The 72,089-nt window shown below is 37.2% G+C and overlaps 1 protein-coding gene across 6 annotated transcripts; it reads left to right on the forward strand.

Annotated features, from left to right (window-relative positions):
• Positions 1-509: 509 nt before the first annotated feature.
• On the forward strand, positions 510-31,042 carry MACC1 (MET transcriptional regulator MACC1). 6 transcript variants are annotated; one of them, XM_058181975.1, is made up of 5 exons: positions 510-570; positions 15,666-15,793; positions 18,449-20,496; positions 24,069-24,257; positions 25,930-31,042. In XM_058181975.1, the coding sequence occupies exons 2-5, from the start codon at positions 15,694-15,696 to the stop codon at positions 26,146-26,148; spliced, it is 2,556 nt and encodes an 851-aa protein (XP_058037958.1). In that variant the 5' UTR covers positions 510-570; positions 15,666-15,693; the 3' UTR covers positions 26,149-31,042. The 6 variants fall into 6 exon arrangements, with proteins under 6 accessions (XP_058037958.1, XP_058037961.1, XP_058037957.1 ...); XM_058181978.1 differs by having other exon boundaries at positions 547-570; positions 15,686-15,793; XM_058181974.1 differs by having other exon boundaries at positions 556-695.
• The last annotated feature ends 41,047 nt before the right edge of the window (positions 31,043-72,089 follow it).

Genomic DNA, 72,089 nt, shown 5'->3' on the forward strand with positions numbered 1-72,089 from the left:
TATTCTTTTGAGATTGAGAAGGTATTTTCTCCTCTTCTAATATTATCTTCTACAGCTGTTGGTCTACTCCAATTTGCCTGCTTGCTGGCAGTTCAAAGTTTCTCAGATAATTTGAAAAATAAGATCTTATATTTCTATATTGCATACATTTTTGAAACCTAGATTTTGTAATGGCAGATGTTAATTTCCACCTTCCCTGGCTTTTTTATGTCCTACAAATTTTTAAGGTTGAGAAAAATGAGAGGCATAGACTAGAGCAAGAATACATACATTCAATTATATTAAATACTCATTGAGATAAAGCCTGGCTAAACTAAACAAACTTCAAAACAAAATGTAAACTAGACTATTCTCTCCTCGTCTCTCTTTCCGGCCCAAGGTGAAACTCTAGTAATCAAACCAGTTTTCCTGGTTTCATTTGGAAGCTCAGGTGAAGAGAATGGGTTTATGGGTAGTGTAGTTCAAGTTCTCCGAAACTCTGGCTCATTGGGCGGTCGGAAACGGTAGTAGGACTCAGTTTTCCAGAAGGCGCTGCCGCTACCAGACGAGGTGTTGCTTCTAATTAGGAAGGTAATCGATTCTACGTTTTGGAAGCTTGCGCGGGATTATTAAGACTCCTGAATCACTCGTAAGTTTCTAAAGTGATGCTTCAGGATCAGCATAATTAACCTCTGCAGATTTGGTGGGAGAGAAAGGTACGATTTTGTTTAAATTGCACGTTTCAAATGTTAAATGAGAAATAGCTAAGGTGGGAGTTGACGGAGGAGAGTATGGTGTACCTCTGTACCCAAGTCCGAGCTTGGCTTTTGGGAAACTTATAGTTCCGGTCTTTCTTCGAGCATATTATCCCACCCTAGTTTCTACTATAAGGATTTCTGTGTTAATCAAGCTCTCGGTTTCTTCTCTAAAAGTTTGTTAAGTATCTACCGCAGGAGATACTATGGTAGTTTGTGGGTGCTCGCAAATTTGAAATTCTCATCCAGGCGAGCGTGGGAGTGGTTTTTCTTTTGTTTTGCAGAGCTCATTTTAAGAACTATTATCCAGAATGGCATAATGCACGACACATTTAGTAGCTTATTTTCTCGTTCCAATTTGAGCTATATTTTTGTGGATCGTGCAGTGGATGCCGATCTATGGCATAAAGAACGTTATTTTTCTTCTGCTTGCAAGGATAAAAAAAGTTTTAGCTTGGACGGTAGAAACGAACTGATTTCTTCGTAGTCACATAAATCCTAGGTGCTACCTGGCCACGAAGTTCATTGCGGGGGCTAAACTAGTTAGCAACTCTCAGGCAAACTCTGGTTATGTGAAGATCACATGGGCAAGGGCGGGGAGTGGGGGAGAACAACATCCGCCATTCAGAGTTTTTGGGAAGCAAAGGTGAGTTACAAATATAAAAAGGGCGTTTTCAGCTGGTGGGCTTCTATTCTTGTTGCAGTTTTATTTTCTTGTATGTTTGTTTCTGTAAATCAGATTTTGGATGGTTGTTGACTGTGGTAGTATTTGTTTATCCATGTCTTACAGGTTTATGGCTTATTAAGTTTTTTCAAATCAAATACCACACTATAATATCCTGATTATGAGTTTGCTAGGCAGCCTAGGGCAAATAACAGATGTTAAATAGGTAGTCAGCTGGTTGAAAGAAAAGTAATATTCAACTGTATCTTTCAGCTATGCAAATAAAGCTATATGTCATAATAATTCATTATGGCCTATAATATTCTGTGCAGGAAATAGGTAAAATAAATACTTTAATCTAAACAATACTATGTAAGCTAGGCCTTTCAAATGAATTAAGTTGAATTTATTGGTTAGAAAACACATTAACCAATAAATAAAACTTTGTTGCTAAAGGTGTGTATGTGTATTCCTCAGTGTGGGAAGCTTTAGATAATGGCCAGAGAAATAGCTGTCTAGCAGAAATTTGGTTTCTTAAAGATGAATACATTTATTAATGAATAATAATGAGGTGGATGTACTTCATAAAAAAACCAAGGCATATTTTCCTGTAAGTTTCTACACTTTTCTATATAAAATAATATACCATTTGATAAACAAGATAGCGTTTGCGAAAATTCTAGAAATGTTCAAAGAAGTCTCATAGTTGTTAATTGCATAACTAAATATTATAAATTACCAAGAATTTTTTGGAGTGAGTAGCCATATTAAATTGATCAATGATAACAATACTCCTGTAATATTTTTCTTGTCAATGCATATTCAACTTAATTAGGGAAATAATTTCCAAGGAAGAAGATAATCTTGGTGAATCTTTATAGAGCATTCTTCTACTTAATGAGGGAGCAGTGGTTGTAGGTTCTTGTTTTGTCTTTCAAGGTACAATCATTTCTTCCTTGGCTTCTCTGACTTCCCATGATTTAGTTAAATCTCAAGGAAGATTTACCTGCATTACCTCCAAAGCAATGGAATAAATCATCAACCAATCCATTACCCTCCACTTAGAAACAAACAATCTACTCTCTAATAAACAATTTGGTTTCAGAAAAAATATATCCTGTAATCTACAACTTCCACACTGCAAAAACATATGAACTACAAATCTTGATCAGGGCAAAGCAATAGATGAAATTTACTAGACTTCTGTAAAGCCTTTGTTCAATGGTACATGACAAACTATTTCTAAAACTAAAATCCTATGGCATCTCTGGACCCCTCCATAATTGGATAACCGTGTTCCTGTCAAACCAACAAGTGGTCAAATTAGGGAGTGCACTATCTAATCCTGCACCTGTTAATAATGGTGTCCCCTAAGGAAGTGTTCTAGGACCAATACTCTTCAAGCTATACATATGACCTACATAAATGACCTTTGTGATCCTATTATAAGTAACTGCGTTCTCTTCGCTATTGATGTAAAACTATTTAACACCACCAACAATGCTGCTCCCTTCAAAAAGACCTTGACTTTGTGTCGGAATGGTCAAAAAATTGGCAACTCCAAATCTCAACCAACAAATGCTCTATCTTATACATTGGCAAAAGGAATAAGAACACGAAATACAAATTACCTTGTAGATGACCCTTACTCTGTCAAGAACCTTGGAGTACTCATATCAAATGATCTAAGTGCCAAAGCCCACTGTAACAACATTGCCAAAAAGGCATTAAGGGTTGTAAACCTAATCTTGCAAAGCTTCTTCTCCGGTAATATAACACTACTAACACTACTAACCACTACTAATACTACTAAGAGCATACAAAACATTTGCTAGACCAATTCTCAAATACCGGGGCCGGGATAGCTCAGGCAGTAGAGAAGCCTGTTATTAGAACACAGAGCCTGCAATTACTGCAGGTTCGAGCCTGGCCCAAGGTTGACTCAGCCTTCCACCCTTTATAAGGTAGGTAAAATGAGGACCCAGATTGTTGGGAGGGCAATAAGTTGACTTTGTAAAAAAATATACAAATAGAATGAGACTATTGCCTTATACATTGTAAGCCGCCCTGAGTCTTCGGAGAAGGGCGGGGTATAAATGTAAACAAAACAAAAAAAAATACAGCTCATCTGCATATCGGACATTAATACAATTAAATGTGTCCAGAAATATTTCTCCACTCTTCTGCTCACAACAAAATACCTTATGCCACCAGACTTGAAATTTTAGGCTTAGAAAATTTAGAACTACGTAGCCTTCGGTATGACCTAAGCGTAGCTCATAAAATCATCTGCTACAATGTCCTACCTGTCAATGACTACTTCAGCTTCAACCACAACAATACACATGCACACAATAGATACAAACTTAAGGTAAACTGCACCAAACTCTATTGCAGAAAATATGACTTCAGCAACAGAGTGGTCAATACCTGGAATGTACTACCTGACTCTGTGGTTTCATTCCAAAATTCCCAAAAATTTAACCTTAGAGTGGCTACTGGTGACCTTACCCCATTCCTAAGAGGTCTCTAAGGGGCATGCATAAGAGCACCAGTGTGCCTACCATCCCTGTCCTAATGTCCCCTTTAATTGTATGTATTTTATATATTCAATTCATGCTTATACTTATATATATTATCTAATATGTACTCAACAAATAAGTAAATAAATTTTTAAAAAGATTATTAGAAGATAGAGGACTGCGAGTCCTGCCATTGGGAAATTGTTGGAGAATTCCTTTTGTAGAGAAATTCAGAAAAGTTGACCACCCAATTCTTTCCCCACAAATTGATATATTTTTAGAAGGCCATTTATGCCCAGCTCTCTCAATATTTGCCTAAGAAAGATATAATTTGAGTTGAATGCACTAAAAAGCTATTTATAAATACCTAAATAAAACCCATTGTAAAAAGAGTTTATTTTAAATTGGTTACAATAAGACATCTAAGCCCACCAATCCAATGCTTTGTAATGAGTTGAAGTGCAATTCCTATAATCCACATGACATGCTGATTGAGTTGTTATGATATGTAGTCTAATATATCTGGAAGACATTAGACTGTGGAATACTAAGCATGGCGCACTTACAAAATTTATGTGTGCATTTAATTTTAACACAAGACAATGAAAAATGCTTTAGGTGATAACCGGTATATGAAATTTTATTTTTGCTAGGTACAATTTTAGCGAAATGTAATATCACTTAAGACATACAGGATTAAACCTTGTCTTGAAATCTGCTGTACATGACAGTATGCTCTACCACAGGGGTGTCAAACTCGCATCGTCACGGTGTCGTCACATGACTTATTGTGACTTTTCCTCCTTTGCTAAACTGAGGGTGGATGTGGCCAGTGCATAGAGCATCCAGCCTGCAGGCTGTGAGTTTGACAGCCCTGCTCTACCAGCTATTTTTGGTCCAATATGTTCAAATAAAATGAAACTAGACATAATTTGAACTGAATGTTGATAACTGCAAAATAAATCAAACTTGTAAATCAACCCTTCCTAATTTTTTCTCCTTTGAAAATCATTCTCACTGCCTGAAAAACTACTTTTGTGAGCTGGAAAATCTGAGTGATATCAGTGATGGGGAAAATAGGTACTCACAAGTACCATTAAGTTAGCTTCTTCAGGTTAGAAATATATGCATTTGGACATGCCCATATAATTTTCTTGGCTGTATCAAGAAGTGATTTGTGATTGATTTAAAGTTCCAGGAATTTTAGAAGGGAGCCATCTAGGTTCTAATTAGATCCAACACTACTTAGATCTTTCACGGTTAGCTAAAATTACTTGGAGTCTGATCTTATTTGAATAAAATATTCTCATACAATGTATGTAACAATTGTACAATGCCGTGGAAAATTTTAAAAATTCTTCCCTTTCATTTGTTCATCTGATAAGGCAAAGAGTCTTACACAGTTGACAAGACCAGCATATTGGTGAAAACTCTGTGCTTAAAATTTTAACTATTTGTGGTCATTAATGTATTGTTAAATTATAACTCCCGCCATTTCTTACCAGTGGACGTGCTGTTGAAGTTTGGCAGCATCTTAAATGCCTGTTGAAGTTTGGCAGCATCTTAAACAATATCATTGATATTGTTATATGGTGACAATAAGATAAGCAAAGTAGTCCAAATGGTAGCCATTTTGTTTAGATCTGTGTGACAACTGTATCAACTGAGGTGTTAGCAGGTTTGCTATAGCAGTTAAATATGTAGAACTTGGTTCTTTATGGAAAAACTGGTAAATCAGGAATGGTATATATTTGATAAAGATTTGGGGTTATAATAGTTAAACTTAGTTTCTTTTGGTAAATTGTCCAAAATTGGATAAATCTAGGTATTTTGCATAAGTTAATTCAATATCCTCTAGCAGTTAGTTCAGAACAATAATAAAATAGTGCATTAGGTTTGCTATTATTATTTCTTTAATATTTTCTATTTTATTTTGAATAACTTTGACAGAAATGCTGTTGAAAGAAGAGATGGGAATAAAATACAGTTGAGTTCATACGGTCCTTCTTTGAGGGACATGTAGCAATAACTTCTTCTGTAACAGTCATTAGAGTCACTCATCATTTTTCTGGTTAACAATATTGGCAAATGCGGTAATTTATTTTTTTAATGTAACATTTTTACCACAATGCTTGTAAAATGTTATTTTTAATGAATGAAATCAAAAGCACAACTGAAATTATATTATTATTTATACATGGCTATAAATACAAATTTTCCATATTTAAAAAAAATAGAGGGGACGAATAAAATATAGAACTGACACTTACTTCCTACAATGGATGCCTGGCTGGAAAAACGGAGGGAACTAGCAGAGATGGCTAAATTGATTGCTTTAATCAAAGAAAAGAACACATCTAACTTTGTTTCAGCTTGGAAATTACTTCTGGATTTTGTGCTTGAGATGGGAAAAAAATGTAAGTTTGACTTTGGGTTTTGCTGATTAGTTAGGTTTGGTTTATAGAAATGGCTAGTATATACTATGTACAAGTAAAAAGTTGAGATTATAATATGTTATTCTACTGTGCAAAAAGAGTTGGAAGTCAATGCTTTTCTTTCTTTCCCTTTTATCCTTCACTTTCTCCTCTACCCCTTTTCCTCTCTTATTTTTCTCATTATTTTCATTTACTTTTTATTTTATATCCTGATAAATTAATTAAAAATATAGAAAAAAACACATTTGTATTCGAAAGAGATATTTTACGTTGGGGGAAAATTAATACCATAGTGCTACCTCACAATTCAGACATCTAGGATCTCTAACAGAAATGCCAGTATGCTTCTAACATATTTTATATTTTATATTTTACATTTTAATTGGCATTATAATCTTTCTTTCTTAGAAAATAAAAAGCATAGGCAAGCAACTGTTTCTTTTGTTGGGAAGTGTGCTTAGTTATGTGGAAAAAAGTTGGAAGCAAGCAAGAGTAGTAGAAAGCCCAGGAAGGCTATGAGAAGTGACAGAGAATGCTATGGTGAATTAGTGCAAATCTTTGGCGAATTAGTAAGTGACTTCTGAGTAGACTTTTTGTAAAAGTACTGATAATATGCCTTAAAATTGCAACTGTCCAATAAAGGATTAAAAAGATAAGGGAGACTGATCTACTAAAAGGTTTACACCAGTAGCCATAAGCTCTTTTGAAAATATAGACTGGCAAGAGATTTCTGTATTTTAAATCTTCATTTAATATACAGTTTCTAATTTATGTCTAGTACATGCCTGTTTAAGCAAAGCCTTTATTAGCATTTTATTGGGGGGAAAAAGTGTTTGTACTGGAAAATTATCATTACTTGCATTTGTCCTGTTATATTCAATCTGGGCAGATCTAAGAGATTATATGACAAATTTTAAATTGCTGTTTTCTTTGTCATTTACTAGAATGGTTTAAATGATCCTTTTATTATGTATATGCTATGGCTATGTACTTTCTTGGCAGATATCTTCTTCTAAATCAACTATTAATTTCTTCCATGATCCTTGTACAGCAATAAAAGGTGTTCCAAATGAAAATTTTTGAATACATTTTGTTTTCAATCTTAAAATTATTTGGTCTATTTTTATATTCTTAGCGGTTCAGTTCATTTTATCATTTGCTTTTTAGGCTTATTTAATTTTTTTTACAGGTAGCTTCTTCTAGTTGTATCAGTAATATATTGGTGGTACTTACTTTCTTTTGTTGTGCCTTGTGGAATTTTGCAGCAGTCTGATAAAGCCCGTGACAGGAACAAACTGAATTGTTTTTAAAATGTTTCATAAAATCCTTGGTTGCGATACTGTGCACTATTTAGATCTGTTTTCTTTTTCCTCACCTGATTTTAATAGAAAGTTCGTCATCCCAATCTTTTACATCAAAATCGAAAGCTTCCTATGACCACCAGCACAGGGAAAATTTCCCTGTTAGCATTGTATCAGTTGATTCCTCATATTCTTGGCATTGCTTCTGGCTATGATGCTTAGATATAGCACCATTCTGCTCTTAAAAAAATGTGTGAAATATAATTAGAGTTCAGGGTTTTTTTAAAAGAAAAAAATCTTAATGCACTAAGCATTTAAAATAGACATTTTATATTTAATAGCACCAGATGACCTGAAAATAGGTCCTTGTAAATTTCCTGATGAAAACTATTTAAACGTTAGATTGGCCAATATCCTGTCATTGCTCTTAGGAGCTAGAAAATCCAGTACTTGAAATAGTTGTAGAAACTATGTGAGAATCATAATTTAAATACAACATGCATTTATAAAGCCTATTGCTTTATTCCTTGCAAATATATGAATTAGCTAAATCATTTGGTTTTGGTATTTCATCAGTGTGAAGGGGAATAGGACAACAAATTTTTTGCTTTCTGAATATTTTTGGTTATATATTATTGATTTTTGGTTGCTAATCACAAAAGCATCCTGTAATTGAACTTATCACGTACTATTTTATAGAAATCTTCTGTTGTTAATATTATCTATTGACTATGCTGTACATACCAAAGAAATATGGAACTGTTTTTGATGCAGATCCAGTACACCAATGTTGGAAGAAATATCCATCTGGGTTCAGTTCCAAGTGGGGACAAAGACACTGGAAACATGGAGACTGCTTGGAAAGATGGTTTAATGGTGGTCAGGATCACATGGCTTGAGTTCCTGAACAGAAAAGGCTGAGATCCTGTGTGCTCCCTGGTTTTATGCTTTTTCTGAGCTTTGAACTTTCTGGGGCACAGGAAGAGTACCCTGATTGGTTGTCAGACTCCCAGGGGGTGGGGGTCTTAGCTAGCCTTGCTGGCTGATGTAATCTTCCCAGGTGCCATGTGGTGAGTTTCTGTTCTAGATGGGTTCTATTATGATGCAGATGATGGTTGACAAAGGTGGGGGGGAAATGAGTGAGCTTAGCTGAAGCTTTAATGGCCCATTGACAAAGGTGGGGGGAGTCAGGAAGCTGCTTTGTCTTTAAAACATGTTTCTCCATTTCTCATCCAGGGAAATATATTTTGCCTTTTTAAATATTTTCTAAAATATTTCATTCTTCTAGGAGGGGGGTGGGTGCTAAATTCCTACACCAAGTACAACTGAAATATCTGTGGAGATCCAAAAGTAGTGGTTTTGCTGTTGGAATGCAGTTTGGATATACTAATTACTGTTTTACATAAGCGAAACAGTACATACATTAAAAAAAATTGGCCACTCTGAAAGAATTTGATTCCAGGATAGAAAAATATGAACCACTTGTTGATCTAATAGATACTTTTAACTTTGCTTCACATAAAATTTGTAATAATGGCGAATTTTGTGAAAGCGATGAACAAGGAAAGTAAAGTTTTTGTTACTTGAGACAAATGTTTCCAAGAATAACTGATGCTTAAGATCAAGGAATCAAGGCATCTTTGTTGATCCGCAGATCGGATGAATTATCAATGACAAGCGGTTCGAGGATCTGTTAGTGAGGCCAGAGAAAATTGCTTGAAAAGCAGTAGGTTTTATTGAGAGTTTTCTTGGTATCCATCCACGGAGCACCAGTTCCATTCAGCTGGTTGACAAGCTTACAGCATACAAGACCATGAAGTGTGACATGTAACTGAAAATTCATTTTCTGCATTTGGACTTCTTTCCTGAAGGCTTAGGTTTAGTTGCAATCAGTTTCACCAGGACATTGGCATAATGAAAAAACAGCATCAGGGCCACTGGAATCCATCAATTCTGACTGACTATTGTTTGGACACTGCAGTGAGATGCATCGGACACTGAATACAAATGAAAATAGGCAGCAAGTCACTTTTGGCTCTGTTGAACTTGTGCAGCATGCTAGAAACATAATGTGAATAAATACATTATAGTTATTAAAAGTGAATGTCATATTTCTTAAAATTCCTATGTGACATGGTCATTCTGAAATTAGATTCCTTTAAGCTGAACACAAATATATCATAATCTCCAAAGAAAGATTAAATTGAAAAAATTATTTCTGGAGATATTTAATAAAATTAATAAATATTAACTTAATAAAGTTAAATCAATATAATTCTCCCCATTCTATCCAATAGAAGATGATAATTTTGTTATCCAAAATTAAGTGAATTAAAGAATGATAAATAAGAGAGTTCGGGATTCACATCAGTTTTGTAGTATTGATATATTCAGAGCAATTTCATGTATAAGTTTACATCAAAATATTTTATTCTTCTGTGTAATATATCAATTGTATCAATTATATCAATTGAAAAAGGTATTTTATTTAAGCATGTTATGCATCATTTTGGATTTTAAATCCTTTTTTTAAAAATCCTTTTGTCTGATGTGAAAATGGCTTTCTTAGTGTAAGAAGAATATTTTGGTTGTTTATTTTTTAACTAAGTGACTAATAGCTCAGTTTTTAGAACAAGTATCTCCAACCTGGGGTCACTCCAAAACTTAATAACTGCCATGCTTAGCAACAGAAAGTTGTGGCTCAATTGTAGTCGTAAATCAAGGACTACCTTTAAGAACTTCTCCCATCTGCTGAGGTAACCTTTCTCAGTCTTGACCCCCTCATTCCTGTCTTTGGAAACCCAGCTCTTCTCAGAGAAGACTTTCCCTTGCAATTTGATTTTCATTCTCTGCACCTTTGTATCTGCTTCAGACTGGAGATCAGGAGAAATGAAAGCTAAATGTAAGCTAAAAAATGGTTTTCTAAAACTCAATATGATGAACTATATAGGTGGATAGCAAAACTAAATCAGAAGATGAATATTTCAGTGTGTTCTTGCTAAACTGAAAATATATTGACTAAAAAAAGTCTCAATTTTTAAATCACAATTAGACTATAAGACTACTTATACATTCCAGTAATGGAGAATAGTGGGTTCTCTATGTGAGAAAATAAAAGTGTGGTCCTGGACAGCTAGTCTTGCAGCATCCAAGATTGTAAACTTCAATATTATTATGTGGTTTAGAATAGAATAGAATAGAATAGAATAGAATTTTTATTGGCCAAGTGTGATTGGACACACAAGGAATTTGTTTATATACAGTAACTATATTGTATATACAGTATATCACAGAAGTGAGTATATCCCCTCACATTTTGTAAATATTTAAGTATATCTTTTCATGTGATAACTCTGAAGAAATGACACTTGGCTACAATGTAAAGTATGAGTATACAGCTTGTATAACAGTGTAAATGTGCCGTCCCTTCAATATAACGCAACATGCAGCCATTAATGTTTAAACTGGTGGCAACAAAAGTGAGTACACCCCCTAAGTGATAATGTCCAAAAGGGACCCAAAGTGTCAATATTTTTGTGGCCACCATTATTTTCAAGCACTGCCTTAACCCTCTTGGGCACAGAGTTCACCAGAGCTTCACAGGTTCCCACTGGAGTCCTCTTCCACTCCTCCATGACAAGGCTGGTGGATATAGAGACCTTTCGCACCTCCACTTCCGATTCAGGATGTCCCGCAGATGTTTAATAGGGTTAGGTCTTGAGAAGTGCTTGGGCAGTTCATAACCTTTACCCTCAGGTTCTTTAGCAAGGCAATGGTCATTTTGGAGGTGTGTTTGGGGTCGTTATCATATTAGAATACTGCCCTGCAGCCGAGTCTCCGAAGGGAAGAGATCATGCTCTGTTTCAGTATGTCACAGTACATCTTGGCATTCATGGTTCCCTCAATGAACTGTAGCTCCCCGGTGCCAGCAGCACTCATGCAGCCCCAGACCATGACATTCCCACCACGATGCTTGACTATAGGCAAGACACACTTGTCTTTGTACTTCTCATCTAGTTGCTTGACACCATCTGAACCGAATAAGTTTATCTTGGTCTCATCAGACCACAGGACATGGTTACAAAATCCATGTCCTTAGTCTGCTTGTCTACAACAAACCATTTGCAGGTTTTCTTGTGCATCATCTTTAGAAGAAGCTTCCTTCTGGGGTGACAGCCCTGCAGACCAATTTGATGCAGTGTGCGGCGTATGGTCAGTTCACGTGCCTCCTGGACTGATCTGGGGGGACAGAACAGGTCTGAGTAGTGATAGGCTGACCCCCTACCCCTTCAACCTCTGCAGCAATGCTGGCAGCACTCATACGTCTATTTCTCATAGCCAACCTCAGGGTATGACGCTGAACACGGGCACTCAACTTCTTTGATCGACCATGGCGAAACCTGTTCTGAATGGAACCGGTCCTGTTCAACCGCTGTATCGTCTTGGCCACCGTGCTGCAGCTCAGTATCGGGGTCTTGGCAATCTTCTTATAGCCTAGGCCATCTTTATGTAGAGCAACAATTCATTTTTTCAGATCCTCAGAGAGTTCATTGCCATAAGGTGCCATGTTTAACTTCCAGTGACCAGTATGAGAGAGTGAGAGCAGTAACACCAAATTTAATACCTGCTCCCCTTTCACATCTGTGACCTTGTACCACTAATGAGCCACATGACACCAGGGAAGGAAAACGACTACTTGGGCCCCATTTGGACATTATCACTTAGGGATGTACTCCCTTTTATTGCCCGCAGTTTAGACATTAATGGCTGTGTTGCATAATTTTGAGGGACAGCAGATTTACACTGTTATACAAACTGTATACTCACTACTTTACATTGTAGCCAAGTGTTATATCTTCAGTGTTGTCACATGAAAATATATACTTAAATAATTACAAAATGTGCAGGAGTGTACTCACTTCTGTGATATACTGTATATTTTATAAGTGGCCCAAGACAATTCCTCTTCCTCAGTGACGCCCAGGCAAACCAAAAATTTGGAAATCAATGATTTAAAATATGAACAAATCTTTTTATGAGTGTTTTTTTAAAAGTCTGCATTCATTCATTTAATCTGATACTGAAATTATTTATATTCAGATAAATATATTATCAAACTTCCAATAAATATTTTAGAGGCATTTACTTACTAAATTTGTGTCACTGCATGTTGTGTACAAACAACATGTGTTTTCTGCCTTGTTATATCTCTACTCTAGAAAGGCTGTCTTTTTTCTTACAGAGTCTCAGGGAGTTTTTAAAATGTGTGCAAAATTTGAATTGTTTAACAGCTGGGTCCTGTCTTTGCTCTTTCTTTGCCCTCTCTATTTTAAATCATTGCAAGCAACTGAATGTTGCTCAACTGTGCTTTTGTTTTCTCCATATAGAGAACTCGCTATTCTCCATTACTGGAATGTATAATAAGTAGTCTTTTTGTAGCAATTACTGTACTATTCTTTAATTGTGATTTAAAAATAAATAGCAGAGGCTTTTTTTGTCAGTATATTTTTAGTTTAGCAAGAACACACTGAAATATTCTTCTGATTCAGTTTTGCTATCCATCTATAGTTCATCATATTGAGTTTTAAAAAACCATTTTTTAAAATTATTAGCTTTCATTTCTCCCGATTTCCAATCTGAAGTAGATACAAAGATGCAGAGAATGAAAATCAAATTGCAAGGGAAAGTCTTCTCTGAGAAGAGCTGGGCTTCCAATGACAGGAATGAGGGGGTCAAAACTGAGAAAGTTTACCTCAGCAGATGGGAGAAGTTCTTACAGGTAGTCCTTGATTTACGATTACAATTGAGCTAAACTGTTGCTAGGCATGGCTGTTATTGAGTTTTGCCCCATTTTATGACCTTGCTATACATGTTAAATTAATCACTGTGGTTGTTAAGTTAGTAACACGGTTATTAAGTGAATCTGATTTTCCCATTGACTTTATTGATCAGAAGGTTGCAAAAATGATTGTGGGGCATTTCAACTACCATAAGTATGAGTCAGTTGCCAAGCATCTCAATTTTGAGCAAGTGACTATCAGGATGTTACAACAGCTGTAAGTGTGGAAAACGGTCACAATTCACTTTTTCAGTGCCATTGTAACTTTGGAAGGTCATTGAATGAAATTGAGGACTATCTGTACAGACTTTTTTAAAAAAATGATTTTTAGCTTTTCATGAAACCAAACTGGGAAAAAGACATTGAAAAGTTTCAAAGAGTGCTCCCACCTTAATAACATCATTAATAAAGGAGGGTTATCTATTGTCAAGATTATGTCTTTTAATTCCTAATTCTTGACCTTAAAACCAGTTAAAATCCATGTGAATTTTGGTTCCTAAATCATATTCTTCAGTTAAAGGAATTGACAAATAAAGCAGTGGTTTTCCATTCCCACCTTCTGGGAGGTCATTTATCATCAGGCCTGTTTAGCTTCAGATAATGTCAGGCAGATGCTGCCACCTGCTGGGGTGAAGTGAAAGCACAAGATATTAATTGAAGAAGTATTAGCACCTCCTCTCTTATCAATGGAAACAGTTTTTTTAAAAAAAAGATTAATAATGCTTTAGCAATAAAATATAGACCCAATTCTTTATTGAAGGAAGAGTGTTTTTTTATTAGATAAGGTGAATACTTCATACTGTGGCTACATCAAACACATTTTATGATAAAGGTATAAAATCAACCAAGTAAAAAAATCATTAGAAGAAGACTTCATTGTCAATAGCATTTTTTATAAGATAAGCTAATGCTGTATTCAGAAAATTATATTTTGTTCATGACCACTAAATTAATTAAAGGTAGTTTTATATTGATGAAGCTATTATTGAAAATAAACAAAAATCATCTCACTAAATTTACATAGTTAATAACACATTATCAATTTTTAAACCTTCCTAATTTTTTAACACATTGTTTATATTAATTTAATATTCTAATATTCAGTGTATAAGAATTTCAAATGTAACCATTTTTTTTCCACTGGGGGACACATCTGGAATTTTGAGAATATCTTATGGACACTCACAAAATAATTGGTATGGCGGAATAGCCAATCCCCAAATGTCCATAGAGCAGAAAGCAAGACTGTAGTTATCAGACATTTTATTTTCTGTGAACCTTTTTAGCCTCATTATGGGACTTAGAGGCACTAGGCAGCCAGAGGGTTTGTCAAGGAATTTGTAGATACACAAATGTCATCTAGATATCAGAGCACTTGGTTTTAGAGATAGGAGAAATCTCTCTATTAACTTCCATGCTTATGGGCAGAAATGAATCCAAGTCTTTAATTTATGTCAATTATGCTAACATAACTCTATATGGAATTCCAACTAATGGCTACACATCTGTTCTTAGCTTTGAGCAATTCTTTGCATAGCCATCAAAACAAATCATGTTAAATTCCATTATATAATGCTGTATATCACTATAGTCTTATAATTCTCACTACTACTGGTATGGATGAATTTCTTTTCTAGAAACTATATAATACTTACACATAATAGGCAAATTAATAATATCCAGGTATTTTGAATTTCAACTTTTGTAATCTCTTAGTCAATATAGCAAAGTGTAGTTAAAAACTATTGCCTCTACATCTGAAGAGATAAGTTATCTATTGCTGTTTTGTTTACTGTAAAAAGGAAAGTTGTTTTTTTTATTGTTATGTTATATTTTTTTGTCTGTGTTATCTACAATAATTGTATAGCTTTGCTTTGTCACATAAACAAAATTTTGGACATTTAAGCCAGAAAAACATGCAGCCTATTAGAATAGACCATATGCAATACTTTAATATTACAAGTAGGCAGAGTTTATATAAAAAGAAATTAATCTTATGTTAATTGGCTTCTTTGTTCTATGCACAGAAAAGATTGCCTTAATAAAGAGGTTTGTTTGTTTGAAGACCTATTTGGGCACATATGGGCCTGAAAAATTCTTTAGATACTGATTCACATGCCACATTTTAAATGATGTTTGCAGCTTTAAGTAATTCTCCATTTGTTTACAGATTTATCTTAAATCATCTAGGAAGAAAAATGTCTGTTTCCTGTCATTTAAAGGAATTTTCATGGAGCAAATCAGAAGGATCTTTGGTTGACTTGGATGATGGAAGCTTTACAAGAAATGATTGGACAGGTATGTAACTGACAGTTCTAGTACTGGCACAGAAAATGTAATTTGCTGTTAAATTTTAAGAAGAAAATAAAGCAAAATGGAAAAGAATGGAACTTCTTATATGTGATTTTGCTCCACCGCTTCAGCCATTGCTTTTGTTTTTTTTAAAGTTAAATGTGGTTCTAGGGAAAAGTATTTATCACAAAATCACATTCCCAGGGACAATGGTGTGATTTTCTGAAATATTCTATATAAGTAGTAATGGTGGTAAAGTTGATGTTTAGCTAGATATTTTCAGTAAAGGTGAGAATTTTGAAAGAATACAAAAATGGCTGCCCCTTCAGCATAAGGCCTTTGACTATAATGAAGAGAGGCAAATGTAATTCTTATTTTTTTAAAAAAAATACAAACATAAAATTTGTGAAAAATATTTAGAGAATAAATTTACTGAGAAGGATGATCAGAATGAATAATTCTACTGTGAAGAGCAATTGTAATAGTTGGGGGCTTTTAGTATTAAAAATTATAAAAATAAAATTATTACTTAGTATTTTAAAAAATGATAAAATACCTCTTATACATTCATCTCTCTTTCTGGTGATTTCATGGATACATTATTTAGATTTCTTGGCAGAAGTAGACAAGGGTATTGCCACTATCTTCTGGATTTTTTTTATTTCCCAGTGTTCCTGTAAGCCCTTATATTACTAGTAGTCTCTTATTCATATTACTACCAGTAGTATAGGCAATCATCAATTTATGATTGTAATGGATTCCAACAATTAAGGCACTTTTGTGACCAGACATAATTTTATGACTTTTTTTGCAGCAGTTGTTAAACACCATAGTCATTAAGTGAATATCATGGCCATTAGGGAAATAAGTGTATTCCTATGGACGTTTTTTTGCCAGAAAGTAGGAAAAAACATTCATAAATTATGTTCATGTGACAGTAGAATGCTGCAACCAGCCATCAAGGTGAACCAAGCATCCAAAATGTGGTCATATGACCAAGGGAATGTGTGCAGATGACAAAACTTCAGAGCAAGATCATAGGTGTATAAGGAGATTATCAATAATCCAGGTCATGGTTGTCCCAAAGATGCTTTTTCCAAAAGGGCAAGTGGATTCCTTCCTTCCTTCCTTCCTTCCTTCCTTCCTTCCTTCCTTCCTTCCTTCCTTCCTTCCTTCCTTCCTTCCTTCCTTCCTTCCTTCCTTTCTTTTGGTCTGGGGACTGGTCTGGTCTAAGTTAGAACTGAAAAATATTTTTGGATGAGAAGCAAAATGTTTTCAAAGAAAAAAACCAAGGAAGTCCAGTTGCCTTTTGGGAAAAGCTCTTTTGGAACAACAGGGTGATAAGTAGCTTTGAGGGGCAAGTCTGTTATAACTTTGAGTACTTACTAAGTGAACAGTCATAAGTTGAGGACCACCTGTGGTCTCTTATTCAAGCTACTTTTACCAGAGCTAGTCTTCTGAACTTTTAAATACAGATAAATCCAGGCAGCTCCTATGGAGATAATCAAGATAAAGATATAATATTACAAATGAGGTGGTAAAAGTGGCAAGTTCACCCACTCCTCACTTTGGTTTTATAATTTCAAAATTTGGAATCATTCCATAAAGCCACAACAATATGTACAGTTGTGAGGAATACTGCATGTCTAATCAACCCATGGCAAGTCTTGCTCTGCTAGCACTTCCATTATTTCTGTGCCAGGTTCTTCTGCAGAAATTCATGAAAGGGGTAAAAGTCAACATTCCATTATATAGAATAAAATATTAAGCAATGACAGTTTCATTTAGTTATTTTGCTTCTCCATTCCAAAGTCAACAAAGCAAGTAACATGATCACAAACTCTGCTTTCTGAAAAAATCACTAATTCATACGATTATATGTCTTGGGAAGGAACCATCTTAATAGGACCCCCATCCTTGCAAGAGAAGAATGGCAAATTGAGAATAGATGATATCTGTAAACCTTCTCTAGACAAAAGTAAATTCAAAGCAAAAACTAAATTCAAGTTAGGCCCTGTCATATATCTTACAGGACATAGCAATTTAAGATAGATGCATGACTATCAAAAAAACTGAAATTATATGCTGGTATTATTAGTACTATCTCACTATGAGTAATATATATCCCAAGGGCTACAAAAGTGCATTTTTATACTAACCTAGAACTTTGCCTAGGGGAGCCTGATCAAGTAAACTGTTGGGCATCAGGGTACGTAAGACCCATCAGTATTCATAGACTGTCTCATTGACCATTGAAGAAGCTTGAAGCCTACTCCAATTTGAAGAAGATAACGAGTGTATCCTAAAATATTAACCATTTGTTCTAATTTAATACAATTGTGTTCTAGGGGATTTTACTCCAAGAAAAATGTAGAACTACATTCTATACTTGCTCAATTGTTATTTCACAGTCAGTCTGGGAGTAGTAAGTTCGTTCAAAATAATTACTAATAACTAATGGCCACACTACATTTAGTGTTTTTGTATTTAAAATTAAATAGAACGTTAAGAAAATCATAATTTTCCAGATGGACACAGAAATTAAAAATGAGTTAGCTGGATAAATGTATGCTTGTTTTCTTTCATTTTATTCTAGTTATATTTAAATAAATTGAGATGAGAATTTATATTTCTCCTTTTCTCTCTCAATCCCAAAAACAGACAATAAGGAAAATGAATTGCATCGTAAATCACACTGGACTGGAGAATTTAAGCAAGATGCCCCTGGTGGATTTAAGACAAATCCGTTTTGGAAGGAACTGTCAGCATCTAATCCATTTTTAGATGACATAGCTGAATCATGTAACAAAGAAAAAAACAATAGACGGGTATCTATCTTGAAAGAAGATCCAGATTTATTTTTTAGAGATTCAAATGGTAGGGATTCTGCTGCTTCATCAGGAGATGAACTAAATTTCGAATATCTCTTTTGTCGCAAACCTTCTAAAAGATCTGCAAAATCTAGGAGTGTTTCAGATCTTTTGGATATTATAGATGTAAGGTGTGAATTTTCTAATACAGCACCACCCAATTATGTCCTACCTCCAGAAAGTGAAGCATTTCAGAATCAACGTGAGGCCTATAAGACAGCTTGGTTGAATCAACGACAACTGGCCCGATCTTGCCTGGATTTGAATGTGATAAATCAGGGTCCTGGATGGGCACAGACCCAATCTATAGAAACCCATATAGTCTGCAAAGTGAATTATGAAGGTGGTTCAGTGCAGCTTCCCGACGCAGATATTACTGTTCATTTCCCTGAAGGTCATGTGGCACTTGGAGAATTCCAAGAAGTTGGCCTGCAGGCAATCCTTGATTCTCCACCATCACTTAATGATGAGTTTTCAACCACCTTGACCCCTTTGATTGAACTTACCTTGAGCAACCTTAATACTACTGAAGCTATTTTACTAGAGATGAAAATTGCAGCTGAAATAAAAAAGGATCCTTTTAGTCAGGTAATGACTGAAATTGTTTGTCTGTGTAGTTGCAATAAGGAAGGGCCATTTGAAAAAATACACAATTGTTACATTTATAAAGATACTGTACAAGTGAAACTAACAGATCTTAGTCACTTGATGTATATTGTTGTTGTAGCTCAAACAAACACAGTTAATTCTCTTGTAAGTGTTTGGGAATATATCCACAGAAAACTTTCAGTTGGGATTTATGGACCAAAACATATCCATCCGTCTTTCACTGTTGTGTTTGCTTTGTTCAATCACAACTATGTTCCTGAGAAACTAACAGTATGTGACATTAAAAGAGGAGGAAAGAGCTTACCCCCAGTTATTTTCCAGCTATGGGGGAAGCACACATTTATACTGGAGAAACCGCAAGACCTCAGCATTTCTGTTGTCTCCTGTGACCCAGATTTTGAAGTGAAGAAAGAAGAACAAAGGAAAGAAATTAAAGAAGAAAAATTGAAAGGAGGTGGTGGAGTAATTCACCGACATTTTCCATTTTCTATAATCTGCAATAGGAAAATACATATTTTTGTCTTCCGTGTTCAAATCAAAGCCCCAGAAAATAACCTGGCATGCCAGTTTTACATTACAACACCTGAACCACCTCCTAAGTTATTAATGGGTGTAACTAACAAGCCAAACCGAATTGAAAAACGCAAGGAAATAAAATCTGCACCGTTATTATTATTGTCCACCATAAAATATCCTATCTTTCAAGACAAGGTTTTAAATATTACCCGCTATGGTACAGCACTCAAAACAGTGTTACGCCAAAGTAAAATTGATTATTTACTAGAATATTTTAAAGGTGATACAATAGGAATACTTGGAGAAGATAAGGTCAAAGCCATTGGACAAACAAAAATTAAAGAATGGTATGTAGGAGTTCTTAGAGGAAAAGTTGGCCTTGTACACTGCAAAAATATCAAAGTGATAACTGAAAACAGAACTATTGATGTTGAGGATAGTGAAATCATGACCAGTAGCCTCCTTGAACAGATTGCATTGCCTTTTAAAAAATTGACTTATATCTATTCAACAATCTTATCCACAGTATCAGAGAACTTAAATGATTGGAAAGCTTTGGCTGATGCTCTTCAGTTTTCAGATTTGTCCCGGTATGATTTAAATGCATTACAAGTTGAAAAAGAGTCTGAAAAAGTAGCATATATTATGAAGAAACTGAAAGAAATTTGCCATACTCAGAGAAGCACCAGACGATTCCTATATGAACTCTCTGTGGTAAGTACTGCTGGGATGGGCTGTGAGATGAGGAAAAGCAAATTAGACATAAGTCTTTAACGAGGCTTCTTATGATATTGGCCTTCCTATTGTACCTCAGAGCCTTTTTGTTTGAAAACCTCCCCAAAAAAGAGAGGGGAGGAAGTCCTGCCCTCGGCCCCTTTGTTGGACCCGGAAGCCTTGTCTACTGGGCTTTCCGGGCTATGTGGAGCCGGGTGCGATGCCATGATCATCCCTTTGTGCCCAGTCTCTGGGAAACTGGCCAGGAGTGCCTGGCGGACTCAGGCTTTTTCCTCAGGAAGGAAAGGTGAACTCATTGTTTCCCTCTACGATTGGCCCTGGAAGAGCCCACGCTCACAATTGGACTCCCTTTCTTTCAATACTCATGGAGCAGCAGCAACAGTTTGGAACTTGTTAAAGAGGACCGCTCTGCCCCAGCCATGCATTTTCCAGGGCTAGTTGGAGTGAAAAGCATGCAATATGCTGCCACTAGCTCCTCCAGGATTCCTTGCATGAGCGCTAGAAGAAAATTGGCTGATGTCAGCTGCAGCCAGGCTCAGAACAGCTGCAGAAAGAGTTCAGGGTGCACAATCTACTCCTCAAGCTCCCAATGCCCAAACCAGCAAGCTGGAAGAGAGATTCTCCATTGTGCTGGTGAGCGGACCGAGCGGGCTTTTTGCTTTGCCCCCCTCACCTTCCTATCCCAATAGAGCCCAGTGCAGACAATCAATTTGATTCAAAGCAAAAAATGATTTTTCAAATTACAAATTTGAATCTAATCAAGGTTCAGGGGTGAAATCCAGCCAGTTCTGACAGGTTCTGGAGAACTGATGGTGGAAATTTTGAGTAGTTTTGAGAACCGGTAGCGGAATTTTTGAGTAGTTCGGAGAACCAGCAAATGCCACTTCTAGCTGGCCCCAGAGTGGGGTGGGAATGGAGATTTTGCAGTATCTTTCCCTGATACACCCACCAAACCACACCCACCAAACCACACCCACCCACAGAACCAGTAGTAAAAAATTTTGGATTTCACCACTGTCAAGGTTGTTCATATAATCCACCTTGATTGCTCTGTAAAAGAGAACAGTAAAAATAATTCTTCTAGATTTTTCTCATGAGATATTTTAATTTATATACATTTATATGCATTGACTTGATGACTGCAATTGGAGACCAATTTGTATTGTTAAATGAGACATTTATTAAGATAATTTTGCCCCATTTGACAGCGTTTCTTGCCTCAGTTGTGAAGTGAATCACTGCAGTTCATAAGTTAGTAACCTGGTTGTTAACTGAATCTGGCTTCCCCATTGACTTTGCTTGTCAGAAGGTCGGTCGCAAAAGATGATCACATTATCCTGGGACATAGCAATGGTCATAAATATGAACAATATGCCAACCATCTGAATTTTGATCACATGACCATGGGGTTGCTGGAATAATCGCAATATAAAAAGTAGTCATAAGTCACTTTTTTCAGTGCTATTGTAACTGAACAGTAACTAAACAAACTCTTGTAAGTTGTGGATTACCTGTAATATCCTCTGAATTCAGGAATCCTTACTCCTGGCAGATTTCTTGGCAACATTTTCAGAAGTGGTTGCCATTGCTACCTGCTTCCTAGGGCTGAGAGAGAGTGACTGGCACAGAGGTGCCATCTGGCTTCATGTGTGAAGTGCAGGACTAGGATTCATGGTCTCCTGGTTTCTAGGCTGGTGCCTTAAACCACCACACCAAACTGGTTTTCAAGTTAGATGAATAAAAAGTATCAGTTGTATAAAAAGTCTTCCTGGAACATACTTTAAGAACTGACATAAAGTCAAATATGATTTGATTTTGCACGTTTATTCACAAAATTAAGATGACGTGCAGAAGTAGTTGGAACATCGGCAATCTGGAGTTGCACAGATGTTTTGAACTACAATTTCGTTTTGCCCAATAGATTTTCTGTGCTTGTTGAATTTTATGGTACTGATAGTTAAAAAAGCCTTGGAACATAAATGGGAGGGTTTTGTCTATTTATAATGTCTCATCTGAGCATAACACATGTTACAGAATAGTTTTGCTTTGAATTCTGTGGAAAAAAATATGGATTAAAGTATTTACCAATACTATAATCATTATCATCCTCACCATCATCATAATAACAAAGACTCACCGGATACTTTCTTTCAAAAAGGTTGTGTACTTTTCTGTTTTCTCCTTTATTTAAATCCATTTTAATTATAATCAGGAAAATCTCTGCATGTCTTGTGCCACTCTCGGATTTTAATATCATATTAATACAGATATCATAATTAAATGTATCTTTAGAACAATTGGGATTTTGTAATATCCCTAATAAATATTTTATAACTATAAGAGAGTCAGAAGGAAAAAATCAGGAAGGCAGGAAGAAGAAATGAAAAGTGCCAAATTTTACAATAGAAGAAAAAACCTTTTTCTTGTTTCTGTGTCACAGTGCTTGTTAGCAAAGTTACAAAAGCCATATAACTTAAAAGTAACAAGCATGGTTTTTCTCATTGTCAAGGGATACTTAAGGAATTCTCATTAATTCTCTAGAGCTATAAGCAATCGCTTACAGGAAAAACATTGTATCTCTTCTTTCATAACTTTTATTCTTTGAAAATATATCATCCTTTTAAATTAGATAGATGAACAATCAAGCGAAATCATATTTGTTTTAAAAATGGCAGTATTTTAAAATACGAGTACATTTGTAATAAACATCACTGGGAATGTTTTCATATCATAGTTGGCAAGGTTCAGTTGCTCCTATTTTTTCTTTCAACCCATAGGAATGGATAAGTAAAACATAGTTAGTCATGGCATACAAGCCATCATCCATGGCATCTGTCAAACAAGATATGACATGGAGTATAAACCATGGTACAACTCTGTTTGGATGCAAACAGTACAATAAACTATGAAAATACCTTCCCAATCTGTTTACCCAATCCTGAGGTCAATAGGAGCCAAGCAAGATAGCTGACTCAATTTGGTCAAGGTGTTGGACTAGGAGAGGGAAAATTCAGATTGAAGTCAGCCTCTAGCCACATAACCTCACTTTATTACTTAGAACTTCTTTGGTTTCTTTTCTGCTTAATCTATCTTGTAGGGTTATATTGAAGGGGGAAAGGGTACATAGAGTATACAGTTCTTCTTGCACATGTGCGGATAATATAAACCTAACATACAAATGTATTTTAATTAATCATAAGGCATGAGCTAGATCTATGTAACTAACAGTGCTATTTTCTGTGTTAATGGAATAAGTAATGTTGGAAATCACTTGGTTTGGGACTTTCCAATATGTCCAGAAAGTGGAGAGAGGGAGAGACAAACCCTTATATTTCTACTGTCTGAAATCTCACGATAATTGTTTTCAAACTCTAAACAGTTTTCTATTTTAAAAAACCCAAGATTAATAAATAATATGAGGAAAATGATTATTCTATACAGTGTAACAGTACATTCTCAGTTATGGTTCCAAGCAGTTACATTATAATTGTACTATAATTATTTGTTATTAAAAATTGTTTAAAACGTAACTATCACATTTGTGCTTCCAGGCACTTTTAAAGCTAGACTGTCAAGGATTAGTAGTCCGTATTACCCAGGATACAGTTATTTTTACTGCAGCGGTAAAACTTGGGAAGAACTGGAGAGAGTTGGCAGAAAAATTAGCACGACTTACAAAACAACAAATTGATGCTTATGAAACTCCTCATCATAATAAAAATGGAGAAGTTGCTCCAGAGGTAAGTCTCACAGTATTTCTCTTGTATTCATTTTCTATAAAAGGTACAATCCATCTTTAAACTGAACATTGTCACTGTAAGAGAAACTTGAGAGTAGTCAACATTCCATGGTAAATTCACTGGTTTCCTTAATTCCTTTATTACAGTATCTACAACAGAGTAAATTTTTGGTCTCATTATTAACAGTATCTGTGTTTAAATAAAAACAAGTGTTGAAAAGAGATAAAAACTGTCCAGCACTTTTGATAGAGGTACGAGAGTACATTGTGTATACAGTGAACATAACCTTTCCCTCCAACTGCTTTCCTTTAATCTTAAACAGCTGTCAAGTACTCCTGAATTTTTACTTTAGAAATTACTAGGCAATCCATGGCTTGTTTGGTCATCCTTTCAAAGATATTTCCCTTTCTAAAGAGCTAAATATAAAGACCATAAGCGGGCAAAAAAGCAGTGGGAGCCAGAGTGACTTCAGATTTCCTGCTGTCTTCCCCATTGACCCTATTTGTGGGAAGCTGGCAGGGAGTACCGGAAATCATGATCATGTGACTGTAGTTAATATTGGTGAAACTGCAGTGCCACATTTTTATGATTAAAAGTATTGAGGAAGATCCTTGAAATTTCAGTTACATAGGACTAACAAATAATACAGCAAACCCAAACTGGGAGCTAGAAGAGACAGCACATTACATAGAGAATCCCATCAGCATCCCTAATTCTAGTGACTAAAGCCAGAAAATGTATTCTGCATCCCAATCTCAAAACAAAAAGAAGCCAAATCAAACACAATGTGGTGGGATGCAATGTGTGCATTCCACTGTACATTGTGCATCATGCACAATTCCTAGCACTTGTTACAGCACAGGTAACCATGAAAAATATTTTGTATTTTTGCTGATCCTTTATATTTTTATGATTTCATGGTCTTTCAATGCATTACACTTTATGGTGCCTTTTAAAATCGTTATTAGTTTAGATAAACTTCATTAAAAGTATAACAGATACAAAATAAAAAAAATTCATACATAATATACTAAGGGCACCTCTAGCTATTTGACAGAATAATGCTTTATTGGTAACTACAAGTTTGACCAAGTTTGACCAAGTGGCCAAAGTTATGAAATTATTATCAGTGGATAATAGTCTCATATAAGTTTTAAACAAAGAAAATAAAATAATTATTTCTTAGAAATGACATAATTTGAGATATATAGTTAATTTAAAAGCTCTCTTTAAATATGACCAAGTTAATAGCACATTAAATGGCTCAGGAGAATAAAAATGTAGGTATCAAGATGAAATTGTTGCTATGTATCCCTCTCTAGGGAGCTGAAAACAGATCCTGAACAGTACAACTCATTTTGGAGAACTTCTCTAATTGAATTGTGTAGAAAATTTTAACATACATTGATCAGTGACCATATTTGGAACTAAGATGCTTTAATATCCATGATTCATAGAGTTGTAAAAAGCTTGGTTATATAACTAACTGGAATTTAGCATAAAAATAAGGTTGTTGATTGTGTTTTATGATATTCTGCACAGAAGTCCACATGTATATATGAAAATCAGAGGGCAGACACAATTCAATATCTAATTGCAAATGTTTCTATACAGTTTTGTCCACTTATTACTGAACTGTTTTGCATCTAAACATGATTTTGTTAAATTTCAGATGATGTGGAAACCAGCTTATGATTTTCTCTATACCTGGAGTGCTCACCATGGAGAAAGTTACAGAGATATGTTGCAAGATCTGCATTTAGCTTTGGACAAAATGAAAAACCCTGTGACCAAACAATGGCGAGAAATAACTGGAGCTCTAATCCTAGTCAATTGCATGGAGGTTCTTCGGGCCAGTGCTTTCTCCATGTTGGATCAAGAAAAAAACTAATTTTCAAATTTAGAAAGATATTCTTTAACCAGTCTTCTTAGAATATCAAACAGGAATATTAAAACAGGAACATTTTCACCAAGGAACATTTGGAATCTTTGTGAAAATTAATTCCTATAATGTATTCCTTTAACTTGGAAAAAAAATGAGTCATTGATTTTCAAGCACCACCAATTTTACCTCATTTTTATTTAAAGCTATTTAGTTAGTAAATGTTTATCAAAAGAACACAACTGATGCATGATTTGAACAGAATACTGAAAGAGTGCAGAATACTGTATTCAGGAAAGAAAATGCAATACTGATGTTAAGAAGCAAGTTATGTTGCTAGAGAAAAAATATTTTTTCCTAGAAATTGAGTCATAGAGCTCTATTGTCAATTCAATCAATTATACATATATTCATGTATATATGTTGTTCTATGATAGACTTTCCAGATATGTTTATAGTTCTATATAAATATAGTTAAGACTGCCAGTTCCCAGGATTCCCAGTTCCCATAATCAACCGCATAAAAAAGTGTTTCTCAGCCTTGGCAAATTTAAGTTGTGTGGATTTGAACTTTCAGCCTTGCTAGCTGGGGAATTCTGAGAGTTCAAGTCTTTATATCTTAAAAGTTGTCAACTTTAAGAAACTCGGCTATAGAACCAGTGAGCTTGGAAACAAATTTGGGAAAGCTGCTTTATGATAATCACACTACTTCATTGTATGTATCAATTGAATATATTCCCTTGAACATAGTATGAACTTGGCTATTAATTTCCAATAAAAGTTAGGCACTGAGCCATGTATCTCTATAAACTGACTCATGATTTTCTTAATGGGAGCTAAGCATGAGATATTCAAAGACTATATAAATTCAAGGAAGCCTTCACTAATTCAACTACTTGTTATCTGACTGTACAACAGGGAACTCCTGTAATTGTGTACAGGTTTGTCTTGATTTAGAGCATTTAATGATACTTGTCTTTCCTTTCAACCTTCATGTGGGCTTTTTTGGGAGTGGCAGTTCATTCTTAGCAAATTAGAAACATATCATCATATCTGTGTGGTTGTCCCATCTGCTTTTTAGCTATACGACATTATCAGTACTGTGTAATATTGATCATATTTCTAAGTAATTGTTTCTTTTTCTTGTTTGTGGGTAGGATGATTCTTATAATGAAAGCTGCTTATTCGCAGAGGAATCATGACATAAATGCTTGCTTTTTTCATTTGAAACATAGAAATTCCAAAATTCATATTGTATACTATTTTTTCATAGTTTTGATTAATTAATGAAAATATATTGTTACAAAAAAGTTTGAATTAATTCCTTGTTTCCAAACTAGCTATTCTTTCAAAAAGGCTTTTTATATGTTATGATTTACTCTTGTGTTCAGTATTTTTTAGTTATGCTTGAATCTTAAATTCAAGTGAAATCAAAAAGATGAATACCCATTAACTTATCAACGGTTGTTACATTAGTCACTATTTTTTCTTTCATATTTAAAAATTACATAGTAAAATAGTAGTTAGAGACTGAATTTGCCTGCCATTTCAACTAATATTTACCAAATTGTGGCTACTATTGACAATGTTAAGGCCAAATGCTTCTTAAGAAAGAGGTTTCTTTTGGAATTCATAGGGCCCTTCATTAATTGCCTCTATTAGCTTTTTTTTATGGGAACTATTCTAAAATAAATGGAAAACAAATCTGAAATTTCAATGTATAAATGACAATCTTACCTCACTTAACATTTTATTAAAAAGAATACTGCCATTAATGTGCTAATTATGCTGTAGTACTTCTAGTCATTTTTAATGTTACAAACGGGGGCTTGAATTCAGCTTGGTGAATTATTGGACGTATCCATGAGTGGATTCTACACTGTGGAAATGATTTTCTACTACATTTCCTACTAAATAGTGCTTGACCCTATTTAGTTTCTTAACTTGATATGGTCAATCAGATTCTGTCATCTGCTGCAGTAACAGATCTATCTGTATGCTAGTTTATAGCAGCACAAGATTGAACCCTGTATTTATCTTTTTGTTGATTCAGTTGATATAACATAGTTAATAATAGTTAAGTTAAAAATTTCTTTGTTGTATTTACATAATTAAACTTGGTTAGAGCTTGGGGATGGGTTGGTGCCTTTAAGTCAGTGCTGACTCCTAGCGATTCCTTGGACCAGTCCCTACAGTTTTCTAGACAAAATGTTGGAAATGATTTGCCATTGCTTATTTTGGTTTTAATCTTAGTTTTTTTTTATTGCACAAACTCAGATGTTTCTTTAAAAATGCAGTGTATTATGAGTATCCAGAAAAAGAATTGATTTGGAATTAAGGTAAGCATGTTGTATGAATCCAATCGTTAAAAAATAAAGGGAAAATTTGAAAAATGATGGAATAAAATGTAACAATAGGATTTTTTCTTTGCTATATCCATTTCAAGTTTTCCATAATTGCTTACTATAGTCTCAACTAACAAAGCACTTTGAGACTTAAAATGGTTTGAATCTTTCAGAAATATCAGGCTATAATTCTAAATGGAATGGTTTTTTTAAATGAAGCTTATTTTGTATTTCTGGATTTTTAAAAACTAATTTGTATGACTTTGTAATATATTTACAGAATATACTTTAAGTCAGAGGCTGAAATTCTTAAAGTAATATGGAATTATTTCTAATTTTGTTGTGCAAGTGTATGGGTAACTTAAGCATTATTAGGTATTGTTATATTAATACATGCACAAAGAATAGCAATAACATTCATTGTAAAGTTAATATATGTACAAAGGGGGACAATCATAATTTGCTTAGCATTTTACATATTTCAAATAGTATTACATATTTCAAATAGTTTCACTGTAGTGTTCATATTCTATATAAAAGATTTGGATGATGGTTAAAGATCTTGTTGAGAAACACCTAATTTGGTGATGAAATATTATTGGAAATAAATAACCAAAGCATTATATTTATCTAGATTAATTAAAGAGATTCTTCCATTTGTTAATGTATTACAACTGCTAATATGAGCAACACATGATTGTGTTAATTGCTTCTGTGAGGAATTCCAATTATAATATTTCAAATTCTGGATGAGATAAAGATTGCACTGAAGTGTATCTCAAGCTGGGGAAAGAAAAGTGAACGATCCTTTCTGAAGGAATAGCTGATTAAACAAAGATACAGTGTTTGAAATGTATGCTAATTGTTCTTAGTTAATTGTTTTTTTAAAGTTTGTTTATTTTAATTGCATCGATTTGGTCCATACTGATTTTCAGTATGTTGATACTATAAATAGCATCCTTTCTACTGTATTTTTCTTCAGTTTCTCTTGTGTTGAAATATCACTATAGGCTGCATACCAGTGCCTGTGTTGAATGCAAGGGGCTTTCTTCATCGTAAATATGCATCTGGTTAGACTGATAATGATACACTGTTGTTGAAGTTATATTAATGCAGAACAGGTTTGCTATTTTTCTGAAACTTGTGCATAGCATAGCAAGCCAATTATTCACACTGGGCAGGAAGAACAAGTAAATATATAGAAGTCCCAGTTCAAGAGATTACACCATTCTAAGCACAAAGATTATGTTAAAAAGATATTGGGCTCAAATAGCAAACTTCAGGAGAATAAATGTCATATGAACTAGGAAAAATATTTTCCCCCTTCATCTTGTATAACATAAAAATGGAAACAAAAAAACCCCTCTTTGTCTTTGACAGTTGTCTATCTAGATTTGATTAACAGCAACCTGATAATGCATGATAGAGTTGGGGATTAACAACTGAAATACTGAAGTAACTCGTCACCATGGGTTGAGATCTTAACAGCTCTACATCTCTCTACATATGGCAATCCGAGTGATGCCTTTCTCTGCCCTTGTGATGCCCGGAGGCTGTAGGGATCTAAACAAGGGACCATAGACTTAGACTGAATCCTGGCAAGACTGGGTGCATTGAGCCTCATGATTTGAGTGTTTGCCATCCCTAGTTGGACAGGGTTGCTCTATCTCATGAAGTTCGCAACCTAATGGTTCTCCTGGACTCACATATGTTTCTCAAAGTGCAGATGGCAGTCATGACCAGGAGAGATTATACACAGCTCTGGTTTGTGCACAAGTTCCAACCATTCCTGGATCATGACTTCCTGCACTCAGTTACTCAAGCCCTTCTTATCTCTCACCTGGATTGTTGCAATGCACTCCACATGGGGCTACCCTTGAAGTTCATTCAGAAGCTTCAGCGTATGCAAAATGAAAGCAGTTTTTGGAACCCCTAGGATGGCCCATATCATGAACTTTACTGGCTATGGATCTACTTCTAGTGTAGTTCAAGATGTTGGTTATGACCTTTAAAGCCCTTAATAACATAGGTCCAGGCTATCTGATGAATCACCTCGTCCTGCCAGGACAATCCCATCCTACTCATGCTAACAGAAAGGGCCTACTTTGGATCTATCAGTCAAAGAACTCCAACTATCAACTTCCAAAAAAAGGAGCCTTCTCTGCTGCTGTGCCTGCCCTTTGGAACACCTTACCTTGTAAAGTAAGATCTGCCCCTAGTTCCTATACTTCTGCAAGATTCTGAAGACCTGGCTCTGCCGATTTCCTGACAACCAAATGGAATTCCTCACCAGAGGTAGCTGCAAGATAGATGGCAGACGCCATTTTCCATCCTTGTTTGCTGTCCACCCATCCATATTTTTTTTGTTATCATATTGATGTATTCTAATTGTGTTTCTTTTTCAATGTTTAGTTTATGGTTATATTATTTTACTTCTGTTCACACTCCTTTCATTTTCTTCCTTTTTATTATTGTAAGCTGCCTAGAGTAGCCCCATGGTAAAATAGGCACTATATTTAACAAAATAAATAAACTTAAATAAAATTTACTCAACTGTGTATTGAGAAATCTTAATGCCACTATTTACAAACTCAAGGATTTTACTGTTCATTTTTGGATCACTTTTATGAATCTATATGAGGCAAGTAAGCTTATAAATCCATGATGGCGAACCTATGGCACTCGTCCCCGGTCGCCTGCCACGCGTGGCATCCCTTGTTCCTGTTCCAGGTTTCTGACACACATGCACACATGACAATCTGCTGGCCTTTGTGCGCGTGGCAGTGCCGTAACCCAGAAGAGCTGGTCTTCCATTTTCTGGTTTGCGTATGTGCGCCGGCCAGCTGATCGGTGTGTGCACATGTGCGGCAGTAAGCATAAGACTTGCTGGCTGGCACATGTATGTCCCAAAAACCAGAAGTACCTTGTCCGGCGCACACATGCCCATGGGCAGCTCCTCTTCCTAGTCGTGGCCCTGACAAGCGCGCATGAAGTGCTCCCTTTGTGGTACTTGCTGCGCACGCATGCTCTCTTTTCAGCACTCTGTGCCGAAAAGGTTCACCATCACTGTTATAAACCAATATAATTTACATACAATTTAGTTAATACAATTTGCCCATAAGTAAATACTTTTGCACCATGAATATCAATTGGTAATAAGTCATTGAAATCTGTCTTAGGCTCAATCCTACGTAACTATGAAGTCAATGAGAACACAATGCCTATAGACTTTATTATTTATATCCAGCTTTTACTCAAAGCAGTGTACACTGATTTTGTTCTATCTGAGGCAATTCTTTGAAATTGGGCTGAAAGTGTCCAGAGTCATTCAATGTGCTAAGTGGTCAAATAGAATAGAATAGAATAGAATTTTATTGGCCAAGTGTGATTGGACACACAAGGAATTTGTCTTGGTGCATATGTTCTCAGTGTACATAAAAGAAAAGATACGTTCATCAAGGTACAACATTTACAACACAATTGATGATCAATATATCAATATAAATCATAAAGATTGCCAGCAACAAGTTATAGTCATACAGTCATAAGTGGAAAGAGATTGGTGATGGGAACTGAAACGATTAATAGTAGTGCAGATTCAGTAAATAGTCTGACAGTGTTGAGGGAATTATTTGTTTAGCAGAGTGATGGCCTTCGGGAAAAAACTGTTCTTGTGTCTAGTTGTTCTGGTGTGCAGTGCTCTATAGCGTCGTTTTGAGGGTAGGAGTTGAAACAGTTTATGTCCAGGATGCGAGGGATCTGCAAATATTTTCACGGCCCTCTTCTTGATTCGTGCAGTATACAGGTCCTCAATGGAAGGCAAGTTGGTAGCAATTATTTTTTCTGCAGTTCTAATTATCCTCTGAAGTCTGTGTTTTTCTTGTTGGGTTGCAGAACCGAACCAGACAGTTATAGAGGTGCAAATGACAGACTCAATAATTCCTCTGTAGAATTGGATCAGCAGCTCCTTGGGCAGTTTGAGCTTACTGAGTTGGCGCAGAAAGAACATTCTTTGTTGTCCTTTTTAATGATGTTTTGATGTTAGCTGTCCATTTGAGATCTTGCGATATGATAGAACCCAGAAATTTGAAGGTTTCTACTGTTGATACTGTGTTGTCAAGTATTGTGAGAGGTGGAAGTATGGAAGGGTTTTTCCTAAAGTCTACCACCATTTCTACGGTTTTGAGTGTGTTCAGTTCCAGATTGTTTTGGTTGCACCACAAGGCTAGTCGCTCGACCTCTCGCCTATATGCGGATTCGTCATTGTCTCGAATGAGACCAATCACTGTTGTGTCATCTGCGAACTTCAGTAGCTTAACAAATGGATCATTGGAGATGCAGTCATTGGTATACAGAGAGAAGAGAAGTGGGAGAGCACACAGCCTTGGGGGCCCTGTGCTAATTGTACAGGTATTTGATGTGATCTTGCTTAGCTTCACCTGCTGCTTCCTGTTTGTTAGGAAGCTTGTGATCCACTTACAAGTCTGTTCCGGTACCTGTAGCTGGTTTAGCTTAGTTAGAAGAATGTCTGGAATGATGGTATTGAATGCTGAACTAAAGTCTACAAAAGGACCCTTGCATAGGTCTTTGGAGACTCAAGATGTTGTAGGATGTAGTGCAGAGCCATATTAACAGCATCATCTGTTGATCTATTTGCTCGGTATGCAAATTGCAAGGGTCTAAGAGCGGATTCGTGATGGTTTTCAGGTAGGAAAGCACTAGCCTTTCAAAGGTTTTCATGACTACAGATGTTAGAGCAACTGGTCTGTAGTCATTCAGTTCCTTGATGGTGGGCTTCTTCGGCACTGGGATGATGGTAGAGCGTTTGAAGCAAGAAGGAACATAGCACATCTCTAGTGATTTGTTGAAAATATGGGTGAAGATGGGGGCCAATTGGTCAGCACAGACTTTTAAGCAAGAAGGAGTTATCTTGTCTGGGCCTGGAGCTTTTCCTGGCTTTTGTCTGTGAAATAGGTCCTGCACTTCCTTTTCTGTGATCACTAGGGGTTGTGAACCCAATGAAATGGGGTCAGTTGTAGGAGGCTTGGCTGTTGTTGGTGTGTCTGAGATGGGGGTTGTGGAGATAGGTGGCTGTAGTTTCCTTTCAAACCTGCAGTAAAACTCATTCAGGTCATCTGCCAGTTGTTGATTACCTTCAGCCTGGGAAGGAGGTTTGCCATAGCCGGTGATATTTTTAAGAGTTTTCCACATGTTTGCTGGTTCATTTGCTGAAAATTGATTCTTTAGCTTTTCAGAGTAGCTTCTTTTTGCTGCTCTTATCTCCCTTGTTAGTGCATTTCTGGCCTGATTGTACAGCATTTTATCACCTTTTCTGTAGGCTTCATTTGTACCCAGTTCTACATTTGTACCCAGTTCTCCCTGATCCAAGACTTTTACAATGTAGTAGCTTTGTACCCACTGAATTGCCCCAGAATGAGCGGATAGCTACCATTAACTCCCATTGAAGGCTAAAGTTACCCAGAAGAATGATGAAGTATAGTATGACATAAACCATTACTGTGGGACAGGAATATCAGCTCAGAAAGGAAATATATGAGGGCAGAAAAAGGGAGATTGTAGACATATTTCATGTTAACATGAAGTTTTCATTTTAATCAAGACAAGTTTTGCTGAGCTATCATGGAATGACTACTGTCAAACACCTGAAGATACTATGAGGGCTTTAAGGTAGATAATCAGTTTATTTGGGGGAGAAAAGATAGAACTTCTTGCAGGAACAAAACCCTTATACTCAAAATAAGCAAAGACGGCATGAACTTTATTATCATGAATTATTTAGCTAATAACAAGTCTTGAGAGAGGATAGAGATGCAGGATGCAATTGATGGAAGATGACAGAAATTATTTCCATCACAGAATGTCAGAAATGTAGCTTCCTTTCCAACTAGTTTGGAGGGGAATAGTTGGAAAGGACGTTACTGTTTATTTCTGATATTCTAACAGCTATAAAATGCTTTTGATTATACGATTCCAACTTTTTCGTCCTATTGTCTTCTAATTATAAATCAAAATTATTACATTTTAGCAAAGATATAACTACAGCAAATCAATATAATTATTTTTGGGGGAGGGTGTCTAATAGAAAAGGAACAAAGATCATTAGGGGACTAACGGGGGCTAAAATATAAGAATGGTTACAGGAACTGGACATTGCTAGTCTAGTAAAGAGAAGGACCAGGGGTGACATAACACTATTTCAATATTTGAGGGGCTGTCACTGAGAAGAGGTCAACCTATTTTCCACAGCACCTGAAGGCCAGACAAGGAATAATGGATGGAAACTGATAAAGGATAGATTTAACCTAGAACTAAGGAATTTTCTGAAAGAGCAATCAATCAATGAAACAGTTTCCCTTCAGAAGTTATGGGAACTTCATCACCGGAGGCTTTCAAAAAAAGATTGGACTGCTAACTGTCAGAAATGGTGTAGTGTCTCCTGTTTTGTCAGGGGTTGGACTAGATGACCTACAAGGTTCCTGAAAGATATGATGATGATGATGATGATGATGATGATGAAAAAATAGCTTACCATTTAGATTTATGTTGTATATATTCTTAAAAATTGAGTTTTTGTCATTCACAATCTTTTTGGTTTAATGAGGTTGACAGAACATGCCAGAATTATGACAGAGTGACTATCTATATCCTTCCCAAGGAACATGGATTTGACTGCTAACTTTCTAGCTAATACAAAATCGATGTTGCAGTACTTTTTTGTCCAAACTTCCTGATATATATATATATATATATATTTTCAAAAAGAATTCCGCATGTTGCACTTTGTTTCTTGTTTTGCATCAAAATTAATGGTTTCAAATTAAACTACAATTAAATTTAGGACAGATACTGGCAGAAGCTAATTTTCAAAAATATTTCTTACTATCTATCAGAAAATATGCTACCTGAGGACTTTAGAGAAATAGTAAGAAAATCTGAACTACTGTAAATATAGTGTTACATGAATGATATCAATGAAATAAAAACCTTTGTGTCATGCTTTAAAAAACAATATGTATCTCAAAGAAAGAAGTAGAATACTTTTGATTTCAAAACCTTTGGGGCTATACTTATACTTTTATTTATATATAAAAGAAATTATTCAGCTGGTTAAAAGGACTGAAAGCTTTGAATATCATAACCCAAAGTAATTACGAAAATGAAAATGTATACATTTTATCATTATGAGTATGACATTGGTTTTATTAACTTAATTTTGGCATAATTAGATGGTTGGCTTTTAATAAGTCAGTAGTTGAATACAAGCTCTTCATTTGGGATGATGAAGGATTGTGGATTCAAATCACACAATTTTTTCACCAATCATATATGTATGCACACGCATTTCAAAAGCCTGCTTGTGCAGATTCATGAAACTCATAACACTTTATGTTAAGGTATTCATATTTTATAATGAGAGGAGCTTCAGTATTAGTCAACACCTTATTGTCACAAGAGAGGAATGCAGAGCTAGGGTTTTTATATTATTTCCTTGAGTGAGCTATATTAAAGAAGATTGCAACTCACCAGCCATTCAAGATTTGTTACTTGAGCAATCCAATAATAAATGAGGTGTACATGAGCAGTGGCTTCCTATTTCTAAATGTCGGTAGGGTGAGGTGGGAGGATGTTATATGATTCAATGCTTTCTGCTAATGTTATTAGGCAGAACCAGAACATTTCAGGGAATAATGATTATTTCATGGTATTAGTAGGAAATGGGGTTTTCTGTAGTATGCAATATGTAGGTACAACAAGAATTTGGAGATTTGAAAATATTCTTTCTATGTTCCCTTTATTTTTGTATTTATTTTTTACCCTTTCTTAACATATCTATTTACCAATTTATGTGCATTTGTTCTAATTTTATTCTATTTCCATCCTAGTACTCTCCAATCAATACTAGGCTTAGAACATCTGCTATAAATTGGCTGGAGAATTTTGGGAGTTGAAACCCACTCATCTTAAAGTTCCTACATTTGAGACACACTGATCTAAGTAATCCATCCACCTGTTTCTTAACAGTGCTAGAAACCAAAGCCTAGGAGATGCACAAGGAAATTTCAAGATGCAGCCCATGACAGTTGTTCAGTAGGATAGTACCTCATCCTGATGATACTATGAAATCTCCAATTTGTTATCCAACTATGGATCCTTTTAAAACAAAATATAACTATTAATGTAGAAGATAACAGTATCAGTAGGTTTAATGTCTTCAGCTTTGAAAACGTAGCCAAATTTAGAGCAGAAAGAAATAAGTGAACTGTAGACTTGAAATAAAAGCTAAATACATTGTTCAACATTGTTTTGGACCAACCTTCAAGTCAAAGGTGGAGAAGCATCGCATGTAGCCATTTATTGTAAGGCTGCAAGGCTGTGGCTAATGGGAGCTTGGAGAAAGACCGATCCCTCTAGAGAAAAAGGTTTACTCCTATGATCTTCTATTGTAATTGTCAATAACACAGAAATGAGATTTCTGGACTCATAGAGATATGCACATTTATATTAAATGGAAGTTTTAATAAAACGAAAACCTTCACTTCAATCCATTTAATACAAATATGCAAAATGTTTATTTACCTCATTATTTTTAGATTTTCAGTACAACTAATCTGAGAATATACTAATTCCTAAACTTTTTTCCTAAGGAAAAAAAGTTTACAATGTAGCACAGTTTAGACAGCTCACTATATATTTGTTTTCTGATATGTGTGTGTGTGTGTGTGTATGTGTATACACACACACACACACACACACACACACACATGACACTTTCAGAATAATTACATAGTTCAATTACTCAAATAACCAGTTTACAATGACTTGACATTTTCTCAAAAATGTCAGAAGTTTCCTAACAGGTCCATCAAATCCATTAAATTTCATAAACTTTCATTGTCTTTCATAGCACAGGACAGATATAATAAATGGATTATATGGATTATCTTTAAAATAATAGATTTAAAAGGTTAGCTAATTCATTTTTGAAATATATGATGAAATTTAATCAAGTGATGGAATCTCCTTTGGTTAGATCTAGTCAATGGAAATTGCCAACTCTATTTTTCAGTTTCAGGCACTTTTATAAAAGAAGCTGGTTGAAAAGCTGCCAAAGGGATCATAGTTCACTAGAAAACAGTACTTAGTACCTACACAAGCCCTTTTGCTCTTATCAAAGCTTCCCCACACCCTGCTACTACAATCAGCCATCATTTTTATTTTATGATACCTTATTTGACCCAATTTCTCTTGTTTTCAACAAACCTTTGTATCAATGTAAAATATGTGGTGGGGCAGAGAATTTGGTATACACACTGGTAGCCACAGATCGCATGATAGAAAAGCTAGGTCTGAAAAGTATTATGAAAGTATGTATGGTTAGTATGAAAAGCCATAATAAACCCTGGTCAATTTATCTTGGCTATTCATTTATTTACTTTTTAAATTAGCTTCAGTAGCTAGAGCAATTTTAGGCAGCTTACATAATGCATTCCTGGAAAATTGTGTGGGCTCTTGAGATATCACAAAGCCCAAATTGATGACCTGTCAACTCATTCAAAATGGGAGTCTATTGTTCTTTTCATAAATACTGTGTTTACGCAACATGCTAACTCATGGTAGTTAATTGCAGTATGATTAACATAATTTTCTGTGCTTGCATAGTAAACTGAACTATAAATTAAATGGACTCTCAAAATACTTTCTGCTAAAATCTGGCTGGCAATGTTATGATTCAGTGTGTGTCTTATGATCTTGGCTGAATAGTCATCATTTGCCATACTAGTATTAGCAGTTAGTCTTTTTATGCCTTTTAAAATAAATTTTCACCCAAAATTTAACTGACTGACAAAGTTATATTTATATGACAGAGTTATGCAATTGACTGCATTACTAATATTTGGGTTGCCTACTTTTGATTCAAATTATCATCATCTAATCTGGAACTGAAAAGAAAAGAAGGTCTTAAATTCCTTGGCTTATTCTTTAAAGCTAAAATGAAATAAAAGAGGAGAAGAATGCCCAAAGAAACAAAGTTCATCCAAAGACTATGAAAGTTAGCTTCAAGTAGAAGAATATCTCCACAATGGTTTCCTCATTACCTTAACTTCTGGACAAAATTATACAGGAGGAGACTGCCTTGTTATTTTTTATAAGGGTTGAATGAAAAGTGATGCTTTATAGTACCAACAGATGGCAATACTGATATATTGAAGCTCTGATGTTTAATATTTGTTCTGTTCTGACATGCCATGTTTCATGTTGACATGAAATTACTGTGAGAACAGGTTGTGATATTGTTGTTTTAAAATGGAAGTTTGAAATGAATAGTCATCAGTGAGCTTTATGTAACATGCTGTGATTGAATTTTTGACTACTAGAGGAGTCCCTGCAACTGAGATTCACCACCAAATTCAGGTTGTTTATGGTGATAAACGAGTCCCTTGGACTGCAAGGTGAACAAACAAGTCAGTTCTAGAGGAGATCAACCCTGACTGCTCTTTAGAAGGCCAGATCCTGAAGATGAAACTGAAATACTTTGGTCACCTAATGAGAAAGAAGGACTCACTGGAGAAGAGCCTAATGCTGGGAAAGATTGAGGGCAAAAGAAGAAGGGGACAACAGAGAACGAGGTGGCTCGATGGAGTCACTGAAGCAGTAGGCATGAGTTTAAATGGACTCCAGAGGATGGTAGAGGACAGGAAGGCCTGGAGGAATGTTGTCCATGAGGTCGCGATGGGTCGGACACGACTTCGCAACTAACAACAACATGGTGATGACTTTGCTGATTTGAGTGTTGTGTATCACTGCGCCAAAAATGTAAACTTGGCAAATTGGGTTGATTTGTTTCATCAACAATGAAGTGTACAATCTGTGATAGAATAAAGTATACAATCTATGAGATGTAACAATAAATAGGGACACACAGCATCACCACCAGATGGATTTGTAATTGGCAGACAACCCATATTCAATGAGTTGTCTTTAATGGTACTAGATCTACATGGAAGAAATTAATCATGGAGGGTGCCACATGGTTCCATCTTAGGCTGAGTACTCTTCAATATCTTCATAAATGACTTAGATGAGGGAATAGAAGGGGAACTCATCAAATTAACAGATGACACTAAGCTGGCAAGAATAGCCAACAACCCTGAAGTCAAGCTCGCGATCCAAAAAGATCTTGACAGACTTGAACAATGGGCCCTATCCAACAACATGAAATTTAATGTGGAGAAAAGCCAGGTTTTACATCTAGGCAGGAAAAACCAAAAGTACAAGTACAGATTAGGCAAAATAGTAACTGTGAGAAGTTAAAAGACCTGGAGTCCTAGTAGACAAGCATTTAAATATAAGGTATCAGTGTGCAGCAGCCACCAAGGAAGCTAATACAATCCTTGCTTGTACAGATAGAGGCATAGACTCAAAATCATGTGAAGTATTTGTATCACTTTATAAAGCCTTAGTAAAGCCACATCTGGAATACTGCACCCAGTTTGGGTCACCACATTACAAAAAAGTTGTTGAGACTTTGGAAAAAGTACAAAGAGCAACTAAGATATTCATCTTAGGCCTGAAGACTAAAATATATGAAGAATGTTGCAGGATTTTGGTTTGTCTAGTCTAGAGAAAAGAAGGGCTAGGGGTAATGTGATAGCAGTATTCCAGTATTTGAGTGGTTGCCACATAGAGAAGAAGTTTAACTTATTTACAAAGCACTTGTAGCAGGACAAGAAACAATGGATGGAAACTAATCAAGGAGAGAAGCAACTAAGAAGCAACTGGAACTAAGGAGATATTTCTAACAGTGAGGACAAATAATTAGTGAAACAGCTTGCTCTCAGAAGTTGTAGGCGCTTCATCACTGAAAGTTTTTAAGAAGAGACTGGACATTGACTTGTCTGTATAGGGTCTCCTGTTTGAGGAGGGGGTTGGGCTAGAAGATTTCCAAGGTCCCTTCCAGCTCTATTCTGATTAAATATTACATGAAAATGTTGATGGACAATTAAGAACAATCAACAATCAGAACAAAGGGAAATTATTATTAAGCTTGGCATTTTACAGGAATGTATAGTCAACATTAGTGATGTTCTTCAATAGTGAAAAGTTTGTGCAAGATGAGTTCCTTGCATTTTGTTAGCAGAAATGAAGTTTCAACAGTTGAAATTTGCCCACAAATTTATTGTGATATAAAGGTAAAGATTAGGAATTTCTTCACAGCATTGTGATTGCTGACAAAACTTTAGTTATCATTAGGATCCAGAAATGAAGCATTAATTCATGGAATATCATTACAAATATTTTACCTGCAGGAAAAAAAATCAAAATTCAGGCTTCCACAAAAAAACCTGATTGTTTTAGGTTGGGATGATACAGGTGGTATCATTCATGTGAATTTTCTTGTCCCCTTGTCATTCATGTGAATTTTCTTTTACTGATATCAATTCAGATCATTATATTGAAAATTTTAAAACAATGATTAAAGAGAGTTTGGAAGCACAAGAAAGGAATTTTAATGCAACACAATAATGCTAGGCCTTATATATCACAAGTTACAAGCCACCCTAAAGGCAATTGTAAATTGGATATAATTGTTTATCCATTTGCCATTCAATGTTGGCACTAAGCTATTTCCATCTTTTTCCAAAAATTGAAGGAATAGTTTTGTAGGCATATCTTTGACTCTGATGAACAGGTGGAAATAACCATCAATATCTGGTTGAGCATTCAAAATGAGGAATTATTTCCTGATGGTTTTCAGAAGCTTGTTCATTGCTGCAAAAAAGGACATACTGAATGGTAGTGATTATGTGGAGAAATAATGCATAAAGGAGCTTATTTCAGTAATTATTTTCCTATTTAGTTTATTAAAACATCCCTATTTAAACTAAAGCTATGGTGGTGAAGACATTAATTTTGTTTCAGTCTTTGTAACCCAGTTGGTTATAGGGATTAGAATCTGTAAATAATGTCAGGAATTAAATGTAACTAAGATATTTTGGAGAACACATATAGGATTAAATTAATATAATAGGATTATTGTAGCTAACAAATTTATGTAAAATTGAGATGTGTATTGAGATGTGTATTGGAGTTTCACTTTTTGTTTCCTGGAGTCTATATATTGAGCGCATAGCAAATAGTCTAATTTGAAGAACGCACACACTTCAAAAGGAATGAATGTATATCTCTAAGATTCCCCCAATAACTTTTACTTATTTATTTGGAACTTTTTATTTTATTGAATAGAAAACACAACTCACATTGCATAAGTTAAACCCTACATGTGTCTACTTGCATTCATGTGTCCCAAACACATTTGAGAAAATGAGTCACAACAATGCTTGGAACCATTTCACAACTAATGAACTAAGTCTCTCTTGCTGTTCTTTGTTGAAGCCAATATTCTCAGTTTTATTACCAGCTGTTAAGTTGTAATGATGATGGGTTTGGTTAGATTTCTATATTTTTATTTTTAACAAGTTATTAAAGATAACTATAAAGATCTATAAAGTTGAATCTATAAAGAAGAATATGTAGGAGCAGAAAAATAAGTGGCAGCTATCTTTGTATGATACATGTACAATATATCCACTCCAATATACATGTCCAATATCCAATATACATGTATGATACATGTACAATATATCCACTCTTTCATGTACTTTCAAAGATCTCTTGGACTATTAATATAATTAATGATAACATATAAATAATATATTTATTCATTAAATGAAGCTGTTCAACTCAAACAATGTGACATTTTATTTAATCAGTTTTAATCAATAAGTAACACTCAGCCAGCATCAAGTAATATTAAAATTACAACAACAAATGCAAAAGTTAAAATACAGCTGCTGTAAAATTATCCTAATCATTAACACATTAGATAGTTTCTTCACACACTTGGGCCCTAAGCCTGGGCAAAGAACCAAGACAAAAGGTAAGCAGGGTCAGAACCAACTTGAGGAACAATTTATTTATTATTTATTATGGGTATAATTTATTTACATTTATTGGCCACCTAACCCATGGGACTCTGAACAGCATACAAAATTAGAGAAAACATAAAAAACAGCCCAGATTAAAATGATAATTTAATTGGTATGACCATCCACCTCAACAAATGACTCTAGGCAGCAGATGTTCCATAGGGTAGTCACACTAGAGCAATAAGAGCTTATCTTCTGGGTCCTCCCAACTGAGGTTTCTTAACCAAATTCAGCGCTTTCTATCCTGCTAGACTGGAGTAGAATGGTAAAAATAAATAAACGAGAACGTATAAAAGCTATGGAACACCTTGAATTGCATCCCAGAAGCTCACTGGTAACTAATGCAGTTCACAAGATAGTGTTGTTACATGCACGAACTAATCAGTGTCATTTATCCATGCTGTCATATTCTGCACCAATTGAAGTTTCCAGATGCTCTTCAAAGGCATCTGATCTACAACATACTGCACTAATTCAGAGAGGAGGCCACAAGGGCATGGGTGAAGTGGACAGGGCCTTCTGTTGAGCAGAGCCAGCTGTCCACTCACTAGAAGTCAGACAGCATATATATTTGATAAATTATTATTACCCAAACACCTGCCATGTTTTTTTTAAAAGACAAGCAGAGTTGGGGCATTTTGTATATATGGTGGTAGATGAGGGTAAAATTCTAGAGAACAGGTAGCCACTGAAAAGACGAGCTTCCCATATTCCCTTAGATGGCAGTGTATGGAGAAAACCTAGAGCATGCTTTCCCTATGGGAGTATGTGAATTAGGCAGATGTTCTTGAAATTGCAAACCAAGTCTAAACAGGACAGTGCCACTCTGCCCAGAACCAGGTGGTAACAGTTTAGCTCTCAGATCTGAGGGACCTAGAATCTTTAGCCACTCAGTTTTGGTGAAATAGCAATGCAACCTGTTCTTCCCAATCAAGACCTTCAAAGTGTCCAGATACTGGGACAGAAATTCAATAGTTTCATTTGTATGGCCAAGGGCAAAGATGTATCATTTGGTATCATCAGCATATTGATAATATTTATCCACATAACAACATGTATCTCACTCAGTGGCTTTATATAAATAATGAAAAAGGAAAGAGCAGGTAGAGTCCCAAGGCACCCCACAAAAAAGAGATTGGTTGAAAGTTGCCCAGATCATCTGGATACAAGAATGATTTTTTGAGGAGAGGATGCATCATCACCTCTTTCAGAAGTGGAAAAATTAAAGAGGTATTTACTATCACATGGATCCACTTATGTACGTCCTCCCTGGATACCTTAACCAACCAAAAGGGCCATGAATCAAGCATATAAGTGCCTATACTTACAGTTTCCAAGGGCCCTGTCTACTTCCTTGAGACTAATAAACTCAGATAAAATCACGGGTGGGCTTCTGTTATCTGCACAAGACCTGCCCAGATGGAATTAAAATAATAGAAAATCTGAGTGATTTTATCCACCAAATATTAAGACTAGCCTTACAGAACTCTAAATGTTTCATTAATCCCTCCTTATGTAGAAGAACTGGGAGAACGTAAGTATGGAGAAGTAGGCCTTTTTTAAAAACCACTCTTATTACCAGAATGGTAAAAAGAAGGCTTTCTCTAAGAAAAGCCATGACCTCCAGTTGGGTTTATTCCTAATTTTCCATCAGTGGTGCACTAGGCATCTCTTTTTTCTTCTGAATATTCTTTAAAACCAAGGGCATCTGTAACATATGACTTTGTTCCATATACAGTTCAAGAGTCCTAATATTGTTCCAGATACCATCCAAATGGTACAAAATTGGGAGCTTCCAAGAAATCACTTTGACGTATGTTTCCTCGCTGGTTGGAATAACATCTGTAGTTGGAATAACACACAACAGGAAAGAAAATATTTCTTAATTTCTCTAGTCCTTGAAAGAAAAGTTCAGAATGTTTGAATTATGAACTATTTCCATAATCCAGGAGCCAATTGCATAGATAATGCCTAGTTTTAATGAAAATTTATATTACTTCAATCATGTTTAAATTATTTCTACAATCTGCAAACTGGTTAAATTTTTGTACAGTAGCATTGCAGCTTTTTCCAATCCAGGTATATATGACTTCCTTCCCCAAGCTGTAATGACTTTTTAAAAATCGGAAGAGAATTTTTCATGAGTAGGATCAGTCCAAAAGAGATTTGCTGGTAATGATACCACATGACCAGTCTGCTTTGATTAAATGACACCATTACTAACATCTTCAGTTGCTCTTGCTCTGTTCTCTTAGTGCCATACTTATTATCCATGAGTTGAATTCTCAAACATTCACAGGCTTTTTAGAGTGGGAGTTATGTTCCTACCTCCTCCAGAATATCCCCTTGTGCAAAAGGCAGAAAATAAATTAAAAAGTAAAAAATAAATTACATGAAAGGAATATTTCTTTTGGGAAGAAGCCTTGAAAAAGCTGTACTTCAGAATCATAATTCACCCTTTTTTGGCAAAGTTAGACCACAATGATAGCATCTCTTAAAATAAATTGTGAAAATGCCAGAGGAATGGATAGTTACTGAGAATCAGTATCCAGATTTCAATGCATTTTAGTATTAACAGGCCTAGCTATGGGGTTTTCTGGCAGAGAAGCTAACATTTATGGTTGCTTAAGCTCTTTTAGTTTATATAGCAGAAACAACTTTTTCTTTTCTTTAAATTTCTTCCTAGTCATGGCTGTAGGAATACAAATGTCACACTGGCAGAACAAAGATCTTTTGGGAATGCACACTGCATTTGAAAGGTTGGCCAGATAGAATATTGAAGTGAATGAGAAAGAACATTTTACCTTTAACTACAATTACATTAAGTTACACATAGACACATAGACTATCATCCCACTGTGTATTCTTTTTCCTTCTTTCACATTAACCCCTATAATTTGGTGACAATCGCTGAGGGAACACTAGTACTGCATTCAAATTTTTTGGAAGAAACATCAACCTTGGCTTGCTCAAATCCATGCAATATGCCAACTCAAGAGTTGGTCTAACTTTAAAAAAAAATCTTTTTGTGGTACTTTGGGAACTGATGCTCCTTTGAGCCTGCAAATTTCCTTAATCTATCACCTTCCTAAAATGTCTCACATAATAGAAGTGAAAAATTGTCCCCAGAGCTTAAGGTAGGAGAATGTCTTTTAATGTAGGAAAATTCCGTTTAAGGGTAAAACAGCTGCTTCAACTTCTAAGAGGTGCAGTTCCATATATCTTCAGCCATTGGAAACCAATAGGAACACTATTTCATAGGAGTGTGAATTTCTCAGTTACTGTTCATTTACCCACACTTTCACACTTCCATGTTTTTCAACTGTCTTCTAAAAGGTTATTGATAGTACTTAAAAAAAAAGCTAATACTGAAGCTTGAGACCCAGAGCATGCTCTAATAAATAAATTGATAACCCATGCCTTCTACCAAAGCATCTGCCAATCCCACCAGATTATTTGAAAACTATAATTATAAAATATATGACATCAAGCAAAGCTGATATGAATAGTAATTTAGATCAGCTAGGAAAACAGTAAATTGCAAAAGGAGCCAAAAAGCTCTAAATATAGAATTTGCTGCACCAAGCCAAAATGATGCTGATGTTTCAAAAAGTTGCATAGCTCAACGTTTTTGACATAAATCATAAGTTTGCCATGTCAATTCCATCCTACTTATTTTTATACATACAAAAATGTGTTCAAGAAATCATTTTAATATTTACTCTTATTTAAGTGATAATTTATGTAAATTATTCTGAAAATAACTGACATATGAGAGAACATCAAGTTTACAATGTTTAATATTTTGGGGGTGTTGTATGGTATTTATAGCACCCTGCTGTCTTCTTATTTTCTTGAAAGGGCAAGAAACAGAAACTATAGTCATAAAACATTCAAAAATAATACAGTGGAGAAGGAACCATATTTATTTACAACATTGGGGTATGTGCTTTACAAGAAAATATTAACCTAAACAATGGGAAAACAAAGGTTTTTTTTTAAGGGCTATTAGGCAGGATAACCTAGGGCAGCGGTGTCAAACTCATGTTGTCACGTGACCTATCAGGACTTCCCCCCCCTTTGCTAAACTGGGCATGGGCGTGGCCAGCGCATGACGCATCTGGTCTGTGAGCTTGGAGTTTGACAGTCTTGCCCTAGGGATATGATTGGCTGACATCATTAGGGGAAACTAGGCATCTCCTTGTTTGTGTAACTGGGCTTATTAGAGTGCAGGAATGTTGAGAAGTCCTTTGTTAAGAAGGTGGAAAATTGAATAATAAAGCATCTCTGATTGCAGATGGAATGTTGGGCAACTCCCTGTGTAATTCTCTTGATAGTGTTGACCTGGGGCTATACTATGAGCTGGTGAGTGAGGCCTTTATTCTTCCATTTAGATGGCCTTGATAATGTAGGAGACTTTGTTTAGGACAGGGAAAGTCAATTTGGGTATGATAGGATTAGGCAAAGAAAAGATTTGGATTTGGAGATTTGGATCTGTTCAAAAGAGAGAAAAGGGGTAAACCCTCTATTTTGTTTCTATATTTATTTTCTCCACCAAACTAGGCCATACATATCAGAGAGTGAGATGAATCATCCTACAATCTTTTTAGTGCCGTTTTTTCAATTACTATATTCCAAGGAAGAAGTAGTGGATAAAACCAGAATAGTGGTTTAGTATGAAAAGAAAGTATTTCAGCAAGCGGTTAAAGCATCACAATCTGTAGCATCTAATCCTTGCTCTTGACAGATATGCACAGTTCTGACCTAAATGATTGATTATGTACCATCAAGTTGTTTTCAAATCTTAACAAACATGTAGATAAATTTTCTGCATGATGATTTTTCTCTAACTTTGTCTTTCAGATTTTCCAACAGTGCATTCATTGTCACTACCACTGAGTTCAGCCACCTTCCTGCCCATCATCCTCTTTATTCTCGTTCCTTCCACCTTTCCCAACATTTGAGCCTTTTCCAGAGAGCTGGATCTTCACATCATGTATCCAAAACAAAATAATTTGAGCCTGGTCATTTGGGCCTCAAGTGAAAATTCTTAATGATCTATTCGTTTGTTTTCTTAGGTGACCATGGTAATCTCAAAAGTAATCTCCAACAACAGTGCTCAGAGGCATAAATACTTTTTTCTATCCTGTTTCTTCAAAGTTCATCTGAATTCAATAAATGTACAATCACCCTCCCTAAAAATAATTAGAAGAGTAAATACTGAGAAGAGCAAGACATGCAGTCACTTCTAGGGTTACCACTATTCAGTGGCATCTTCAACATTTTTCACAAATAAAATTTAGCTTTATTTTGTATACCATCACTAATAAATGTATATCTACGAAGTCACAAACATTGTTTTCAAGTTGGCCCCCTTTTTAAATTCTTCAGTCAGTGGATTGATTTTTCTAGGCACCTCTGATTTCATTCTCTCACTTTATACAACTGCACCCAGGTTTTGCTATAAAACTCTAGCAAATACTTTCACTTCACATGATGATATTCAAAAAGACTATTTTGCAGAATGTTCCCTGGGATACATCAATAGATGGTAGCTATAGAACTTGTTAAATAATTATATATTGTGAAGATGGAAGTGATGTTGGAGAAAACTATATAATGATGGGTGTGTTTCTAGTGAAAGAGCCAAGTATTCAGAGACAAGTTAATAGCTTTTGTATTTGTTTATACCCGTGATGGTGAACCTATGGCACACGTGCCAGAAGTGGCACACGGAGCCATGTCACCTGGCATGTGTGGCATTGCCGGTTCCTCTTCTGGATTTCTGGTGTGCATGCGCATGCAATGATCAGCTGGCCTTTGTGCATGCAGCAATGAAAACCAGAAGAGCTGGTCTTCCATTTTCTGGCATGGGCATGCCCGCCGGCCAGCTGATTGGTGCCTGCACAGCAGTAACCGGAAGACTTGCTTGCCGGTGTGCATGCGCGTACCGAAAACTGGAAGTAGCTTATCTGGCATGCGCATGCCCCTAGGCAGCTCCTCTTCCAGATCATGGCACTGATGAGAATATAAAGGTAATGTTTCTTTTTCAGCCGTGCGCACGTGCACGCTCCCTTTTCGGCACTCGGTGCTGAAAAGGTTCACTATTACTGGTTTATACACTATTATTTCATCAGTGAATCAAACCAAACCTCAGGAAGTGAGTTATAGTTCTGTACAGTACACTTTCTTTCATAGAAAGCAGCAGAAAAATATAAACAAGCTTTTTAAATAACCTTTCTGTAGAGTTTTACTTGGTATTTTGTATCTATTTCCTCAGATAGCAAATTGTCAATGAAAATGTCAGTTTTCAATAAATCTCCCAGAAGAACATCATATTTTTGTTCAATAAGTTCCTGCATTAGAGAATCAGTTGCATAAAGTACTCTGTTTCCTAAAATTCTAATAGGAGTTTGCAAAAAGTTTCTTCAAGGTCAGGCTTCTTTCACTTATAGACTGGACTTGTTAAAATTGATTTTTGTTTACAGAAATGGAAGCATATTAGAAGTGCCCACTTTATTTTCTTCCACTTAGTTTCTTACAAGTAGGTGAATAAGTCCTTGATGATGTGGGAGTTACTAAATGTTCTGTACTGAAATTATAGCAGGCTATCCTTGAGTATCAATATGGTTGTATTTATAAGACAAAGTAGAACAGATGGATTTGTACTGTAGGATTTGGGTGGATACAATGAATTGTTTGTTTTACATTAAGTGAAAACTAGAAATATATGCATGCACAGAACAGAAGTCAATAAGTTTCTGACATAAAATGATGCATGTATAGTTGCAGGTGAGCTGAACGTAAATCAATTTTAATAGAAATTGCTAGATTAAATTGAAATGTAAGAATTTGTATCCCAAGCTGCCAATTGTTTCATATGCTATCTGAAATACACTATTTTGAGTGAGGAGTAAACAGAAATGTAATCTGATGTGGGACAAACGAAACCATTTTTAGATGTTCTTGTCAAGAGGCAGAAAGTTAGTAGCCTAGAAACCATGGTTTATCGCAAAGTCCATGCTTTCTTAGTCTCAATAATAAGCAGCCACTGTCATGTAAAAAGAACACTAAATGGCTAGGTGAGAATTTACTGTAGCATTTGGCAAGCTAAACAACTGTAGAGAAAGTACCTAGGTGAACAATTCAGGCAGAATGGATACCCACACACATTTTTTACAAGTTGCCTACACAACATGCAAGGAAGAAAAAGGAAGAAAGAAGATATAAGACCAGCTAGTGTATATAGCACCTTCTTCCATACAGCAAAAATTTTTTAGAGGCAGTAGAATGCAACTTCTGAAATATGCAAGTGCCTATCTCACACCACCCAAGACACTACCATGCAAGGAGAAATCTTGCATTCATAAATTGCTTGGAGATGGGAGATACTTTTAACGTATGAGGGAGAGGAAGCTAGCCACCAGATTGCAAGAACACAAATGAGCAGTCAGACTAAATTCATTGGTAGCCTTACATTGCGAAGAACAAAAACATACATTCAATTTTCAATACATTCAATCAGTTACTAAGATTGTTGGTCAAGCAGGTACAAAGATAGTCAATGAAGTGATTGAAGCCTGGAAAATGAGTCCTTTGTCAGTCAACAGGAGAGCTGATTTACCACCAGCTTATCAGGTACTTAGCAGCGGAAGGCTTGGCAGAACAAGGAAACAACCGCCAATAACTTAATAGCTGGCTATCAACAATCCAATCAACCAATAGAAACCCAACCAGGCATCACATAAATATTATGTATGGAATAGCCCAAAGCACACATTCCATTAGAGAGAGACTCCAGCATGAGTCTGAAAGCTTGGAAGACTAAATCTTCTGAATGACTGACCTAGAATTGAGTCCTGCAACGTTATCCTGAAATGTGCATATTTGCCTCGATCTGTAATAAACTTTAAGCCCAATTCAATTCCTATACTCAAAACAGTTTCCTAGATTTAGAAGGAATACTTTAAATCTTGCACAAGATTCTGGTTGAGGAATCTTAGGTTTCTAATTAAAGCGACAATAACCTACAAACCTAAAACCTTCCCCTCCTTCATCTGAGGCTCAGATGTTCTAAATAACTGGTGTCTTAAAACATTTATTGAGTTATTTTATCAATAAGTCCAAATGCTAAATACCTTATCAGTATTTCCTCAGTAGAAGAAAAAAAATAAGCTTTGGTTAAAATGATGCATTTTGTGTATCATTGTACTGTGTGACTCCTGAAAATATTGACATATAGTAGAATCATGATGAGACATCTTAAATTAGTGTCACTGACCTCAGGACATGCATTCTCCCCAGGCCTAAAGTAATTAAAAATTCAATGTGGCAGATTGAAAGCCAAATGTGCTCTATCAGCTTCAAATATAATATTTTTGTTAGCATGGAGGTTAATACTAAGAATATCATCTTTCATTCAATATGGTTGCTATTCTGTATGATAGTATTCTTCTAGATAACAATGCTAAAGCTAGAAATAGTGTAAAAAACTTCTTCCCTAAGATATACTTCAAAATATTCTTGTTCTTTCTATTGCAACAGCTGAATCCTATTTATTGTTCCAGTGACTCCCTTTCCAGTTTTCTCTTGGCCAACACAAACAAAGGTTAATTTTACTTTTCATTTTGCATGACATTATTTTCAAAATACACGTTGGCAATAGTACAGCATATGTAATTTATCTCTTATATGCTTCCTGCTTTGTAACTCCTCACATTCAGAGATATGTCATTCAGTAGCACACATAGATAACGTGTTTCTTTGGCTTATTATATCCTAGGAAGACAGAAATGAAAACACAGAGTAAGTAAACTCAATTATAAGTAGCAATTTTACAATTGCATGTGCCTATTTTGCTGCAGGGAAGGCTACCAAGTGAAAAAGAGGAGAATCCTACACAATTCATGGATGCCTTGCAGGTAAATAAGCACACCGCATATCAGACATAACAATTTCTTAAAAAATTATTACATGTTAATATGCAAAAATGTAATTGATGCATATCTTATTTCCCTTCTGTTAATGATCAACAATAAAGAAATGAAACCACAAATGGGCAAGATGGAGAAATGATGTATCTTACTGTGGCAGTTAATAACTAGAAATCTATGAGATTTAGCCATGTGAATTGGTTATTATCCACATATTAAAAGTCAGAAAACCTTTGTCATACTGATGTTAATTCAGATTCAATATATGGTTCTTATTTTAACCACTCAGTCGTCCTCTTTTTTCTTGGCTCAGTTTGCACCACTGTGTAGAAAAGGTAGATAGGTAAATTGAAGTTGTAATCTGCTCTTCAATTTGATCATGTTTATTGGATATTTCATTCCTATCCACCAAATTGTTTTCTTCATGGTGAAGAACAGAGAACATTCACCCAGTGGTGGGATTCAGCCAGTTCGCACCACTTCGGGAGAACCGGTTGTTAACTTTCTGAGCAGTTTGATGAACTGGTTGTTGGAAGAAATCATTAAGGCAGAGAACCGGTTGTTAAATTATTTGAATCCCACCACTGCATTCACCTATTTTGCTGCCATTGTGAACATAAAAGGGACTGTCTAATTTATCACAGTATTGCTTCCAGTGGCTCTGGAAAGTTCAGTGCCAGTTTCTCTCTTTTTCTTTCTCTCTCTTTCTCATTCTCATGCTTCCATTCTCTTTTGTTGCTAATGCTGCCTGTTTTGCTAGTCCATTTTTTAAATGTGTCCTGAAACATGAAGCTTTTTGTTGTTGTTAATAACTGGACTTAATAGCATATGTGCTTGTTCTGTCCAGAATATGGAGATTAATTGTGAGTGTGTTGGATGCAAATTAATTTTTATAGTTTGTGGATAGGAGCAGCACCATCTTCAAGAAAAAAGATGGAAGGTGCCTACCTATCAATTGCCTGGCAGTACAATCGGTTATGTGGATGAATATGCCACAAATACATTTAAAGTCCAGAGGCTTTTTAATATTTATTTATCCCATCTTTTATAAGTACTTCAAAGCAATGAACACATCTAATACTTCTTTCCTTTTCTATTTTTCCCACAACAAGAACATTGTGAGGTGAATAGGGCTTAGAGTGACTGACTTGCCCAAGATCAACTTCTGTGCAAGCAAGCATCTCTAGAGATTATGTTATAAACCAACACTGCTTATAATCTTAATATTATAATACCATTGCTTACATTCTATCAGTTTTAAAGTATACACATTTAGGATGAAAATAAATCTCAGGAAATTTAAAACTTTAGGAAATTTAAATTTAAATACAACATTAATATAAATCTAACAAGGCAAGTAATACCAAGTAATGCAATTCCCAGAGGTAGGAAAATGTTTAGAATAGGAATGGATGCTTGCCCACCAGTGATCCGTGTTTCATCATGGTTAACCCAAAATGAAAGAAGCCCATCACTTTGGGTTACATTTCATGGCATCATCCTGCATGCTTACTCCTGACTGAAATCAAGAAGACTGCTTTGTTCTGCATTTTTATAAATCATTTTATACTTTTTTTTGGGGGAAGAGAAAGTTATAGAAAGGCATGGTGAATTGAAGATATCTCCATGAAAGTGGAGCCAACACCTGCAGCAAAAACCAAAGAACTAGTAAGTAAAATGATTCTTCAGAAGCTTTGGGATTGAGATTGCCAATTTCGTTGTATATATGATGTACAATGCCAATAAAGGCCTTTACTACTACCCACTGGCTCACAACCAGTGCTTTTTAAAGGTCATCAAATTTGAAAGTCTCACTTTCAACTCACTTTCAGAAAATGCCTATTAGCCATCTTAAGAGCCTATCAACCAACATTAGAGTGGCAAGTTTGAAAAGGGGCGATTTAGTCCAGGGGTGAAATCTAAAAATTTTCCCTACAGGTTCTGTGGGTGTGGCTTAATTGGTGGGCGTGGCTTGGTGCTCAGATGACTGGGTGGGCGTGGCCAATAACAATAAATAATAAAAATAATAAACAAAGTATAAAAAAACAATAAGAGGTACCAAAAACCAACTTTTACACTTTACACACACACACAACACAACACAACACAGCTGACTCACACACAGTGTAAAAGCAGCTGCACTTCACACTTCACACAGCCACAAAAAGCTCAAAAACTAACTTTCACACTTTACACACACACAACACAACACAACACAACTGACTCACACACAATGTAAAAGCAGCTGTACTTCACACTTCACACAGCCACAAAAAGCTCAAAAACCAACTTTCACACTTTACACACACACAACTGACACACACATACACAAAATATTTATTTATTTATTTATTTATTTTATTAGATTTATAAACCGCCCTTCTCCCGAAGGACTCAGGCCAGTGTACAGCCAAGGTAAAAAGAGACACTATACAGTTAAAATAAATTAAAAAACTTATTACACAAAACTTATTAATACCATATACAGCTTTCTGAATTTTGTGTGTTTGTGTAGTTAGAGTGAAACACTACAGAAACACACCAAATCTCAGAAAGCTGCACAAATATTTTATTTTATTATTTTATTTTATTTTATTTTATTTTATTTTATTTTATTGTGGACTTCAATTCCCAGAGTTCCTCAGCCAGACAGCATTAATCACTCAATAGTGAAATAGATTAGCTAAATTTAGATTAGTTCAGTCTGGTGCTAAAAGCGAAACTGGGGCTTTCCGGCTGTGAGAAAAGCCATGAGGTCGATCAGTAATCAGGTAAGTGTCTTAGACTCTTTTAAAAGGAGTTTTTCTACATGTTTTCTACAGAAAACATGTTTTTTAAGGTTCTGCTGATGTGGAACTCAGGTGAGATCCCCAGAGTAGCCTTTAAATTTTTTTTTTTAAGTTTAAAGGCTGCCGATCTCAGCTGAGGGGCGGGATCCTCAAAGGCTTTTTTTTACTTTTAAAGGCAGGTTTCAGCTGAAGCAAAACTTCTTTTAAAAGTAAAAAAAACCCCTCTGCTGATGGTGCGGCTCAGCAGAGGCAGGGAGGCGGGGCCAGGGATTTTTGCTACTGGTCCTCCGAACCAATAGCCACCATCGCTACCGGATTGCACAAGCCGGTCCAATCCGGGAGCATTTCACCCCTGATTTAGTCCGATTTAGCCACTAAATCGGACTAAAAATTCCAAATAAAAGGGGAAAAGAAATATAAGCAACTTTTGGTGTTAGTTAACTGATGCTTAAAAATGACCAAAAATATCATCATAATAGAAATATGAAAGGAGAACTTTGAAGAATAGAGCCAGAAATTATAGAGCTATAATATTAACTGTGTAAGTAATGATGTCTGATTCAATGGATAGATTATTTCCAAAAGATCTCAATGAGTTAATGACTGATGTGAAGCATATTTTTTCTGAAAAGACAAAGAACCAAAAATGGAACTATAAATGATAGGCCAAAAGAATGTTTTGGAAAAGGAATACCAAAGAATCTGCCTGAAGTTGTAACAATTAAAAAGAAAACACAAATGACAGATGAAGAGAATGACCTGAAAAATATTTTCTTATAGGATCTACAAAACAGGCTCGTTAATGTCTTGAAGAAGTCTGTGCAATGAGATAAAAAAAAATTGAAGACAAATCAAACCTTATGACAATATTTGAATGAACTAAAGATTAAGATTGTTAGAAGTAAAAAGAAGGAATACAAAAATGACTTATTTGATCAAGGTTAAAATAAGATATTTATTTGCAAAGTTCTTGCAGCTCTTTATGGATATTTTGTTAAAACTAGGATTGAAAAGTTGACGATTTATAAATTTACCAATAGATAAGGGATGAGCTATGGCCGTGATGGCTAACCTTTTTGCCATTGCATGCCGGGGGTGGGAAGGTTTGCATGCGTGCATGCCCACACCCATAATTCTTTTTTTTTTTTTTATTCAAAAAGTTTTACAAAATTTTTTTTTTCCCTTTCCCCCCCTCCTCCCCCCTCCCTTCGCAACCCCCCTCCCCCCCCGACTTCCCGGAACGAGCACAAGGTATAGTTAAAAATAAAACAAACATATGCTAAAAAATTTTCATCCCAACTTAATTGTACCCCTACAATCATCAATTCCTAACTTCCCCCAAAAGCAATCAAAAATAATACATCATAATCATTCAAAACAGTCTGATAACTCTTAGTCTGATATCTACGTTGAATATAGTCAATCCATTTTTCCATTCCTTTAAGTATCTTTCTTGCGTATTGTCTTTCAAAAGGCTGATATCTTCGCCATCTCAGCCAAATTGGCAACTTTCAATATCCATTCTTCTATTGTTGGTACTTCTTTTTCTTCCAATATTGTCCTATTAGTAATCTTGCTGCAGTTATTAGATTTAAAATCAATTTAGTCTCAATTACTGTACAATCCGTAATAATTCCCAACAAGAAAAATTGCGGCAGGAACTTTATCTTCTTTTCAGAACATTTTGTAAAATCCACCAAATTTTTATCCAAAAGGCCTTTATGTCCTTACAAGTCCACCAAATGTGAAAATATGTAGCGTCATCACAATTACATCTCCAACATTTTGCTTGCATTTCTGGATACATACACGATAATTTTTTAGGATCTAGATGCCATCTATAAAACATTTTATAAAAATTTTTCCTTAGATTCTGTGCTCGTGAATTTAACATTTCTAACCCAAATTTTTCCCACGTTTCCAATAATATTGGCTCCTGAAAATTTTGTGCCCACTTTATCATACAGTCCTTTACCAAGTCCCTTTCAGAATCTATTTCAAGTAACACATTATACAATCTCTTTATATGCTCCTGAGACTGATTTCTAATTTGCTTTACCAAATTTCCCTCGTTCTGCTCTATACCAATTTTCTGATCTCCCTTCCATCTAGCACGTAGTTGCTCATATTGAAACCAAGTATAATTTTTCCCTTCCTCTCTTAATACTTGCAGAGATTTTAACTGCAAATTACCTCTTTCAGTATACAAAAGATCTTTATATGTAATCATTTCCTGATTCTGTTCTATGTTTATATTTTCTACTGTATGTCTAGGACTTGCCCATATAGGAACCTTATAATTTAATTTATAAGAGTATTTTTCCAAACACATGAAGGGCATTTCTTAGCACATGATTTTTAAAGGCCTTATCCACTTTTTTGTCATAAATTAAATATGCATGCCATCCATATAACAAATCATAACCTTCTATATTCAAAATTCTGTCCTCTGTTAAATTAAACCAATCACTTATTGCAGAGAGAGCAGCTGCTTCATAATACAATTTAAAATTAGGCATTTTTAAACCTCCCCTTTCTCGAGAATCTTGAATTATTTATAAATTTACCAATAGATAAGGGATGAGCTATGGCCGTGATGGCTAACCTTTTTGCCATTGCATGCCGGGGGTGGGAAGGTTTGCGTGCGCGCATGCCCACACCCATAATTCTATGTGCCTTGCCATGCACATGTGTATGGAAGCTCCCTCCGCCCCTGCTCCTGGCACATGATGGCTTGGTAGGCCCATTTTTCTTTCTCACCTGGCTCCAGATCCTCTCTATGCATTTGGGGAGGGCAAAAACAGCCTTTCCTACCCCCTTGGAGGCCGCCCGGAGGCCCCAAACAGCCCATTTTCCAACTTCCGGTTGGACAGGAAGTAATATTTTTGCTGTACCCAGCCTCCAGAGCCTCTCTAGGAGTCTCTGGAGGCTGGGGGAAGCAAAAAACATCACTTCCTGTCCAACCGGAAGTTGGGAAATGGGCCGTTTTGGGCCTCCAGAGGGCCTGGGGAAGGCTGTTTTCACCCTCCCTAGATGCATAGAGAGGATCTGGAGCCAGGTGAGAAAGAAAAACAGGCCTTCCCCACCCACCACAGGCCCTCAGGAAGCAGGAAACAGCCTGTTTCCCTACTTCTGGTGGGCCCAGAAGGCCTTAAAATCAGCTGGCTGGCGTGCACATGCGCGCCGGAGCTGAGCTGGCATGCCCACTGATATGGCTATGCATGCCACCTGTGGCACACGTGCCATAGATTCGCCATCACAGACCTATGGGATCAAGAGATATCTGTTGGCAAAGGTATAGTAGGTAAATTTGTTTGTACTTGAAGATTGGAAGTCATTTCTTTATATATTTATTTTCTTTTTCTTTAGCACATTCTTTTTTCACCTTTCACTTTTTCTTGTATTGCATTCATTGTTTTTTTAGTATTCTTTCTTCTTTAAGTTTATATTGTACTAGTCTTTACTATTGTAGTAAAAATCCTTACATTAAAAAAAAATATGTGAAAAATGCTATTTGGGAGATGGGATGTGGTGCCATGTACTGCTGAGGATAAAAGGGATAAATTGTTTTAGTGAGAGGGAGATGAGAACCATGCTTGGCCTTTAGGCAGTATTCAAATAGCAGTGGTTCAAAAAGAAAAAATACATGGCTGGACCAAAACAAAACTGTATTTTATTACTACATTTAATTTAAATAATGTATTTAGTGCCATTATTTCTCATGTATTTAACAATGCTTCATTCCTAGTGCATTACAAATTCCAATTTGGTAATAACCAAGACATGAATGATATGTTCATTTTTAAGCTACCATATGACTCTGGTACTTTGGATTGTGTGTCTCTAAAATAGGGAATATGAATTTCCAGTGTTTATATTTCATTTCCAGTGTTTATATTTCATGGCTCATTTCCCACTCTCTAAACATCACAAAACTTCTTAATTCTGTGAGATTTATGCTTGCAATTATCTAAATAACTAAGCTGCTTATGGATTTAGCTTGAAGCCTGCAAAATTAAATTAATTCAACCAATTTGTAGCGACCCTCTGTTGCAAGACACTCATCTGAACTTTATAATTTAGGTGTTCAATCAATACTTACTAGAATTCTTAGGATGATATCACTTTTATTGCTATGACATTCAAAACCTTATGGAAGCTGGACTAAAGCCTCATAGTCAAGGAAAATAATGCTATGTTTTTTTCTGAACGGTGTACATTATTTAATAGCATAAAACTGAAAAGAAAAAAAAGCAATTACTATTAAGCAACAGGCTACAAAGGATCCATGAATTTCTTTTTGTTTTATAGATGAACGCATCTGTTGTATTTTCAGTTTTAACAGTTCAAATTCCTTGTTTGAGATAGAGGACCAACTCAAATCAAAATTCTAATTATTGTATTTTTTGCTAAAATTCAGATTTAATTACTTTCTCAACAAGCAACAAATAATTATATCCGATTATTGTGTCTGCGCACTAATTTTATATGTAAAATGCATGACCCAAATGGTGAATATAAACAGCTAATGTTGATAAATAAGGGTTTGACATCTCTATGAAATGTCCACTTTCCAACTCAATGAGAAAGGCATCTTCAGACATCTTCTGCTGGAAGCATTCCCAGGTGGCATTCTGGGCAACTGAGATATGGAAGAGAATGTTCCAAACTGATACTTGGATTTAAATGCTATAAATTAAAAAGCACTCAGTTATGGAAAACAAACCCAACCCATGGTCACATGCCACTTGGCAGCCTTCCAGGGAGAATAGATTTAAAAATAGAACCATTTAATTTTACACTTTTGCAGGTTTGAAAGACTTCAAGGGAAAATCAAGTGCCCTAAGCCTTGCAAATATTTAACAAGCCGATGACCCAACAGGGAGTCAAAAGCAAATTTAAGAGGAAATGAATCACATTAGCTTTTATTTTGCAAGAATCATAGCCAGTGGTGGGATTTAGCCAGTTTGGGCTGGTTTGGGTGAATCGGTAATTAAGTTGCTGGCTGGCCCCTCCCCTTCCAGGAGTCCCCACGCACCCCATTTTGGCTCCCAGGTAAGGGCAGGGAGGGCTCCTAGGCCCAAAAAGAGGGTTGGGGTGGAGTGCCTCCCCGTGGCCCATTTTTGCTTCCAGAAGGCTTCAGAGAGGCCTCCTAGGCCCAAAATAGAAGCGGGGGTGTAGCATCCCTACTCACAGCCCATTTTCACTCCCAGGAGGCTCCTACTAGGTCCAAAACAGGGTGTGAGGGTGCAGTGCACCCCCCCATGGCTCATTTGTGCAGGGAGGCCTACTAGGCCTAAACGGGGTGTGGGGGGTGCTACATGGCTCCCCTGTGGTCCATTTTTGCTTCCAGGGAGGTGCAGGAGGCTGAGTGCTGCCTGTCACTCCCCCTGGGAATGCCCCATGGCCACGCCCACCCAGTCAGTCATTAGGCAGAGAACCGGTTGTTAAATTATTTTAATCCATCACTGATCATAACATCGTTTCAGATGTTAGTGCTGAATTGGGCTATGTATGCATTCCAAGCAGAGCTTTCCTTCAATAATCTGTGCTAATAGCAATGGCTCTTTCAAAGCTCCAGATGATCTGGCCAAGATTGAAGTTGTATTGCTTCATCTTATTTTATATCCTTAGCAAGGATGGTGCTTCATGGGTTCTTATTGGCAGACATATTTGTTAGATCCTTACAGTAAGTGGATTGGCATGACTATTGCTTGGATTCTGACTTCCTGCATCTGGAATCCAGCATGATCTGCACCATGATTAAGGAACCCGGATTCAAGTCCCCACTTATTCTTGGAGCTCAATAAATGTCTTTGAACTGGCCACTTTGTCTCAGCCAGACCTTGTCACAACATTATTTTTATGGGAATAAAATGAATGAAGCTAAGGGCCAAGCCACTGTTTTTTTAAATAGGTGAACAAACCAACAATAACATAAATCTAAATTATCTTCTAACCTCTAGATCAGGGGTGTCCAAAGTTTTTTTGGTGAGGGCCAAATACAGAAAAATAAGCAAAGGCACGGGCCACACCATTGAACGGGCGGGGGGGGGGGGCTAATTTTTTTTCGTACCAGTTCTGTGGGCGTGGCTTATTTTGGGTGTGGCTGAGGAACTCTGGGAATTGAAGTCCACAAGTCTTAAAGAGACCAAGTTTCGACACCCCTGATCTTGGCTTTTGTTTTGTATTTGGTATGAACTTGAAACTCCCTTCATTATTCCCTGCCCAAGGGGTGGAGGTGCGAGGAGCCTCGCCAGGCGGCCTGAGGAAGGCGAGGGTAGAACTGCTGGGGTCGGGCACGGCCAGCAGCCTCTTTCCCGCCGCCTCCTCCACCCCCTCCCTTCATTATTCCCTGCCCAAGGGGTGGAGGTGCGAGGAGCCTCGCCAGGCGGCCTGTGGAAGGCGAGGGTAGAACTGCTGGGGTCGGGCATGGCCAGCAGCCTCTTTCCCGCTCGCCGCCGCCTCCTCCGCCCCCTCCCTTCATTATTCCCTCCCCAAGGGGTGGAGGCACGAGGAGCCTCGCCAAGCGCCCCGAGGAAGGCGAGGGTAGAACTGCTGGGGTTGGGCACGGCCAGCAGCCTCTTTCCCGCTCGCCGCCTCCTCCGCCCCTCCTTCCAGGAGTCCCCACGCACCCCATTTTGGCTCCCAGGTAAGGGCAGGGAGGCCTCCAAGGCCCAAAAGGAGGGTTGGGGTGGAGTGCCTCCCCGTGGCCCATTTTTGCCTCCAGAAGGCTTCAGAGAGGCCTCCTAGGCCCAAAATAGAAGCGGGGGTGTAGCACTCACAGCCCATTTTCACTCCCAGGAGGCTCCTACTAGGTCCAAAACAGGGTGTGAGGGTGCAGTGCACCCCCCCATGGCTCATTTGTGCAGGGAGGCCTACTAGGCCTAAACGGGGTGTGGGGGGTGCTACATGGCTCCCCTGTGGTCCATTTTTGCTTCCAGGGAGGTGCAGGAGGCTGAGTGCTGCCTGTCACTCCCCCTGGGAATGCCCCATGGCCACGCCCACCCAGTCAGTCATTAGGCAGAGAACCGGTTGTTAAATTATTTTAATCCATCACTGATCATAACATCGTTTCAGATGTTAGTGCTGAATTGGGCTATGTATGCATTCCAAGCAGAGCTTTCCTTCAATAATCTGTGCTAATAGCAATGGCTCTTTCAAAGCTCCAGATGATCTGGCCAAGATTGAAGTTGTATTGCTTCATCTTATTTTATATCCTTAGCAAGGATGGTGCTTCATGGGTTCTTATTGGCAGACATATTTGTTAGATCCTTACAGTAAGTGGATTGGCATGACTATTGCTTGGATTCAGACTTCCTGCATCTGGAATCCAGCATGATCTGCACCATGATTAAGGAACCCGGATTCAAGTCCCCACTTATTCTTGGAGCTCAATAAATGTCTTTGAACTGGCCACTTTGTCTCAGCCAGACCTTGTCACAACATTATTTTTATGGGAATAAAATGAATGAAGCTAAGGGCCAAGCCACTGTTTTTTTAAATAGGTGAACAAACCAACAATAACATAAATCTAAATTATCTTCTAACCTCTAGATTAACAGATAAAAACATCTACTAGTCATTCAACTGATTTTTAATTCCAAGACCATCTGGCATTAATAATAATATTTGAACTTTTTGAATATTTACATTCTTATAAACTAAAAAAATGTTTATAACTGCTTTTTAGCTAATTTCATTCCTAAACATACTTGACTGCAAACTAAGCTTTCTTATACATGAACAGTTAATATGACTGATCAGCTAATCTCATTAACATTGCTCAGAATATTTTGGTTTCAAATATAGTATAGAAACATATGAGGCAAAACAAAAATTGGCTTCAAATGAACCTAACTGAAAGGATATTTTCCCATGTGACGATAGAACTAACAAACCCAATTCTATTGGACACATCAGAAGTCAAATGTCAGTAGTAAACCAGTCATAGTTTTATTCATTTAAATTGTGATGCTGGTCTTTGGAAATACTGCTTGGAAACTACAGTAACAATGCAATATGTGGGTTGCACAGCCCACGCGAAAGCATTGCTCTTTACGGTCTATGTGGTCATCTTTTCTAATTCTTACTGGAAAGTATGATAATATTTTCCTGCTGTCCTCCCCAAAACCATTTGTGATTTCATTGTACAATATAGTAATTGATGTCAACATAAGCTCTTGCTGGAGCTTGTAAAAGAAGAAGGGGGAAAAAAATCCCCTATCCTACTAATGAAATGTTAACAAATTAATGCCAGATTTGATTTAACTTTTGCCAATGAACTTTTTAGAAAGAGAACACCCATCAATTTCCTACCAGTAAAAGAGGATACACATCTTTCTGTACTGCCAAAGCATTTAACTGAAAAGTTTCAAAACAAGCCCTTTTATATATACTATTTTCTGTAGATCTTTTTAAAAAGCACTAGGAAACATCTGTCAGCTAGCAGTTTAAAAGGGAAACAGCTGGGCATTAATAATAATATTTGAACTTTTTGAATATTTACATTCTTATAAACTAAAAAAATGTTTATAACTGCTTTTTAGCTAATTTCATTCCTAAACATACTTGACTGCAAACTAAGCTTTCTTATACATGAACAGTTAATATGACTGATCAGCTAATCTCATTAACATTGCTCAGAATATTTTGGTTTCAAATATAGTATAGAAACATATGAGGCAAAACAAAAATTGGCTTCAAAATGAACCTAACTGAAAGGATATTTTCCCATGTGACGATAGAACTAACAAACCCAATTCTATTGGACACATCAGAAGTCAAATGTCAGTAGTAAACCAGTCATAGTTTTATTCATTTAAATTGTGATGCTGGTCTTTGGAAATACTGCTTGGAAACTACAGTAACAATGCAATATGTGGGTTGCACAGCCCACGCGAAAGCATTGCTCTTTACGGTCTATGTGGTCATCTTTTCTAATTCTTACTGGAAAGTATGATAATATTTTCCTGCTGTCCTCCCCAAAACCATTTGTGATTTCATTGTACAATATAGTAATTGATGTCAACATAAGCTCTTGCTGGAGCTTGTAAAAGAAGAAGGGGGAAAAAAATCCCCTATCCTACTAATGAAATGTTAACAAATTAATGCCAGATTTGATTTAACTTTTGCCAATGAACTTTTTAGAAAGAGAACACCCATCAATTTCCTACCAGTAAAAGAGGATACACATCTTTCTGTACTGCCAAAGCATTTAACTGAAAAGTTTCAAAACAAGCCCTTTTATATATACTATTTTCTGTAGATCTTTTTAAAAAGCACTAGGAAACATCTGTCAGCTAGCAGTTTAAAAGGGAAACAGCTGGGCTTTATTAGTAATTTTCTTTTTCTCACCTATCTCTGCTTCTATACTAAAAATTATAAGCCAAATTTATTTGGGGAGCAGAGAAGAATACCGGTGGTGATGGGAAGACAATTTACTTGTCTTTTCTACAGCAATGCTATGCATTAACTTTGGTTACATATCCATAAAGTCACCAGGGCAATTAATTTCAAAATCATAACTATCAATTTGTTGGACTAAAGAACAGAGACAAAAGAATCAGAAACCAAGTTGATTGACATACCTTCAGGAATACTTATTCCTTAATATAAAGGAACACAGAAAGAAACATTCAAAATGCTACCATTCATTGTTAACTTAGAAGTAGGAATAGAAATCCTGTCTGAATATATGCACCCGTACAATGTTTCCTGCTATGAAGAATACATAGGGCCATGTAGGTTGAACTGTCCTCTAATGTACAAGCAACTTCTTTTTTAATGTAACCAAATTGGTAATCTATTTATATTTGCAGCCTCTTTTTATGAAGAGAAAATGTGAGTACAGGACATCAAAAAGAGAAAAAGACCTACTAGGTTCTGCATCAGGGATCAAATTCATAATATTGTCTGTTGCATAATATGACCATGCCTTGATTACAACTAAGCAAATATATTTTTATCAACTTGTACCGTTGAGCAGCTTATAATTCAGTGTGTTATTTGAAGGAATCCATTGGGATTATATAAAAAGATAATCTCCTATGAAAAGATAGAGAGAAGACAGCAAGAAAGTAACAGGCAGCAGAGAGAAAGCAGAGCTGCTTAATTCATTCTTTCTTCATGCAAAAGGAAACTATAGCCCAACCTACTAAAAACATAACTGTAAAAGAAAGACTAGAAATAAAAATTTAAATAAGCAAGAAAATGGTAAGAGAACACCTGTCTGATCTTGATGAATATAAATCACCAGGACCTGACGGATTACATCCCAGAGTTCTAAAGACGCTGGCAAATGTCATCTCAGAACCACTGTACCACATCTTTCAAAAATCCTGGAGCACCAGGAAACTATCAGATGACTGGAAAAGAACTGATGTAGTTCACATCTTCAAAAATGAAAAATAAATAAATAAACAGATCCAGGAAACTACAGACCCAGGAAGATCCTGGAACAGATAATAATACAAAAAACAACACACCTGCCAACATCTAGAAACAAGTAAAGTAATAATTAGATGTCAGCATGGGTTTGTTTAAAACAGATCATGTCAAATCAATTTTATTTCATTCTCCAATATAGTAATTAAATTAGTGGATCAGCAAAGTACTGCGGATAATATTTCAGCAAGGCATTTGACAAAGAAGACCACAATTTACTTCTTGGTAAGCTAGAAAAAAGTAGTATATAGATGGATTTGTAACTGGCTAATAAACTGCAGTCAATGAGTAGTCCTTAACAGTACTACTTCTATGTGGAGGGAAATAAACAATGGGGTACCACAAGGTTCTATCTTAGACGCAGTACTGTTCAATATCTTCATAAACAACTTAGATGAGGGAATAGAAAGTGAATTTACCAAATTTGCAGATGATACTAAGCTGGCAGGAATAGCCAACATCCTAGATGATAGGCTCAAGATCCAGATGAATCTTGAGAGACTTGAACACTGGGCCCTATCTAACAACATGAAATTTAATGTGGAATTTCAGAGTGCAGCAGCAGCCGAAAAAGCCAATGCAATTCTTAGTTGCATTAACAAAGGGATTCAATCAAGATCAAGTGAGGTACTAATACCACTCTATGAAGCCTTATTAAGACCTAGAATATTACATCCAGTTCATCTGGCCTTCAAAGTCACCTCTCTCTGCCCCGGTCCTCTTCGTGAAGAAGAAGATGGGGGACTTGCGTTTGTGCTGTGATTACTGCCGGCTGAAAGCCATCATGGTGCGGAATCGCTACCCCCTGCCGCTCATCCCAGAGCTGCTGGAGAGGTTGCAGGAGGCCACGGTCTTCACCAAGCTCGATCTCTGGGGGGCCTACAACCTGGTGCGGATGTGTGAAGGGGACGAGTAGAAGACAGCATTTGGCACCCGGTACGGACACTACGAGTACACGGTCATGCCTTTCGGGCTGACCAACGCCCGCCGTCTTCCAACACTTTATGAACGATGTGTTCCGATGTGTTGGATCGGTTCGTGGTGGTTTACCTGAACGACATCCTGATCTACTCCCGGTCCAGGGAAAACCACCTCCAGCACGTCCGTCGAGTTCTGCAACGCCTGCGGGAGCACCAGCTCTATGCGAAGCTGGAAAAGTGCTTCTTCTTCCGGACTTCCATAGAGTTCCTTGGGCACATCCTCTCGCCCAGGGGAATCACCATGGACTCGCGCAAAGTGGAGGCCTTGTGCAGCTGGGAAACCCGGCATCGGGTGAAGGATGTCCAGCGGCTGCTGGGCTTCACCAATTACTACTGGACCTTCATCCCGGGCTTCACCACGCTGACGGCTCCGCTCACCCAGCTCCTCCAGAAGAAAGTCCCATTCCGGTGGGGTCCCCCGCAGCAGGAGGCATTCGAGGCCCTCAAAAAGGCCTTCATCATGGAACCCGTTCTGAGACACCCTGACCTGCACCGTCCGTTTGTGGTGGAGACGAACGCGTCCAACGTGGCCCTTGGAGCAGTGCTGCTGCAGGCCCCGGTGGATGGCGGCACTCTTTTTCCCTGTGCTTACTATTCGTGGAAACTCAATCCTTCCGAGCGCAACTACACCATCTGGGAAAAGGAGTTGCTGGCTATCAAGGCCGCGTTCGAGGCTTGGCGGCACCACCTAGAGGGGGCCCACCATCAGGTGGAGGTCTGAACGGACCATCAGAACCTCGAGCACCTCACCACGGCTCGGAAGTTTAACCAGCGGCAGATCCAGTGGTCGCTGTTTTTCTCCCAGTTCAACTTCCGCATGACCTACATCCCAAGCAGTCACAACCGGAGGGCGGATGCCCTGTCTCGCAAGCCAAAGTACCTCGGCCCCAATGACCCTCTTCCTCCACGGATGGTGCTGCCAGCTGAAGCCTTGGCCGCCGCACGGGAGCCGGTGGACTTACAGGCCCGGGTGCGAGAGGCGCAGCGCCAATACGCCTGGTCTCAGCAGCAGGGGGTGGAGGTGGGCCCGACGTCCCCTTGGACTCTGGAGGAAGACTTGCTCAAGTTCCGGGGGCGAGTGTACGTGCCCATGGGACCGCTCTGAGCCCTCATCCTGACCCAGTACCATGACAACCCTGCAGCGGGACATTTCGGGTTTTTCAAGACCCTCAACCTGGTGATGCGGACCTTCTGGTGGCCCCGCGTGCGGCATGACATGCATGCGTACGTGACATCCTGCGGGATGTGCCGGCAAGCCAAGGCCACCACGGGGGGCCCCTCCCAGTTTTCTCCAGCCCTTGCTGACACCCGACAGACCCTGGGGGCAATCTCCACAGACTTCCTGACGGACCTGCCGCCGTCCTTGGGGTTCACCACTGTGCTGCTGGTGGTGAACATGCTCATCAAGATGTCACACTTCATCCCGTGCCGTGGGCTGCCCACGGCTGCCAAGATGGCCAGTCTCTTCCTGCAGCACGTCTTCTGCCTCCATGGTCTGCAGGACAGGGTGGTTTCGGACCGCGGAGTTCAGTTCATGGCTCACTTTTGGAAGAGCCTGATGGTTGCATTGGGAGATGCAGGTGTGCCTGTCATCGTCGCATCATCTGGAGACTGACGATGGGACAGAGAAGGTCATCGGCATCCTGGAACAGTTCCTCCGCTGTTTCATCAACCAGCAGCAGGACAACTGGGCCGAGTACCTGTCCCTGGCGAAGTTCGCCTTTAATAACTCCCAGCACACCTCTATCGAGATGACCCCGTTCTTTGCCAACATGGGGTACCATCCACAGCTCTTCCTCTGACACCACCAGATTCCCCTGTTCCCGAGACGCAGACCTTCCTGACGGAGTTGCACGCGGTCCAGCAGTTGGTGCGTCAGCAGCTTAATCAGGCAAAGGAGGACTACAAATGGGTCGCTGACAGCTCCCGATGGGCAACGCCTCCGCTGGTGGTCGGAGACCAGGTGTGGCTCTCCACGAAACACCTCCCGTCCGACCGCCCCGTGAAGAAGCTGGATCATCGGTTCATCGGCCCATTCCCCGTCGAGGAGGTAATCAACCCGGTGGCTACTGGCTCACCCTGCTGCGATCCATGCGGATACATCCCGTCTTTCACCAGTCCCTTCTAGTCCCTGAGGCCCTGCTGTGTCCCCTCAAGTGCCCGGTGCCACCCGTCACCGTCGCTGAGGACAGGACCAAGGAATACAAGGTACACAGCATTAGAGTCTCCCACTGGCTATAGGGGCGTTTCCAGTACCTGATCATGTGGAAGGGGTATGGGACTGACTTCTCCTGGGTGGATGCCTCCGATGTCCATGCCCTGGATCTGGTGTGGGCCTTCCACGAGCAGAACCCGGCCCGACCGCATCCCGACTGTCAGCCCCAGGGGAAGGGCCCTGGGGGGAGGGATAGTGTTGTGGCTCCCGCCCCCAAACCTGGTCCCATGCCTGAAAGTGCCTTGGAGCCGGGCCTGCTGCCAGAAAGTGACTCGAAGCCGGGCCTGCTGCCAGAAAGTGACTTGGACAGTGAGGGGGAAGGGCCGTCAGGACTTACCTCGGAAGCACTGGCCTCCCTGGATCACCTCCAGGAGCCAGAAGCAGGCCAGGCGAAAGAGATAACGAGGACTCCTTCCCCTGACTCTTCCCCCTGCAGGCCATGCCTGCAGACCCAGCTGACAGCAATCAGGCTTTGTTATTGGCTGAATCCTAGGTTTGGCTGAATTCTAGGTTTCGTAGGCAGGAGAGAAGGGAACAACAGAAGCAGGGGAGGGGCAGGCCTAGGAAGTGCTGAGTCATGGAGCCATACCTCACAGGATATAAAAGGCAGCAAGAGCTGGTGTGTTTCTTTGTATCAGGCAAATCCATGGATTGACTAGAGCTGAAGGTTGTGACTCACCAGCGTCTTGGCAGCTATCGAGGGCTCTTGGCAGACGCTGGCTCTTTTGCTGCCAGAGCTGATAAGAGCTGGCTAATTAAGCCATCGTTCAGACGGAGGCGAAGAGGACATAACAACCACACTATAAAAAAAGATGTTGAGACTCAAGAAAGAGTGCAAAGGAGAGCAACAAAGATGATTAGGGGACTGGAGGTGAAAACATATGAATAACAATTATAGGAACTGGGCAGGGCTAGTCTAGTGAAGAGAAGGACCAGGTAAGACATGATAGCAGTGTTCCAGTATCTGAAGGGCTGTCACAGAGAGGAGGGGGTCAACCTGTTTTCCAAAGCACTTGAAGGACAGGCAAGGAATAATGCATTGAAACTGATCAAGGAGATGTTCAACCTAGAAAAAAGGAGGAATTTTCTGACAGTGAGAACAATCAACCAATGGAACAGCTTGCCTTCAGAAATGATGGGAGCTTCATCACTGGAGGTTTTCAAGAAGAGACTGGACTGCCATCTGTCAGAAATGATGTAGGGTCTTTAACTTGGGCAGGGGGTTGGACTAGATGCCCTACAAGGTCCCTTTCAATTCTGTTAATAATCTGAAAGCATCCACTTTTGAATTTCTGAGTTGGCTCAAGCATAATTTACAAAGATTCGTAATAAGAATAGGATAATCATGAATAGTTTAAATCTGGTTAAGACACAACCTAGATCATTTAAGTTCAGCCTTCCCCAATACCAGATAATACATATAGTATTTCCACATAATTAGTAATTATTTCTAGCTTTATACCCCTATATAAATGCAAACATATGCTTTTTCTTTCCCAAAAATATTATCTTATTGATGAGATGAGGGTGCATAAGAGATCATACTAATTCCAGGTCTATGAATTTGGCTATAAATTATTCTTAAACAGTATTCAAGAAAAGTTGCAATAGCTCAAACTTACTCTATATTTTGACCAGTGATGGGTTTCAAATTTTTTACTACTGGTTCTGTGGGTGTGGCTTGGTGGGAATGGTATGGCTTGGTGGGAGTGGCTTGGTGGGCGTGGCAGGGAAAGGATATTGTAAAATCTCCATTCCCTCCCCATTCCAGAGGAAGGTTACTGCAGAATCCCCATTTCCTCCTGATCAGCTGGGAGTAGAAGAATAGATGGGGGCAGGGCCAATCAGAATTTTTACTGCCAGTTTTCTAAACTGCTTAAAATTTCCGCTACTGTTCTCCAGAACTAGTCAGAACCTGCTGAAACCCATCTCTGATTTTGACCAATGTTTTTCATTTAACTTCTCATTTTTTGTTCAATACTCGAGAAGGTAAAATTTCTCTACTGTTTGCCCTGCCCATAAATCTGAACCTTCAATAGCTATAAAAATTTTCCTGCCTTATCTTTTTCCCTAAGTTGTTCATACCTGTTTCATATACTCATTGACTGGTCATTAGGCAGAAACCATATGTATAATTCCTAAGGCAGGAAGTGCTAAGTGATAGCATCTACCTGACCTTTGATGAACTTGGAAAGCTAAACAGTATATGCAGTGGTGGGCTGTTGCTGGTTAACAACCGGTTCATCCAATACCGAAAATGTAAGTATGTGCCTTCTGCGCATGCACGTGGCCTCAAAAACAGGGCGATATTGGATGGGATAGGACAGGGGCAGGGTGGCCCACCTGCAGGTCACAACTACCAGTTTACCAGAACTGGTTTGAATCAGCAGCAGCCCACCTTAGTGTAGAGACTAAGCAAGATCACAATTTGCAGGTTCCATTATGTAAGCAAGAATGCTGAAATATTTTTTAAGTCCAGAGCAATGAGATAACATTTGAAAGTGGCTCAGGAAAAGTATAAGAAGAGTGAGGTGTTATAGCAGATTCAAACTTGCAAAATTCTATAGCCAATCTCAATAAAAATATTTTTATTTCTCTAGCTTTGATTTATCTAGTCCGGTTTATCTGGTGGGCCTCACAATATGTTAGTAAGGAAACTACTTCTTTGACAACTACATGTGTACTATTGCCAAGAAAACAAAGGAATTGAATTTGACTTGAGGAAGATATCATATTTTATTCTTGAGAGAAACAAGAACAACAAACAAAATTCTGTTCTAGAGAAAAATCTTGGGAATTTGACTGATAATGATCACTACTGTGTGGATAATTTTATAGGGTTTTAAACACACTGTGAGAAAGTTTTGCTTGAAGTCTTGGTGTTTTTATATTCCCTTGCCTTTATTGTATTGTATTTTTAATGTTTGTATTGTATTTTTAAATGTATTGTTATCCACTTAAAGCCATTAGGTTGTGATGGGTGATCTTATAAATTTTCAAACAAATGAATGAAACCACTACATTCCAAAACTCAGACCATTTACTAACTGGTCTGAGGACAATCTGAACAAGAAGTATTCAATCTATATTTTTGCTTCTTCCCCATGGACATTTCCACTGAAATGAAAGAGAGCCTGCAAAACATCTGTGCATAGAAGGAAAAATACCCAACTCGATGATAATCTTGTTTCACATCAAACTTTGCATGTAAATTAGCAGTGATAGCATAACATTTATAGAGATTTATAAGAAGCTCAAGTAGGAAAACAAAAAAATAAAGAAAATTTTAAGGAGTGGAATATTGTCCCATTCTGTGACAGTCAGAATGCTGTGTTTGTACTAAAACAGTTTGCACTCAACATGATTATCTAAAGCAGTGGTTCTCAACCTTTATAGTGCTGCGATCCCTTTAATACAATTCCCCACGATGTGGCGACCCCTTTAATACAATTCTCCACGATGTGGCGACCCCAACCGTAAAATTATTTTCATTTTGAATTTATCGTACCTGAAGCCGTATTGGCTAGCGATCTGAACTGCTTGCAATTACCTTGAGGACAGAGGCATTAAAGCGGAGACTGCTCCCCTATTAAGCTTATCGCGCCTGAAGCCAGATTAGGCTAGCGATTGGGAGTGATTGCAGCTGGCTTGAGAAGGAGACATCAGAGCAAAGATTTCTCTTTTTTAATTCATCGTGCCTGAAGCCGAATTTGGCTAGCGATTTGAAGAGCCTGCAGCTGGCTTGTGGAATCAACCATTGGAGCGCAATTCTTCGACTCGCAAGTATACTTCCCATATTTCTGATGGTCTTAGGTGACCCCTGGCAAATCGTCATTCGACCCCCAATGGGGTCGCGACCCACAGGCTGAGAACCGCTGATCTAAAGGGTAATAGTCGATTAGTTCAATTCTCCAAACAGTAGAAAATTTGTCACAAATCTGGTAATATGCACCCCAATAAGGATGAGACTTCCTCCTGATGATCAGTATAACTGAAATACCCTTAACAGCTAAGTCTTCATTTGGTCCTATACAAAATCAGTGTTTTTACAGAACTAAAAACACTCCACTAAATGTGGAGTTACTTCACATGACAAGTTGGGTTAAAACTCTACCCCTTATTTGAACACTGCCCAGTATTAAGAACAGGAAAAGTAGTGCTACTTAGGATCCTTAAAATGGATCGCGTTTCCATAATTACCCAGAAATAGTTAATGCTATAAATTATATTGGA

This window comes from Ahaetulla prasina, chromosome 4 (genome assembly GCF_028640845.1).
Source record: "Ahaetulla prasina isolate Xishuangbanna chromosome 4, ASM2864084v1, whole genome shotgun sequence".
Classification (NCBI taxonomy): domain Eukaryota; kingdom Metazoa; phylum Chordata; class Lepidosauria; order Squamata; family Colubridae; genus Ahaetulla; species Ahaetulla prasina.

What these genes read in the sequence shown, in the direction of transcription:
- MACC1 (XM_058181975.1), top strand. Translation starts at nt 15,694, where the DNA reads ATGTCTGTTTCCTGTCATTTAAAGGAATTTTCATGGAGCAAATCAGAA. An exon ending in TCCTATATGAACTCTCTGTG is followed by an intron (nt 20,497 to 24,068) that starts GTAAGTACTGCT and finishes TTGTGCTTCCAG; the next exon opens with GCACTTTTAAAGCTAGACTG. An exon ending in ATGGAGAAGTTGCTCCAGAG is followed by an intron (nt 24,258 to 25,929) that starts GTAAGTCTCACA and finishes GTTAAATTTCAG; the next exon opens with ATGATGTGGAAACCAGCTTA.